General features: G+C 35.9%; 5 protein-coding genes and 1 pseudogene across 5 annotated transcripts; all 6 read left to right on the forward strand.

Moving 5' to 3' along the window:
• Positions 1-32519: 32519 nt before the first annotated feature.
• Positions 32520-33661, forward strand: LOC145132649 (senescence-specific cysteine protease SAG12-like). The gene is made up of 2 exons (XM_079067521.1): positions 32520-32952; positions 33069-33661. The coding sequence occupies exons 1-2, from the start codon at positions 32520-32522 to the stop codon at positions 33659-33661; spliced, it is 1026 nt and encodes a 341-aa protein (XP_078923647.1).
• Positions 33662-37938: 4277 nt separating this feature from the next.
• LOC145132086 (senescence-specific cysteine protease SAG39-like) lies at positions 37939-39082 on the forward strand (annotated as a pseudogene).
• A 3678-nt stretch (positions 39083-42760) lies between these two features.
• On the forward strand, positions 42761-43902 carry LOC145132412 (senescence-specific cysteine protease SAG39-like). Its single transcript, XM_079067186.1, has 2 exons — positions 42761-43193; positions 43310-43902. The coding sequence occupies exons 1-2, from the start codon at positions 42761-42763 to the stop codon at positions 43900-43902; spliced, it is 1026 nt and encodes a 341-aa protein (XP_078923312.1).
• Positions 43903-47512: 3610 nt separating this feature from the next.
• LOC145132152 (senescence-specific cysteine protease SAG39-like) lies at positions 47513-48654 on the forward strand. Its single transcript, XM_079066846.1, has 2 exons — positions 47513-47945; positions 48062-48654. Exons 1-2 carry the CDS (start codon positions 47513-47515, stop codon positions 48652-48654), a joined length of 1026 nt encoding a protein of 341 aa, XP_078922972.1.
• Positions 48655-52309: 3655 nt separating this feature from the next.
• Positions 52310-53451, forward strand: LOC145132187 (senescence-specific cysteine protease SAG39-like). Its single transcript, XM_079066887.1, has 2 exons — positions 52310-52742; positions 52859-53451. Exons 1-2 carry the CDS (start codon positions 52310-52312, stop codon positions 53449-53451), a joined length of 1026 nt encoding a protein of 341 aa, XP_078923013.1.
• A 3633-nt stretch (positions 53452-57084) lies between these two features.
• LOC145132208 (senescence-specific cysteine protease SAG39-like) lies at positions 57085-58226 on the forward strand. Its single transcript, XM_079066921.1, has 2 exons — positions 57085-57517; positions 57634-58226. Exons 1-2 carry the CDS (start codon positions 57085-57087, stop codon positions 58224-58226), a joined length of 1026 nt encoding a protein of 341 aa, XP_078923047.1.
• Positions 58227-61365: the final 3139 nt, after the last annotated feature.

Consider the following 61365-nt stretch of genomic DNA (forward strand, 5'->3'; position numbering starts at 1 on the left):
TTGGCCAGACTATACTTAATTAAAGTCCAATAATGCGTACTCGAATTAGGTATACCAGTAGTATGTTCTATATTTTAAAAACGTTTAGAAAATTTTTGGCTATAGTTGTGGTTTTCCAAAGGAAAACCGGTATTCTCTATAACCTTCGGCTCTGATACCATTTTCTGTCACACCCCGCTAAAGCGGAAACACGAGGCGTGTCAGTATAAAGGGTTTCATAGCAAAAGTTAAAAGACAACACCAACCATAGTATTAAAAATCATTACAAATTTACAATGGGTTTGAACAAATTTTAAAAGAAATTACAATGAAAATTGGAATACAACACATGCGAATGCTCCTAACAATGAAGTGTCCTTAAATGCCACTTACTCGATGATTCCTGAAAAAGCATGTAAAATGAGCGTCAACTATAAAATAGTTGGCGAGTTCACAAGTTAAAAATAATATTGGTTTCATGAATCGAAATCAAAATTTTGATATAAGTTTCCATAGATAAAAATATATTGCTAAAATGAGTAAATAAGTTTGTGTAAACAAAGTTCGTTGTCATCATGAGAAATAAAGTATGTTGCCCAAAAGAGATGCAACGTTCATATCCTCATGGGAAATAAAGTTTGATACTAAAATGAGTAAACAAGTTTCATTGCTACAAGGAGCAAACAAGTTTGTTACTATAAGAAGCAACCAAGTTTGTTGCTAAAACAAGTAAATAAGTATTTAGTAACAAAAGTTCGTTGTTATAATGAAATACAAAGTTTATTGCTATAATAAGTAACGAGTTTGTATGTGTATGAGCAAACAATGAGTTCCCAACCAAGCCTATGACAGATGCCCTATCAAGATCTATGCTTATCGTTTCAAAGATTATATGGTATCATGCCCTCCAGCAATCGGGCGAGTGAGGAGTTGTCAATTCCTAATAGCGTTATCCACAATGTGATGGGTTTTGAGCATAACATCAATCCTATGGTGTTCATGCAACCCTAATTGATTGGATCTAGTTTTTCTACTTTGAACATGCAATAAACTTCCAAGACTTATAAACCCTAGATCTAGCATACAAATAATCAAATTAACTTATAAACTAGGGTTTAGATCTTACCTTGATTGTTATGTAGCAATAACAATCAATTCCTTGCTTTGATTGGCTTCAGAAAGCTTAGTGCCTCAAGTGTTGCACCTCTAATGGAGTCACAAACACCACTAAGCAACTTGGATGAAGAGGGATGAGAGCGGGGAGGCACCAAAAACGGCTGGAAACCCTAAAGGAACACTTGTACACGTTTTTGGGGCATAGGGGTCCTTTATATACATGTAGGCTATTAGGGTTTGCAACTAGGAAACCCTAATCTGACTGCTTAGGCCCTAACCAGCCCATGGACTCCTTTAACATATCCCTTGGACGAATTCCTTATGGGCTTCCCATAGAATTCGTCCAACCTATATATTATTAGGTGATCCATAGCCCAATTGTAATTATCTTATAATTACAACTCCAGTCCCCTAAGTTTAATTAATCTCTTCTAGTCACAAAATTAATTCTTGACTAATATTAATTAAACAATATGATTTCTCCTTTAATATATTATTCTTATAATATATTAATAAATCATAATTAAACCTTTCTCTCCTTAATTCATCCTACATATTGCTATGGTGAAGGCAACCCAAAAGGACCATGCTCATAATCGGGTCAAGTACATACCAAAATAGTTATGGACTTAGACACTAATCCAATAGTCTCTCACTTGGATAAGTCTAATAACTATTTTGCATAACTTCAGAACCTGATCAGCAATCGTAGCTTTCAAAAGTCGCTGTCAACTTTGATCTTATCAGATACGCGTGTCCTTTAGATAAGGGATCATATATTCCTCCATTCTACAAGATATCGTATAGACATGAGACATGGATTTAAATCATTCTCTCTGTCTATAAATTGTTTCCCGACATCTGATTTATGACGACTGACAACAGACTACAATTGAACACATCAACTTAGTCCCGGCTTGGCCAAGCGCTTAGGGTGTCATCACTAAATCATCGAGAGGCCCACATATATCGCTTTTATCCCACTTTGGGTAAAAAGAATGGATAAAATTCGACTCAAATGCTTGATTGCACCTACTAATCGAATCACACACAACAATAAGTTTTATAACACCAAGTTACTGGTGCGTTTACTTATCATCAATGTGGAACCGACCAGCAAATAACAACTCACACGTCTCGGTTTTAAGAATATACAATGTTATCGTCTCACAATCACTCGTGATAAAATCCATGAAGTGATTCAAGTGAGCGTGGGTTTAATCCAATACTTTAATCTTATTAAAGCACTCATGAACTCTGCAGCAAACTTGTGCTATGTCTAAACACTTTAGACAATCTACAGACAGATTCATGACAGTCTTCCTTCATACCTACTTCCAACGTATGACCGACTGTGGAGGTTTGAATAACCCAGTTATTCTGGAAGTCAAAACATGCAAAGTGAAACGCAATAATAATATTAATCCTATATGGCCCCAAAACTTTTGAGCGTAAATAAAAACACTTTTATTTAAACACCATATTGATTACTCATTATTCATTGCTTACTGTTTCAGAAAATCAACTTATTACTCGAATTATAACCATAATTGTCCCATGCTCCAAGCATGCACACTTTGGTTTCCTATGGTCCATACTTTGTGAAATAGATCAATTGAAAAACTTTTCCAATGAAACTCATTTCACAATCCCCAATCCTTATTATTAGTATAAGAATACCAAATTCTTGCCACTTTTAGAATATGTCAGATTCTAACATTTTATGCAATGATTCTTTCGTAATGTCACAACACAAAAGTCACCAAGACCCGGCTAATGAAATTACAAGGTATTCTATCGGAAATTGTTACAAGACAATTCCACAGACGTGAAGTCTCACATTCAAAGTACATTCCTTTGAACATCCTTCTGCATAAAAGTTTCTAATCTACATAGATTCTTAATTTCCAACTCCCATTTATAGAAACATTTCCATATTTTCCATATGACAACTCATTCTTAATAGAATCTTATCTATTCATAATAATGTCAATATAGTCCATCCAGTACTATACTTTCAACTACTCACAAGCGACAAATCCTCAGTGAACCTCAGATCGTCCTTTGATAGTTGTTTAATTATTTTAGTCAAAACCGATTCTAGTACTTTTTCCCTCTTAATGCCCTAGGCATTTGGAAAATTTTAGAATGGTGAAATATTACAGTCTTCTGCCATAATATTTTGTTAGCCATGTTCTCACAATTCGAACTATGAAGAGGGATGTCGTAATCATAATCAAATTTTGAGAACGTGCTATGTATCATTGACTAAATTTTATTAACATTTCTCGATCTAAGCTTTAGAATTTTGAAACGAAGTATAATATTCTCTCCCTTAATTATAGCAAAACAACTTTTCAACCATTGCAACTTTGCAAAGTGAATCTTTGTTTTCTATAATAAATATTGCTAACTTGCAATACTTACCATAATAATCATGCTCCCACTAACATGATGATTATTTTCTTACCAACATAACACTTATGCTCCCACTAGCTTTGACATGTATTCAGAAAACAATTGAACTTCCAGAAAACAATGCTTATTGAATTCCTTAAGTTCATATTTCTAATACCTAATGCTTTGATAAGCCTTTATCTAAGCTTTGTAACCTCATACACCTTTGCATTAGATAGCTCACATGTGTGTCTAAAGAAATTCAGAACTTATGTTACTAAGTGCCAAATGTTCATACTAATTGTCAAATCTCACAATTCGAACTATGAAGAGGGATGCCGTAATCATAATCGAATTTGAGAATACAATTTTCACAATTGCAATCTTCTTAAAATCTCTCTTAGCGAAAGAATTTCCTTACAATCATTTTCATGAAGGAGGGAAACCTCATGACACTTAGATTTTAAAGTGTATGTGTTCCTATCCATGTGAATTTGCCAAAACCAAAGTTTGCGACAAATCCAAACCCATATGGACTGAACTCGTTCAATACTCGATTCCTTGCCTCATGGTAACACGAATGCCCACCATATCTTCCAAGCAACTCACCCCTACATATCAATGTACTTTCCATTGATCAAGGTGCTTTGTCTTTATGCATTCAAATGAGAACTCATAGAACTCACATGCACAATTAACTTAACTGGAATGGCACAGAACAAGATAATGTCAACACGATAGGTTATAAACCTCAAGTCGTGTGCTAGTGTTGATCAACTAGGTTTATTCTTGATTTGTTCTTGAAACTTTTCAAGACCATTAAGACTCCCACTGACTCCTTGACATATAAGATTCTCTTTTTCAAGAAACATTTCTTGACAAACGAATATTCAAGAGTTAGTGTAGCCTTTTGTCAAGTTTAACACTTCACACAATTGGTCCTGGTTGGTCTTTGTCTTATCCAAGACATCACAACTTACCAATTTCAAATGTGCAAGAATAAGAAAACTTTTCCAAATTCCACATTTGACGAGTGTTATAAACCTACTTAAGACTTGTCACTCAATTCACAATCTTGGAATATAACTCTAAGACTTGATATTGGAACGAAGTATGATTGACTTCTTGATTTTAACCATTTCTACAATTCTCGATTCCTCTTCTTAGATATACAAATGCACTAAGACTCACTTGGAGGATCAATTGAGATATGGTTCTTAATCATTAAGACTTATCATAAAACACAATAAAAGGTACTCTCCCTTCTTCTTAGAATAGAGAAACTTTTATCTTTCTGCCTACTTGATTCTTCTTATTCGTTCTGCTATTGATTGAAACTCTTTCGATCAACTCAGAATTATACTTAATCTTATAAGTATAACCATATTTACTAAACTTTTAGTAAATCATGACGAATATCTTTATCACTCTTGTGGTGGACTTGATCAACGCACAACCTAGTGTACTCGATCTCCTAGTCCTTCTCTTGACATTTTACCAAGAATTAGTCTAATTTCCAAATATGAAGTTTCTCATTCATCACGCAACCAAGTTGCATGACTCCAAGTTTCTGTCCAACTGAAACTTGGGCGATGAGAATCTTCCCTTATTTGGCAAATTCTCGACATTTCCACAAATAACATAATAAAGAATCCATTATTGCTAACAATAGAAACAATCAAACATCAATTTTTCATACACACCATTGCAAGGATAAATAAATAAGACAAAATCAAAATTTATTTTATTGCGGAAAAATTTGTCCTTACAATGCAATTCAACTGAAAAACTATGCTATTACATATTTCTTATCAATCTATCCTAACTCTAGAGTAACAGCTCAAAAATCTGATCCTCGAGTCCATGCGATCAAAATCCATTTCTTGATGATCAGATTCAGCACGCTTCTTCCTTAAGCTTCCTTTCTTTTCTTTGATCCTGCAAAAACATCAAAATGTAATCTTATCACATCATGTATTAAGATAAAATAATAGGAACTTATAGAGTTAGTTAATAGATTTTACCTGAAGTAGAGCCATACGTCTTGACTCTCCCATCTCTTAGATCTCTCGGGTAAACAGGGCAGCTTCGTCTCCAATGCCCCTTCTCTTGGCAGTAGAAGCAGATGGACTCTTTTGGAATGGCACAAGGAACTATCTCAGAATTTACCTTTTCTGGATTTCTAATGTCACCATTTTCAATGTCCATTGAAGTTTGGGAGTTTGATTTGCCAGATAAATTTGCTTGATCAGCACACCAAATCATTTCTGATTCAGCAGCTATAAGCAAATAAGTCAAATCAATGAGGGTCACGTCATGGTCCATCATATAGTACTCTCTAACGAACTCACTATATGATTCAGGAAGTGACTGAAGAATCCAGTCAACAGCCAACATTTCTGAGATATCGACACCCATCATCCTTAACCTATCAATGTGTGACTTCATCTCTAAGATGTGTGCACACACATGTTTTCCATCTTCGTGTTTACTTGCCAAAAGGGCTTTAGTGAGCTTGAACTTTTCAAGCCTTTGAACTTGTGGGTTAGGGAGAATAATTGGAGGAGGTGGAGGAAGTGAAGCATGACTCTCGTTTCATTGATCGTATCATGGAACGTCATCTTCATTTGGAAAGCTTGTTCCAAGGGAATTGGGAAGACCATTGTAAGATTTAGACATCTACAAAACGGGAGAAAATTCAAGTTAGTTGATAAGAATCCTTGATGTAACACCCAAATGAAACATCAAGGCTAGGATCCAACACAATACCCTACAACCTAGAAGAGGGATGTCGTAATCTAGTTGCAGAATATTTGAAGGTAGGTAAATGACGATTTACCAATTTCCACCATGAAAAACGAAAAAGAAATTAAGTTTTAAATGAATTGAAACTCCTAGATCTTTGAGATTCATTGAACTTTTCAATGGCATGTTTAATCTCGATTATGCCCTTCAAATTTGCGACTGGGATGCCGAGGATCACAAACAAGGTGTGAATAACCATACGAATCTACGTGATGCACTCAATGATACTATCACCTAATCAATGTGCCGGTTAACCACACACGCTCCATTGATCTATGATAAACATCGAGCCACCCTTCACAACCAATGTCAACCCCAAATTAGTGTGCCGGTTAACCACGCATACTCCACTAACGTTTGACAAGGGTACGAAGTGTAATTCCATGGATTAGCATATAATTTCACATTTTGCCTAAAGTAACTAGAATTTGGGAATTTGTAAAAGCATGTAGTTACTTTGTACTTCATTATACTTATAATGGAAGGTTTCGTCCTATCCTACCCGTTCGATTAACGACCCTCCACCAGTCAAGAGTGCGGTGGGTAAGAGTGGATACCCATTCAATCACCATTTTATAGGCAATTTCCTTAAACACCCCTTATAGACCAGCTTCGTGAATGAGGCCTACTAACGATAAGACTGACTGTTTACTCATATAATATTAGACTTTTAATGTTATATATAGTATAGGGTGTATTTTACACTTTTAAAATACTAGGTGGTCTAATTTAATTAATTATACTTTTAATTTAATTAAAATGTAAACCAAAAACTTTATGGATTTATTAACTCTCTTTTAATTATACAATTTAATTAATTAACAAAACCATAAGGGTGTAATTTGAACTTTTCAAAATACGAGGGTTTTAGAATTTAACATTTCAAAATTAGACTTTTAATGAACTTATAAATGTTAGGAACCGGACCGGGTACATGCAGCGGAAACACACTATCACACACACACAAACTCACGAAAATAAAGCAAGAAGAACACAAAGATTTTACGTGGTTCGGATTCGGTGCAAATCCTACATCCACGGGCTGCAACTAGAGAATTTTATTAAAACTCACAAGATTACAATTGGCTTGACACTCTACACTTGATGTTCTCTCAAGTTTTTGCACACAAAATATGCAAAACATACATGCATATATATAGGTGAGAGAGCCGCAATTTGCACATGAAATTGAGTCGTCGTAACAATAGTACTCAAATGTGAAAGCCGCAAATGTTGAGTCGTCGTGACAATAGTACTCAAATGTGAAAGCCGCAAATGTTGACGTTGAATTTCCTTCCATTCACATTAGCCGTCCAACAATTGATTCTTTTATTTCACATGCATAGCCACATGTTTTCAACCTTTCATATTTTACCTAACAATCTCCCACTTGAAAGTTTGAACAACATGGTCCGTCTCTGTCATCCAACTCCAGTAATCTTAAAACAACCAAGTCTTCCAAGCCTCCAGTTCCTAAGAACAAGCTAAACTTAGTCCCATTTCTCTAATTGCAGCCGCCCCTCATCTTCAAGTACTAGAAGGGACAGTTGAAGCTCCCACTAGCTCCAACTCAGTCGTGGCTAATCCCACCACCGACTCATCCTCTGTCTCAACCGGTTTGGACACTCCACCAGATCCAGAGATACACCGAGGACCACTAACACTCTCCCAACTTTGCAAACTTTCAACAGGAGAGACTTTTTCAGTCTTAGTCTTCAAAAAACCCAACGGCTCTTTGTAACTGTACCCGAAACACACCCCGTGCTCCCACTGTCACAGAATCCCCTGAATGGTTTAGAATTTCTGACTCGTTCAGCTAACATCCCCTTGGCTCCAGAATTCATGTTTGCAAAATGAACTCTCTTAGCCGTAGATTTAGCGAACCAGATTTTGTCTTGCTTAACAGGGACGGTCATACTTCCCTCAGCAGATACCTCAACCATATACAATGACCCACACTTCATACCATGAGCAATCACTAGATTATCATTGATCACCCTCCATTTACCACCACCAAACCTTACTTCCAGTCCTTGTTTATCCAGCTGACCAACATAAATCAATTTCTTCTTCAGCTCCGGAATCACCCTGACATCCTTCAGGCTCCATGTAGTTCCCAATGAAGTAACCAAATCAATATCTCCCATGCCCGTTACCTAAAGCATCTCGTCATTTGCCAAACGTACCTTTCCAAAATCTCCTTCTTTTAGATTCACCATCGTTTCCCCGTTGTCCATGGCGTGAAACGAAGCCCCTGAATCCATGACCCAAGAGTCCACAGAACTTTCCATACTGAGTATCAATGCATCATCCTCAGACACACTCTCAGCACCGGCAATGTTCAATTCTTTCTTTGGACATTGACTCTTAACATGTCCCACCTCCTGGCAGTTCCAGCACTTCACATTCTTCTTAGTTCTAGATGAACTTCTTCCCCGACTCCCACTGCTTCCACTATTCCTGCTATTCCCTCTACCTCTTCCGACATTTAATAAATCAGAAGAGGAAGATCCACCTTGATTCTTGCGTCTGATATCCTCGCCTAGAACCAAATCTCTAACCCCTTCAAAAGTCATACCACTGGTCCCCACGGAACTCGTAACAGCAGTAACTGTTCCGGACCAGCTATCAGGTAGAGAAGCTAGTAGCAGTGATGCTTGAGTCTCGTTATCAAATTTAATTCCCACAGATGATAATCTGGACAAAATTGAATTTAGATTGTTAATGTGAACCGTAACTGAGCCTTCCTCATTCATCCTTGTAGTGAACATCTCCTTCATCAAGAACACCTTGTTAGCCGCCGATGGTTTCTCATACATATTTGACAGAGCCTCTATCATACCACGTGCCGTGGTTTCATTCATGATGTTGAAAGCAACGCTCTTCGTCAACGACAATGTAATAACCGCCTTGGCTTTCTTGTCCTTTGAGTTCCACGCATCTTCAACAGCTTTTTCCATTTTCTCCGGTTTGTCTCCGAGTACCACGTCCAAGTCTTTCTGACATAGCAATGCTTCTAGTTGCATTTTCCACCAGCTAAAATCAGAACCGTTGAACTTTTCGATTACAACCTTGTCTTCAGCCATTACGACAAACAAGATACAAATCAGGTACACTCGTGCGTGCTAAAAAAAATGATTGTACCCTCCAAACCTCGCTAATCTGGCTCTGATACCAGTTGTTAGGAACCGGACCGGGTACATGCAGCGGAAACACACTATCACACACACACAAACTCACGAAAATAAAGCAAGAAGAACACAAAGATTTTACGTGGTTCGGATTCGGTGCAAATCCTACATCCACGGGCTGCAACTAGAGAATTTTATTAAAACTCACAAGATTACAATTGGCTTGACACTCTACACTTGATGTTCTCTCAAGTTTTTGCACACAAAATATGCAAAACATACATGCATATATATAGGTGAGAGAGCCGCAATTTGCACATGAAATTGAGTCGTCGTAACAATAGTACTCAAATGTGAAAGCCGCAAATGTTGAGTCGTCGTGACAATAGTACTCAAATGTGAAAGCCGCAAATGTTGACGTTGAATTTCCTTCCATTCACATTAGCCATCCAACAATTGATTCTTTTATTTCACATGCATAGCCACATGTTTTCAACCTTTCATATTTTACCTAACAATAAATTCCAAAACTTGAGGGCAAGATTTGAAACTTTTCAAAACATTAGGGTTTAACTATTAAATTTCAAAAAACAAAACTATTAAGTTCAAATTTAAACTATAAAACCTAAAGGGTGTAAATTGAAACTTTTCAAACTTACTAGGTCAAATATTTATCTTATAATAATCCTATATTATCCATATTTAACCAAATCCATCAATTTTGATAAGGATAATCATTCCAAACATAAAAAATCGATTTTAGGCAATAAAAACGAGTTTTGGTAATTATCCACATCAAAATGTGACCAAAAATTCGAAAATCCAGCAACTGAACAGCCAACTCGTTGAGTCCTCTTTGGAACTCGTCGAGTTCAAGCTACTCGTCGAGTTCTAAGAGCAACTCGGCGAGTTCATCAGGCAGACAACAAGAAATTTCGATTTTCAGGTCTTTGGCAGTTCAATTATGCATCTATTCAAAAGAAAAACGACCTAGGCTCTGATACCACTGATGGGTTTTGAGCATAACATCAATCCTATGGTGTTCATGCAACCCTAATTGCTTGGATCTAATTTTTCTACTTTGAACATGCAATAAACTTCCAAGACTTATAAACCCTAGATCTAGCATACAAATAATCAAACTAACTTATAAACTAGGGTTTAGATCTTACCTTGATTGTTATGTAGCAATAACAATCAATTCCTTGCTTTGATTGGCTTCAGAAAGCTTAGTGCCTCAAGTGTTGCACCTCTAATGGAGTCACAAACACCACTAAGCAACTTGGATGAAGAGGGAGGAGAGCGGGGAGGCACCAAAAACGGCTGGAAACCCTAAAGGAACACTTGTCCACGTTTTTGGGGCATAAGGGTCTTTTATATACATGTAGGCTATTAGGGTTTGCAACTAGGAAAACCTAATCTGACTGCTTAGGCCCTAAGCAGCCCATGGACTCCTTTAACATATCCCTTGGACGAATTCCTTATGGGCTTCCCATAGAATTCGTCCAACCTATATATTATTAGGTGATCCATAGCCCAATTGTAATTATCTTATAATTACAACTCCAGTCCCCTAAGTTTAATTAATCTCTTTTAGTCACAAAATTAATTCTTAATTAATTCTTGACCAATATTAATTAAACAATATGATTTCTCCTTTAATATATTATTCTTATAATATATTAATAAATTATAATTAAACCTTTCTCTCCTTAATTCATCCTACATATTGCTATGGTGAAGGCAACCCAAAAGGACCATGCTCATAATCGGGTCAAGTACATACCAAAATAGTTATGGACTTAGACACTAATCCAACACAATGACCATTGGCTCAAACAGTTAATGATTGGAGTAAAGTATAAGGGAAGGGACTTAAGACGATAAGTTCTCATGTTCCGTGTTGCATAGACATACATAGCAGAATATAGCAAATTATAGCAAAATATAGCAATCGAGTTTGATACGAATCAATTTAAATACAACGAACAATAAATAGTTTTTTGGACATGCTTTTCCACCCCAAAACATAAAGAACAAAAATAGGGGAGTGCATGAATACTCACAATATGCAAAATATAGTTATCAAGTTTATACGAGTCAACTAAATATAATGAACATAAATAGTTTAGGACATGCTTTTCCACCCCAAAACATAAAAACCGAAAATAGGGGAGTCGTGAATACTCACTATGCATTGAGATGATGCAAATGATGCCTTGATCTACGCTCCACTCGTACCACTATCGTTTTCCTACAACGATGTTACGCACTAATGAGTCTCTAATTGTAATCTAATACTAGTATACTTACTACTACAATAGAATTATGCCAATAATGTGTCAAAATTTAATATTGATAAGTTACAAACATTTTTTTGTGAAAATTAAATTTCAATGAATCAATTGTTATATAACAATTTAAGTGGAAAATTCCCATTATTGAAATGCTAATATTTAACATTTTAAGAGGCGTTCCAATGGTTAAATATTCAAAAACTAAATCAATTTAGTTCTAAAATTTCCCAAACTTTGCATTTCAGTTTTAATTGAAGTCAAAAACCTTAAGTTAAATTTTCTTGAATTTTTGATTTGTCTAACTATTTTTCACCATTTTAGTTTCTTGAATAACCATAAAATCATGGATAAATACTAAACGGTTAGTAAAAATTACAAAACTTCAGATTTTGGTTCCAACGGTATTAAAAGACTTCCAGATAAATTTTCATGGATTATAGATATGTATAACCATTTTTCTTATATTTAATTCTCTAAATAGATAAAAATTCATGAAAAATAGCAATCAGTTAAGAAAATACCCCAAACATTTTGTAATACTGTTATTAAACATACTTAAGTTGGAAAAAATATAAAAATGGATTTCCAAACTATTTAACCCAAATTTATGATTTTTGAGCATTTATTCGAATAAAAATTGAAATAAATAGAAAACAGTTTCGAAAATTGCCCAAAATTTTTGCAACATTGTTATTATACATGTAGAAGCTGTGAAAAATATAAAAGATATTTTTCAATTAGTCCTTCTATTTTTCTTTGTTTTATCCTCTTAAATAATCATTAATTAGAAAATAATTATTAAACAGTTAAATTAAATTACCAAAATTTTTGTAAAATTCATTTACCGTGTAAATAATCTGGGAAAAATCCCAAAGGTGGTTTTTATCTACTGGAATCCGATTTTGTGTATTTAAGTGTATTTAATCTTAGAAAATAGGAGAAAAATAGTATACAGAAGAGAAAAATCATCAAAATTTTTATGTAGCATCCTAATGTACTACAAGGTGTTCTGGTAAATGTTCATGAATTTTGGATGAGCAGAACTATTTTGTCTATTTTTAGGCCATTATAAATACAAAAATCGGGGAAAAAAAGGAATGCATTATAAAAAATTCTGAAAATATTTTTCTGAGTCTTACACCTCTGGTAGCAACTGCGAAAATTGTTATATATCATTTTCACATTCTCTAAAGTGGTTTTTTGATTTATAGGGACTAAACAAAAAGAAAATTCAAAACCACACTAAACAATAACAAAAATCGATGAAACTTAATACGAAGTCATTATTTAGCATAGGGGTAATCCAAGAATTTACCTAGTATTTATAGACCTCAGAAAGTATTTTATATGATTTATTGCTCTATTTTCTTGAATTAATTATAATAATTCAAGATAAATGAATTATTTTCTGGAAATTTGTAGAACATCTCATTTTGTTGGTGGAATACAGGGAAAAATCGGATTTGATAAGAAAAGGAGTTTTAGATATTTATTTGGAAATAAATCCTTCATGAACCTATTTGAAAGCTTTTTAACAACAAACTTTGATCATCAAGCATCTAAGCTTGAAGATCATCACATGCATGTTGGTTTGAAGACCATTCATGAGTTTGAAATGTTCAAATTCGTTTCTAAAAGTAAACTTTGGATGCATGTGGTGTTTTCCTCCAAAACATGTAGAAAAGTGCGTTTCCTTGATTTTGACTTAGGTTTAGGTCATGAGACTTCACCATCTACAACATGCATGTTGTTTTTGGATGAAATCCTACCACCACCATCATCAAAACTGAAGTGAATGAATATTCACACAAATTTTCTAAGAGAAAGGTGTAGAAGAAGGAAATGCAAGAAAAACCTTAAAAACTTGAAGGAAAATGAAAGGAAATCGTGTTCTACCTTAATGAACACCACTAGATGATGAAGATTTTGTGTTTGAGGTGTGATCTTGGACTTGTTTTCTGGAAATTCTCGTGGTTCCTAGAGAGAGGAAGAGAGAATAGAGAGAAAATAAAGTGAGGGAGTGTGAGAGAGAAAGTGAAGTATGGAGAAATGGAGTGTGGGGGGGGAATTGATTGAGTGTTTTGGGAAGAGGAGAGAGAGGAGAGAGAGAGGAATCCGACTTTTGAATGGAGAGAGGGTCTCCCTCTTTTAAATTTTATAAAATATAACTTTATTTTATAAAAATATCAAGTTTTTATAAAATATGTGCCTTATCCTAATTTTCCTTCACAAAACCTTGATTTTTGGCTTAGAAAATAAGGTTAAATACTAATGACTTAAATTTTATTTCTCCTTGGTTATATTTTACTGAATTGAGTTATTTTAAATTGATATTATATAGTCCATACCAAATTTTATGGATTTTTAGGTGTTAAAGTTTATAAATTTGAGTTTTTAGGGTTTTTAGGGTCTTGAGATTTAATAAATATTTGGATATCAAAATAAATTGAATTATCTGAGATTTCAAATTATAATAGAGTTTCAAACTCTTTTCTTGTTAAAAAAAATAATGTTTGTAATTCACTTTTAACGGTTTACTGGCATTCTATATAGTGATTCTGAGATTCAAGTGAGATTGAGGAATCAAGTATACTAGTCCTAGTCTTTGACTTTGACTTAAGTTTCTATGAGACTTTGACCTAATTTCTACTACTAGGTCAAGTGCATAATGTGTGTATATGATTCATGAAAAGGTGTTCGAGTCAAAGAGTGACCCAAATATGGATAGTCACTACAGTTAAGTAGTAGTAGAATTCACATATCAATGTGAAATCTAAGTACACTATCATTCGGTCCTACTTGTTTCCAAGTTTCTAGTAGGTTATATATCTTAGCTTCTAGTTACTAAGTCTATTATGTGTCGTGCCTATATGTGCAACTAAGTATAGTCAAATCTAGAACCGACTCGAATTTTGACGGTTGTCATATATATATATATATATATATATATATATATATATATATATATATATATATATATATATATATGTATGTATGTATAAGAGTAAAAGTCAATCTTACCGTTAGTAGGCCTCATTCACGAAGTCGGTCTATAAGGGGGGGGGGGGGTATAAGGTTACTGCCTATAAAATGGCAGTTTAATGGGTGTCCACTCTCACCCACCGCTTCCTTGACTGGTGGAGGGTCGTTAGCCGAACGGGTGGGATAGGACTCTAATTCTCCCTTCATTAATAGTATAATGATAAATATAAAGTAACTAAACACTTATAAATTCCCAATCTTAGTTACTTTAGGAAAATGTGAATTTGGTGCTAACCCATGAAATTGCACTTTGTACCTTTGTTAAGTCGTTAGTGGAGCGTGTATGGTTAACCGACACACTAATCTAGGACTGACAATGCGTTGAAAAGGGTAACTTAATGTTAATCATTGATCAATGGAGCGTGTGTGGTTACCCGACACATTGATTAGGTGGTTGTAACATTGGGTGTACCAAGCTAATTTGCATGGTTATTCACTCCTTGTTTGTGATCCTCGACATCCCAGTCACAAACTTGAAGGGCACAATCGAGATTTAAACATGCAATTGAATTGTTCAATGAATCTCAAAGGATCTAGGAGTTTCAATTCACTTAAAACCTAAAACTCTTTTTCGTTTTTTGTGGTGGAAATTGGTAAATCGTCATTTAACTACCTTCAAATATTTTATAGCTTGGATTACGGCATCCCTCTTCCAAGTTATAAAATATTGTGTTGGGTCCTAGCCTTAATATTTCATATTGGGTGTTATATTAAGGACTTAAATCAACTAACTTGAATTTCTCCCATTGTAGATGTCTGGTTCAGACAACTATGGTCTTCCCAAATCTCTTGGAACAAGCTTTCCTAATGAATATGATATCTTAATGGCAATCAAAGGTGAAAGATTAATCCCTTTGTTGTGCATTAGTGGGACAAGGAAATCATACTTCACTTCCTCCACCTCCTCCAATAATTCTCCCGAACCCACAACTTCTAGGTCACTGAAGCCTTATTGGCAAGATGGAAAGTCTATGTGTGCTCACATCTTGGAGATGAAGTCACATATTGACAAGCCGGGAAAGTTGGGTGTCAAAGTCTTGAGGAAGTTGGTTGTTGACTAGGTTTTCAATCACTTCCTAAGTCACATAGTGAGTTCCTTAAGGACTATTGTATGACAGACCATGACATGACCCTTAATGATCTTACCTATTTGCTTGTTGCTGCTAAATCAGCAATGATTTGGAGCACCGGTAAAGAAAATTTGATTGGAAGATCAACTCCCCAAACTTCCATGGACATTGAAAATGGTAACATTAGAAGTCTAGAAAAGATTTCTCTTCCCAATGGAAAGGGGTCGGCCATGGTCAAGTCATTTGACCCAATGGTAAAGAGAAATGCTAAGTCTGAGGTAGTCCCGTGTATCATTTCCAAAGAGTCCATATATTTCTTTTGCCAAAATAAGGGGAGATGGTTGCGAAGCTGCCCTATTTACCTGAAAGATCATAAGGATGGTAAATCCAAAAGGTTTTGACTCTACTTTAGGTAAAGTCCACTATCTAACTCAATTAAGTTCCTATTTGGAGATTCTTAATACATGATGTGACTAGGTCACATTTTGATGTTTTGTAGAATCGAAGGAAAATAGAGGAAGCTTAAAAGAAGAGTAAGCTGATTCTGAACGCGAAGATGGATTTTGATCGCATCGTTCGAAGATCAGAATTTAAGCTGCTGCTTAAGAGTTATGATAAATTGCTTAGGAATAGATAACAACATGTTTTCATTTGTAAATTCATTGTAGGGATAAGTTTTTCCGCAATTTTTAAAATAAAAGAAAATTTTTTGATTTTATTTATTTTAAGTTTCCTTACAATGGCATTTATGAAAAATTGTTGTTTACATGATAGCAATATTGGGAAAATGAATTTGATTCCTTCGTGGTAGTGTCATAATTTACCAAATAAGGAAAGATTCTCATCACCTAAGCTTCAGTTGGATAGAAACTTGGAATGATGCAACTGGCATTGTGTGATGAATGAGCATTTTCATCTTTGGGAAATTAAGACTAATTCCTTGTTCACATGTATATGTGAGTCAAGTGAAGGACAAGGGGATCAGGTACATTTGGTTGTGCAGTGGTCAGGTCCACCACAAATATCGATAAGACCATTCGTCATGATTTACTAAAAGTTTAGTAAATATGGTTATACTTTCAAGTTTAAGTATGATTCTGAAACATTGAAAAAGTTTCAATGTATGACAGAACGAATGAAAAGAATCAAATTAGGCAGAAAGATAAAAGTTTCTTCAATCTGAAAAGATGAGAGAGTACTTTAGTTTTATGATCATCTTAATGATTATGGGAAACCATATTACAATTGATCCTCTAAGAACATCTTAGTGCATTCTTATGACTAAGAAGAGGAGCCATGAAATGTTGAAATGGTTAAATAAAGAAGATGAGTCATACTTCGTTCGAAAACAATTCTTAGAGTGATACTCCAAGATTGTAACCTTGAGTGACATAAAGAAAGGTTTAAAACACTTGTCAAATGTAGAGTAAAATGTTTTCTACTCTTGTACATTTGAAATTGGCAAGTTGTGATGTCTTGGATAAGACAAAGACCAACTATGACCAATTGTGTGAAGTGTTTGTCTTGATAAGAATCCACACTATCTCTTGAATATTTGTTTGTCAAGGAATGGTTCTTGGCAAGAGAGTCTTATATGTCAAGAGAACAGTGGGAGTCTTAAAGGTCTTGAAAGTCTCAAGAACTAATCAAGGATAAAACCTGTAGTTTATCACTAGCACACGACTTGAGGTTTGTAACCTATCGTGTTGACATAATTCTTGTTTTCGTGCCCATTCTGGTTAAAGTTGACTATGTATGTGAGTTCTATGAGTGCTCAATTGTGTGCATAACAACTTGGAAGCAATGGTAGGCCTTGTGCTACCAGGTGGCAAGAAATTAAGATTAAACAAGTTCAGTCAATATGAGTTTGGATATGTCACTAACCATATCTTGTGATTATGGTTTTGACAAATTCACATGGATAGGAACACATACACCATAAAAGCTAAGTGTCATAAGGGTTCTCTCCGATTCATGAAAATGATGGTGAGGAAACGCTTTCACTAAGAAGATTTTAAGGAGATAGCAATTGTGATATTTGCATTCTCAAAGTCGTTAGTGGAGCATGTGTGGTTAACCGGCACACTAACATGGACTTGTGAGAATGGAAAAAGGTCTAAACATTATGATTATGACATCCCTCTTCATAATTGTTTAGACACACATATGAGCTATCTAAGAAAAGGTGTGTGAGTTTGAGAAGCATAGATAAGGTCTTATCAAAGCATCTCGTACCAGAAATCTGAACTTTTCTATGAAAGTCAATAAAGTATTGATTTGTAGAAGTCCAACTGATTTCTGGGGATATAACAGAGCTAGTGGGAGCATAAGTGTTATGCTAGTAAAGTAATAATTATCATGTTAGTGGGAGGATGATTATTATGTTGCAAGTTAGCAATATTAATTATAGAAAAAAAAGTTTCAATTCACGAAGTTGCAGGGGTTGAAAATGTTTTTTTTCTATAATTAAGGGAGATGAATTTATATTTCATTTCAAATCTAAAAGGTTAGATTGTGAGATTTTAATCAAATTTAGTCATGATTACATTATTTGCGTTCTAAAATTCGATTATGATTACGGCATACCTTTGATAAACCGAATTATGAGAACATGGCAAATTATAAAAAATATTATAGCAAAAAAATGATCAAGTATTATGTATTTATGTTAGGCATTATGAATCGCTTCCCATATGCTTCGGGTATAGGATCGATTGCATATGCTATAATATTCTCGTGTTCTTAAAATTTTCCAAATGCCTGGGGCATTAAGAGGGAAAAAGGAATAGAACCGGATATGACTAAAAGATTAAGCAATTGTCGAGGACAATCTGAGGTTTACCAAAGATTGGTTGCTCATGCACAGTTATAAGTATGGTATAAATTTTGGAAAAGGACCATATTGACATATTCTGAAAAGAGGCAACTCTTGTTCAGAAGTGATAGTCTAAATGGGAATATGGAAATGGTTCCATAGGTGGAAGTTATTCTTTAAATCTGTGTAAGATTAGAAAACTTAATGCTAGAAGGATGTTTAAAGGAATGTACTTTGAATTTGAGACTTCGTTTCCATGGAATTGATCTCCATTGGAATACTTTGTAATGTATATTGCCAAGTCTATGTGACTTTTGTGCATAGTTATTACAAAAAGAATATTGCATATAAGTTTAGAATGTAACAGATTAAAGTAAATGACAAGAATTTGATATTCTTACATTTACGGTGAGGATTTGGGATTGTGAAATGAGCATCATTGGAATCATGTTCAATTGATCTATTTCACAAATTAAGGATCATTGACAAACATAGTGTGCATACTTGGAGTATGGCATAACTATTGTTTAGACAAACATAGTGTGCATGCTTGGAGCATGGCATGGCTATTGTAATTCAAGTATTAAGTTGATTAATCGAAACATTATACAATGAGTAATGTGTAATCAATATGGTGATTAAATAAAAGGTGTTTTATTTATATTCATAAGTTCTGAGACCATATTGGATTCGATTATTCTTGTGTTTCACTTTGCATGTTTTGACTTCCCGAATAACTAGGTTATTCAAACCATCCACAGTCGATCATACGTTGGAAGTAGGTATTGAGCCAAGAATGTCATGAATAGGTCTGTAGTTTGTCTGGGACAAAGTGGCTGCAGTGTTCATGAGTGCTCCTGGAATGAGATTCGAGTATTGGATTCAACCCACGCTCATCTAATCACTTCATGGATTTTATCACGGGTGATTAGTGAGATGATAAAATCTTATATTCTTCAAACGAAGACGTATGAGTTGTAGTTGCGAGTCGATTGCACATTGACATATGTAAACGCACCGGTAACTTGGATGTTATAAAACATATCGTTGTGTGTAATTTGATGAGTAAGTACAAGGGAGCATTTGGGTCGAAGTTTATCCGTTCCCTTTACCCCATGTGGATAAAAGCGATATCTGTGGGCCCCTCGATGATTTAGTGATGACACCCCTAAGTTCTTGGCCAAGCCTGGACTGATTTGATTTGTTTAATTAGTCGGTCGTCATAAATCGGAAATCGGGAAACAACAGATGGACAGAGAGAATGATTATAATCCATGTCTCTGTCCATATGATATCTAGAATGAAGGAATATATGATCCCTTATCTAATGGACAATGTCATTGACTGGGTCAGAGTTCGACAGCGGCTTTAAGAGCTACGATTGCTGGTCGGGATCTTGGAGTCATACACCATAATAGTTTTAGACTTATCCAAGTGGGAGACTGTTGGATTAGATGTCTAAGCACATAACTATTATTGGTATGTACTCGACCCAAGAGTAGCATGGTCCATTTGGGTTGCACTTCACCGAAACAATTTGTATGGATAGTCTTTTGAGAATAGTATATCTATGGTTTATTAACATATTATAAGTTATAATATATTAATATGAAATCATATTATTTAATTAGTATTGGTCAAGAATTAATTTGGAATTAATACTCTGATCAAAAGGAGACTAATTAAATATGGACTCTTATATATATATATATATATATATATATATATATATATATATATATATATATATATATATATATATATATATATATATATATATAATGGGCAAATAATTATTTAGGATGGGCTTGCATGGAAGTCCATGGATAGTCCATGGAGCTGTTAACCCATGGATCCTATGTAAATGAAAGGTCATGGGTATTAGGGTTTACATGGATGTAACCCTAATCCACCATACTATATAAAGAGGTCATTGGAACTTGAAATTGGCCCTAGTGTGTGAAGAAAGAGAGCATAGCTGATTTTGACAAGTGTATACTATTCTCTCAAGTTTTCCAAGTTGTTTTGGGGATTTGTGATTCCATTTGAGGCTTCCACACTATTGGGGCTAAGCTCTTAAAGGTTCAAGACTTCAAGCTCCATCAACAGGTATTTCATGTAACTAGGCTTTTGTAGTATAGATACTCCTTAATATGCTAGTTAGGATGATACCTTGGAAACATTGATATTTGAATGTATAATAGAGAAAACATACATCCAAGGTATATAGGGTTGAATGTACACCATAGGAGTGTTAGAATGCTCAAAACCCATCAGTTTCTTCACATGCTCTTTTCCTACTGACCAGAAGGTCAAGTGCGCCGTAAACCTTCTTCGGACAGGTGCGGTGGAATGATGGATATTGTTGACTGGCTCTTACACTCCTGAGCAGAGAGCTGCTGTTACTTGGGAGTAATTATCGGAGATGTTCTGTACAAGATACGTTCCCATGGTAGAGAGGGAGAGGTTGCCTCCGGAGTATCTGGATCTAAGGCAGGGGACAGAGACGGCGACGAAGATCACCAAGATGTTTACTGACATGACTCTTTTCTGCCCTGAGTTTGTTGCTTCTAAGCAGGCTCAGATGACCCGGTACTTAAGTATGCTCAAAACGGATATCCGACAGTTTGTGTCCACCCAATGTTATGGTTCCCTCACTGAGCTTCAGGAGGCCGCGAGGAGGAGGGAGATTGAGATAGAGCTACAATTGAGGGAGTTGAGGCATGCTCTTGTTTATTCACATCTTGCAATGAAGCGGTTCAAGCCCGCTGTTTCGAAATATGGGGGACAGAGGGGCCGCACTTGTGGCAAGTGCGGCAAGGTTCATGATGGTGCTTGCCGATCTTCATCTGGATGCCACAAATGTGGCAAGGAAGGGCATTATGCCAAGGATTGTTGTCAACAGGCGTCAGTACCGATTACCCTGATTTGTTATCATTGTGAGCAGGTTGGCCATGTGAAGGCTAACTGTCCCTTGCTCGCCGCGAGGCCGGCGCAGGCTCCAACACCAGATACATTAAGGACCACTGATGGAAGCCAAGGTAGGACGGAGCCCCCGGGGGCTCGAGGTCGTGCTTTCCAGCTCACTGTAGAGGAGGCCAGGGCGGTGCCGGACGTCATTACTGATATGTTTCTATTTATTATTCTGTCAGTTATTTTATGGTATGCTTATGTGTATGATTCTGCTAGGTACCTTCTTAGTGAACTCCTTTCCTGGTCTTATGCTTTTTGACTCGGGTGCGAGTCGGTCCTTTGTATCTCAGTATTTTAGTAGGGAGTTTGATATGACTCTTGGATAGGTGGAGTGTTCATTGTCGATTTCTATTTCCAACGAACACATGATATATGCATCGAGCGTTTACCAGGGTTGTGTCCTGGAGATTTTTGGGGTACCTTATCCGATTGATATGATTCTTATCCCCATGGGGGATGTGTGCGTGATAGATAGTAGGAATGGATTGGTTGAGGAGGTTTGGGGTTATGATTGACTGTGAGGGTCAGCGGGTGGTAGTTCGAACCCCAAGTGGGGGAGAACTGGTTATATATGGGGAGGGTACCGAGATTGGGTCAGTCTTTTGTTCTGCTGCAAGGGCTTGACAATATATTCAGCCTGGTTTCATGGACTATCTTGCGTATGTGGTTGATGCTCAAGCTAGGAAGTAGGTTTTGGTTTCAGATGTGCCTGTTGTTAGGGAGTTTGCAGATGTGTTCCCGAAGGAGTTACCTGGCGTGCCTTCCGAGAGGCAGGTTGAGTTCAGGATTGATTTGGTTCCAGGTGTGGCCACGATTTCCAAGGCGCCGTACTGTTTGGCACCACCTAAGATGCAGGAGTTGTCCTCTCAGCTTTAGGAGCTGTTTGGCAAGAAATTTATTAGACCGGGCAGTTTTCCTTGGGGAGCACCAATTTTGTTCGTCAAGAAGAATGATGGTTCATACAAGATGTGCATTGATTACTGGGAGTGGAACAAGTTGACGGTGAAGAACCGTTACCCAATTCTGCGGATTGATGACCTCTTCGATCAATTTCAGGGTGCATCTTGGTTCTCCAAGATCGATTTGAGGTCGGGGTATCATCAGATGAGGGTTAGAGAGGAGGACGTGGAGAAGACCGCATTTTGGACTCGTTATGGTCGTTACGAGTTCGTGGTGATGCCATTTCTGCTCACCAACGCGCATGCAACATTTATGAACTTGATGAATCGGGTATGCTGGCCGATGCTCGATCGGTCAGTCATTGTTTTCATTGATGATATCTTGGTGTATTCCAAGACCAGGGAGCAGCATGAGGAGCACCTCCGAGAGCTTCTGGGAGTTTTGAGGCGAGAACGGCTGTATGACAAGTTCTCGAAGTGTGAGTTTTGGTTACTAGAGGTCCAGTTCTTGGGGCATCTCGTTAACCAAGATGGGATTTTAGTTGATCCAGCAAAGATCGAGGCCGTGATGCAGTGGGAGGGTCAAAAGTCTCCCTCGGAGATCAGGAGTTTCTTGGGTTTAGCAGGGTATTATCGGAGATTTATTAAGGACTTCTCCAAGATTGCTGTACCCATCACTTGTTTGACGAGGAAGAACGTGGATTTCCACTGGGGCCCTGAGCAGCAGGCGACATTCGAGACTTTGAGGCGGAAGTTATGTGAGGCCTCATTGTTGACCCTCCCTGAGGGTGTTGAGGATTTTGTGGTATTTTATGATGCATCCATCACAGGTTTGGGAGCGGTGCTTATGCAGCGTGGTAGGGTTATTGTTTATGCTTCTCGGCAGCTGAAGCAGCATGAGGTCCGTTATCCGACTCATGATTTGGAGTTGGGAGCAGTGGTGTTTGCTCTCAAGATTTGGCGGTATTACTTGTATGGGGTCCGGTGTACTATCTACACGGATCACAAGAGTTTGATATAACTCATAGATCAGCCGAATCTGAATATGAGATAGTGTAGGTGGCTTGAGGTGTCAAGGATTATGACCGCGAGATTCTATATCACCTCGGGAAAGCGAATGTGGTCGCTGATGCTTTGAGCCGCACGACGGCTAGTTCTGCTATTTAGAGTCTATGTATGAGGATATCGATTGATTCTATGCTTCTTGATCTGATTAGGCAGGCTCAAGCCGAGGGAGTCAAGAAGGAGAATTGGAAACATGAGAGACTTCGGGGTGAGATTGAAAGGTTTGCTACTGACAGTCGGGGATTATTGACCTGGTATGGACGGGTTTGGGTGCCAGATTTTGGTGGGATCAGGCGGACTGTGCTGGAAGAGGCACACAAGTCCAGGTTTTCGATACACCCCGGAGCCACCAAGATGTATCAGGATTTGAGGCTTAGTTATTGGTGGCCGTGCATAAAGAGAGAGATAACCTGGTATGTCAAGAGGTGCATGACCTATCAGATGGTCAAGGCCGAGAACTAGAGGCCGCATGGAAAGTTGCAGCCATTGGAGGTTCCCATGTGGAAATGAGAGCATATCACAATGGATTTCGTCACCAAGTTACGTCGGACGGAGAAGGGATTCAACGTGATATGGGTTATAATGGACCTTCTAACCAAGAGCACTCACTTTCTAGCCATTTGAGAGAGTTCTTTGGCCGAGAAACTGGCCGATTTGTATGTGCGCGAGATTGTTGTTCGACATGATATTCCAGTCTCCATTGTATAAGATCGAGATGTTCGATTCACAACTCGTTTTTGGCAAAAGTTCCGTGAGGAACTGGGCACGAGGTTGCATCTTAGCACTGCTTATCATCCGCAGACTACCGGTCAGAGTGACCGGACTGATATTACCATATTTATACACATTTTTAGGCAATATCTTAGTACATTTTGTTTAATATTTTGGTTATTTGCAAAGATATTTGGTACTTATTGAATTAAATTGTATTTTGCATCCAAATGGAACACTCTTGAAGATAAAGGACCGAAATTGACAAGAACTGGAACTTTGGAGGATTGAAGATTAAAAGAAGGAAATTTCAGCGAAAAAGCCCAACTCACGAAGTGGCACTCAACCTCACGACGTGAGGAGGGTATTCTAGAAGATTAGCATACGGGAAGTCAGAATCCTTGTTCAATACATATAACTACTAAGCTCACGACGTGAGACACCAATTCTCATGACGTGAGCAACGATTTTACCAAAACTATAAATATTCATTCACTTTTACAAATTTGGGAGGCTTTTGGAGAGTTTTCTGGAGGAGAGGTATTCTGAGATATCGATTTTGGAGTCTAGAAAGTGCTCAAAATGTTATTTAGAAGGAGATTTGCTTGGAGATTTAGAGATTGAAGAACACATCATCACATTCGTTTGATTTACTTTAATTATGTCGATTTCTATGGATATTGTGTTTATGTTATCAACCATGAGTAGCTGAATTTAGTTGCTTTCGTTTAGTTAGATCATACTTTAACTCCATGGTTTAGTTATCTAATTTATGGATTTTAATAGTTGGTTTTATGCTTATGTTTGATTATCATTACCTAGCATGTTAATATTTGTTACTTTGATTGTGTGAATTCATGTTTTGTGTAGCTTAGTGACTATTAAATTACATGAACTCGTTACCTAGTAGTCTAGTGAGTATTAAATTACTAGAGCTAGGATCGACCAAATCTTAGATAAGTGATAAAAGTAACTAATTTAGCTGTGCTGGAGAATATAAATTATGACCATAATTGTGTTTGCTTAGATAAATCTTACATAGCCCATCTATAATTAATAACTAATTATGTGATTTGCTTATGTATGACCATACAAGGTAGTTCATGAATTGGTGAAAAGATCAGTAAATTTAGACTGGAATTGCTAATTGAATAATAATTGGTGACCAACTTTAATAATCCATAATTAGTAACTAACCATAGAGGAGAAATGGCTTCAAACTAAACGGAAGTGCTTTTAGAATATTGATTAAAATCATTAGTTAAGTGTTTAAGTTTGTCATAACTTGAAAAATCAGATAAAAACCCCTTTTAATTATTGTTTGTTTTAGGTTAATTTTTGGTAATTATTTTAGTTAATTAAATAGGTTCCCTGTGTTCGACCCCAACTTACTTTACTATACTATAATCCGAATACGTACACTGCCTATAGGTGCAATAGTAGAATAGTAGTTAGGATATACATTTTAAACTAGATAGGTATAGTTTGCACCACATCATGGACCATTCAGACACTCGAGGAAATGTTGAGAACATGTGTCATATAATTCGGTGGGTGTTGGGACTCATACCTTCCTTAGTTGAGTTTTCTTACAACAACAATTATCACTCCGGTATTGGCGCACCGCCATTCGAGCTTCTCTATGGGAGGAAGTGTCGCACCCCAGTTTGTTGAGGGAGAGATTGGTCATAGAGTCATGGGGAGGACTGAGGTAGTCATTCTTCAGCAGATTAGACAGAGATTTCACACAACTCAGAGTCGACAGAGGAGTTATGCCGAAAAGCGTCGATCTGAGTTGGAATTTCAGGTTGGTGACATAGTTTTACTGACGGTATCGCCCTGGAAGGGTGTAATATGCTTCAAGAAGAGGACCAGTTGGGGACCCGATATATTGGGCCATTTCGGGTGATTTCCATGGTTAGAAAGGTAGATTACAGATTGGATTTTCCTGAGGAGCTCAGTCAGATTCACATCACCTTCCATGTTTCGCAGCTTCGGAAGTGTGTGACTAATGATTTAGCGGTTGTTCCTTTGGATGATATTCAGGTTGATGATCGCTTGAACTATGTCGAGATGCCAGTGGAAATTTTGGATAGAAAGACGAAGGCCTTGCGCAACAAGGTGATATCTTTGGTCAAGGTCCGGTGACAACATCAGAAGGGTTCCAAGTGGACCTGGGAACCCGAGGCAGAGATAAGAGAGCATTATCCAGAGTTGTTTGCATCAGCGGACTTCGAGGATGAAGTATGATTCAAGTGGGGGAGAATTGTAACACCCGTTTCTGGTACAAATTTAACTTTTAATTAGCAATATTGTTTTGGGTGGCCATGACATGGTGAAGCCTCACCACGGCGTGGCATTATCTTTTGGGTCGCGGGTTTTCATGGACCACCATGGCGTTGTCATGAGGTGCCATGACGTGGAAACCACTTTTGGTGAAACCCTAATCCTTTGGGATTTGAGCCCTATTTAAAGGACATTATGGCTAGGGTTTTGAGGTCATTCAGCCTCCATGACCCTCTCAAGCACTGAAACCCTAACCCTAGCCTCCAACACTCTTGAAAGTTCATTCTTCATACTTTTTTGGCATCTTTGAAGGAGAAGGAAGCGCTTGGTGAGGACTATCATCTTGCAAGTAGCATATTCATCTTCTAGCTTCTCTTCTGGACTTGGGTGAGTGTTCAAGACTCATTATTTTCTTTTCTAGGTTTTTAGATCTTGGTTTTGGCACATTTTTTTTCATGTTTGGTGGATTTTGGAAGAGGAGATATCGTAAAGCTTGCAACTTTATGAATCTCCAGGTCATTTGGAGCATTTAACTCTTAGGATCTGAAGTAGACTTGAGTTTTAAGGACATGCATGGAATCTTGGCCCTTTTTGACCTAGTTTTTCCCTAAAAATGGAAAGGACATGCATTGGACATACATGTCCCTAAAGCTATGATTTTTATGGTCCATAAGGTGTTGCAAACCCTTCTGGAAACTTTGGAGAAATAACTCTAAGGATTGAATGCTTAATGAGTGGAATGTGCTTTATGCTTCCATTAAGAACTTAGGGTTTTGGATCTTGACTTATTGGGAAGGTTTAAAGGATAGATTTGGAAACTTTATCCATCTAGGTTATGGTTTGGACCTAGTTTGAGCTTGGGAACTCCTGGAATGGGCTGGAAATCAGCTTAAGGAATTAAGCCTTGCTGACTGATCCATACGTCGTGGTGGAGCCTCACCACGACGTGGTGGTTGGGTTGAACACACGTGTTTTGTCGTATTGAACCCACGGCGTGGCCACAGATGGCCACGACGTGGTGGTCAACTGTGTTGACCAAGTTGCCTTTTTGACTTTGACATGTTTTGACCAAGTTTGATTACAAGGAAACATGTAAATTATAAAATGTATTCCAAAAATTAAATATTTGTAAGGATGTAGTTATATATATATATTAGATCAGAAAAACTGTGAGCTTGAATGTCTTTTCGTATATGCATATACATCTCCGAGTATAGGAAATGGGATCAAAACAATCACCCAAGCAAAACATGTTGAAACGTGTTAATTCTTTTTTGATCAAACGAAGGGTCCAATGCACAATAAATACTTTTGAAAAAATAAAAAAGTTTACCATAAGTTGGTAGCAGATTCAAGTGCAAAATTCCAAATAATGTAAATTCTCTAAATGATTTGATAATACTGAATAACACCGCAATCGGTTCCTTGTGCTCGTGTGCTCGTGAACTCTTGATTTTTCAAGGAACCGATTCAAGGCACACGAATGTTCCCCATCGACCTCTGCTTTCAGGTATGAAAATGTGACAACAGTTCCATCATCAATGGACTGGAGAAAGAAAGGCGCAGTAACACCTGTTAAAGACCAAGGCCAATGTGGTAAGCAAAAACTACTATGGGAATTTCAAACTTGAGACGTAGTCCAAGTACTAATTAAGTTATGTTTGTTAACAAGACCATATTTAAACTCGATATCGCATCATATATGTTTGTAGGGTGTTGCTGGGCGTTTTCAGCTGTGGCAGCTATGGAAGGAATAACCCAACTGAAAACAGGTAAATTGGTCTCTCTATCCGAACAAGAGCTCGTGGACTGCGACACCAGTGGTCAGGATCAGGGATGTGAGGGGGGTCTTATGGACGATGCCTTTGATTTCATCCTAAACAATAAAGGCCTTACTACAAAGAGCAACTACCCGTACAAAGGAGTCGATGGCACCTGCAACAGCAACGAGGAATCTAACCATGCTGCAGCGATTACGGGTCATGAAGATGTTCCTGCTAATAGCGAAAGTGCACTTTTGAAAGCTGTAGCTAGTCAGCCTATTTCTGTAGCCATTGATGCTAGTGGGTCCGACTTCCAATTCTACTCTAGCAGGGTGTTTACAGGAGAATGTGGTACTGAACTAGACCATGGTGTTACCGCGGTTGGTTATGGAGCGAGTGCTGACGGAACTAAATATTGGCTGGTGAAGAATTCTTGGGGAACAAGTTGGGGTCAAGAGGGGTACATAATGATGCAAAGAGATGCTGATGCGCAAGAAGGCCTTTGTGGCATTGCCATGATGGCTTCCTACCCCACTACATAATTGTGGAACATCAAGAGTAATTATTGTAAATTAAGTGTATTTACGGTTATTTTATTACAATGAAATATGTAAATTACAAAATGTATCCAAAAAATTAAATATTAGTAAGGATGCAATTATATATATATATATATATATATATATATATATATATATATATATATATATATATATATATATATATTATGTATCGGAAAAATTGTGAGCTTGAATGTCTTTTCGTATATGCATATGTTTCTCCGAGTATAGGAAATGTTGAACAAAACACTCACCCATGAAAAACATGTTGAAACGTGTGAATTCTTTTTTGATCAAACGAAGGGTCCAATGAAAAATAAATACTTTTGACAAAATAACAAAGTTTACCATAAGTTGGTAGCAGATTCAAGTGCAAAATTCCAAATAATCCAATGTCTCTAAATGATGATAATACAAATAACACCCACAATGAAGGACATCATAAATCAGGGAATGCGAATCTGCGGGCCGGATAGATGTGAGACCGGAGTGAAATCCAAGTCGTGCCAATCAAAACACCAACTTTCCTTGAGAATTCCTTGAAATATTTTTGTGGGTGCTAAGTTGCATATGGAAGTAGTGATGAAGTCGTTTTGAGAGCTATGCAATTTATTGGCTAGATGGAAGTAGCTATGAAACCACACATGTTATTTTTAAGAAAACTATTAACATTTACGAATTTATAATAAAAAGAAAAGGAATTTCGTGTATTTATGTTATGTGTATTTATCATGCTGTGTTTTGGCCCATATATGACCGTTTTATCTATAGTTCCTTTTGTACATTGTAATTGTTAATATATTATTATTAAAGAAAGAAATCATGTTGTTCTTGAGAACAAATTTTTATTGTATTGATTAGTAGATAAAGATTGTAACAATTGATCGAAAGCCAAAGAACAACTACACAACATCAACCGTTAAATTGGAAGTCCAAAACAGAAAAGCCACAACAAACGACACTATTAATGGGATTTAAATAATTGTGGTTGGAATCATTGAGATAATTGCATCTAAACTGTCTTTATAATCAAACCTTCCATAATTTCATAAATAAACTAAAAACTTCTTAATAGTCGGGACATTTTTTATCAATAACTAACGATTCCTAAATGCCATATAATACTTCATTTTTATTTATATTTTCTATGTTTATCACAAAAGAAAGAAATGAATATGAAAATAAGAAAAGCTACATAGAAGAGAACGAAATACAAAACAACCGCACAATAGAAAATGCAAAACATTTCTGGAACTCTGGCATTAGATTCAACAAAATAATTTCATGCATACTGGGGTTTTGGATCGCCTCTAATCGTATCAAAGTCAATTCCTCTCTCCTAATTTTGATCTCTTTCCCCTTACATCCTTCTTGGCATCAACAATCGTAAATCTTTATTTTTAACCTTTTCCGGCAACCATGATCGACACCTCCTCAACATTTTTCTCAACCTTGTTAGTCTGAACTATGATTCCTGAGAAGAACTATTTTACACACATAATATTGGGTTCTGTGTTATTTGTATCATATTGACGAAACTTCTCGTAAACTTCTACAACACATTACGATTGTGAGAGCAGAAAAATCGACTTGATCGTGAAACTTTCGATCTACGGTATAATCTAACAACTATATTTTATAGATGATCCTAAACCGAATACGACTGCCATGTAGATTTTCGAGAAATGTAAGACCTTCTTTCTTGAAATGTTAAGGGAATTCAAATAGTTGTATACTACCTCTATTCGAGACCGGACTAACAATGACTATTACACCTAAAGCATGTCGGTTACATTTCTCTTAGAATAAATTGATTCGATGGTCGTGTAGTAGATTTTCCTCATGTATGCCGTTAAAGATTTGTGTTGCCATAAAAATGACTACATTGCCAGTACCATTCAACATCCTTCTTTTCTTCTCACTTTCTTTGAAACCTACTCAATGTTGTTATTACGACAACATCGGATGAATAAATTTAGAAATTAACGTGATTTCCATCCGGATCACTCATAATCAATCATGGTTTTAACATTAAAGTCTAGCAGATGAAGGAGAAGTTCAAAGCTGAGGAGTCTAGTACCAAAACGGTGATCGACATAACACTTTAATTATTGGTCACCCTTAGCCCGCTTCGTTTATCGGAAAACCTAGGTTTATTGTATATATAAAGAATAACTATCATGTTTGTTTGTTTCATGAGGCGACTCCTAATGAAATGGTATAGAGACTTTGGTTTTAACATACCTCTCACCAGATGGGAGTTGAAAAAAGAATATGGTAATAAAGCTTATAAAAGGTGAAGGACACATATTTCCACTAAGAGAACTTTAGTTCTTCACCCACATACAAACAAGGGGGTTGAATAAGTCCACATTCTGAGAAAATTTTCCGATGAAAAAGATTTTAAATTAGCAAACAATAATAATAGATAATAATAACATAAAATCAAAAGTAACATTTAACATTGTAAATAATTGACGAAAAATTATTATGATTAAAATTACAAAAATGGCTAAATGAACAGTTTTTAAATGTATTTTTTCGTTTGATTTTCCATGATTTCCCTTTAGCACATTTGTACCTTTTCAAACATATTTTCACGATTTCCCTTTATTAACATAGTAAACTTGCTTTTTTCATCACCATTTTAATTTGGCGGGCGTGTGGACAAGTTTCCTACACTAATATTGTGGCAAATGAGCTTGGAAGGGGTGAGTTCGCACAAGATCATTGTTGGTGCACACTATTCGTTTTAATTCTCTTTTGTGGGGAGGTTTTGTCAAATGAGTAATATTGGAGTATCACGTCGTGACAGCCGACTTCAGTGGAAAATTCAGACATCGGACATCATTCATTGATTCTGAAAAGTGGCCGTTAAGAAGCATTCATGCATTCGGGCGAAATTAAAATTCTGAAATATTATATTTCTTGATCGTTTTGGGGATACTGCAAGTCTTGTTGAAGGGATCAATATATATTTATATATAACAAGCTCCTTGCAATTGCAATTTATGTAGTGATGAGATTGATATTGCGTACAACCAACCAAACTCCTTTATTGCCTAGTATTCTTCAAATGCATTGAAAGTGTGGGTAAAGTTAAAATAAACCAAGATGGAAACGAATAGAATAAAGGCATGCATATCTGCATTTTGAACATCTAAAAGCCATACAATAAAAAAAAGTTAGAAATAAAAAATATGTTGTAAGTATCAGACCCTTGGAGAATTTCCTTCATATAGGACACAACTACATTCCAAAATAATGGCCAAGCTATGTTCTGTAAGCTTTTACATAACCTACCTACGCCTATGTTAAGAAAACAAATCAGTACACAACAATTTTAGTCATTAGGAGTATAGTCCAAAAGAAAAATCCAAGTAAATTAGTGGCATCAATCATAAATCTAAACAACGTAACATGTGTGTTTTCCTTGTATTGATTAATACTTATATCAACTGAACATCTTATCTTCCACGAACGGTGATAAAAATATTTCGTTTCCCAAACAATGACGAAACCGTGTGTTTCTATATAAAGCCGACCTGTGGGCACACAAATTATTCCAAATCATCATTCACAACCATTTTTTCTTATATCTACCAGAACTATGACATCAACAAACCGGACAGCCCTGACTTTTTTGGTATTAATCTTCTTCTCTGCTACTTTGCTTTCGCACACTACATCTCGGCTGCTCCCTGAAACTTCAAGCTATGAGAGCCACGAACAATGGATGGCTCGTTATGGACGCGTGTACAAGGATGCTGATGAGAAAGAACAACGTTCAAAGATTTTTCAAGAGAATGTTCAGTACATAGAGTCATCCAACAGTCTCATGAAAAAAGCTTACAAACTAGCAGTCAATGAGTTTGCAGACCTTACAAACCAAGAGTTCACGAGCACAAGGAACCGATTCAAGGCACACGAATGTTCCCCATCGACCTCTGCTTTCAGGTATGAAAATGTGACAGCAGTTCCATCATCAATGGACTGGAGAAAGAAAGGCGCAGTAACACCTGTTAAAGACCAAGGCCAATGTGGTAAGCAAAAACTACTATGGGAATTTCAAACTTGAGACGTAGTCCAAGTACTAATTAAGTTATGTTTGTTAACAAGACCATATTTAAACTCGATATCGCATCATATATGTTTGTAGGGTGTTGCTGGGCATTTTCAGCTGTGGCAGCTATGGAAGGAATAACCCAACTGAAAACAGGTAAATTGGTCTCTTTATCCGAACAAGAGCTCGTGGACTGCGACACCGGTGGTCAGGATCAGGGATGTGAGGGGGGTCTTATGGACGATGCCTTTGATTTCATCCTAAACAATAAAGGCCTTACTACAGAGAGCAACTACCCGTACAAAGGAGTCGATGGCACCTGCAACACCAACGAGGAATCTAACCATGCTGCAGCGATTACGGGTCATGAAGATGTTCCTGCTAATAGCGAAAGTGCACTTTTGAAAGCTGTAGCTAGTCAGCCTATTTCTGTGGCCATTGATGCTAGTGGGTCCGACTTCCAATTCTACTCTAGCGGGGTGTTTACAGGAGAATGTGGTAGTGAACTAGACCATGGTGTTACTGCGGTTGGTTATGGAGCGAGTGCTGACGGAACTAAATATTGGCTGGTGAAGAACTCTTGGGGAACAAGTTGGGGTCAAGAGGGGTACATAATGATGCAAAGAGATGTTGATGCGCAAGAAGGCCTTTGTGGCATTGCCATGATGGCTTCCTACCCCACTGCATAATTGTGGAACATTGTTGTGAAATACGAAGGATCCGAATAGACTTAAATAATATTAGCTCAATGCGGAATGGGATCAAAAATTATCAAAGTGTAATAATCACAACGAAATACGAATAAAATAAATAGAATAGAGACACAGGAATTTACGTGGAAACCCAAATCGGGAAAAAAACCACGGGCGGAGGAAGCCGAGAAACAATTCACTATAATTTGCAGTGTTTACAGGGATTATGAATGAGATTACAAATAGAGTGAGAGGGCTAAAATATATGGTGGTGTATCAGTATATATATATATATATGTAATGTTTTACTATATATATATATATATATATTTGATTGTTTTGGTTTATTCGTAATGAAATGGCTTAGGCTATTTATAGCCAAAGAAAAGAACATATGAAAGGATAAAAAATGCCGTCGTCCAAAAATGTCGCGCCTTCAAATTTGAATACTATTCATGACCAAACACTCCGCCTACAAACTTTTGAATAACAAATCTCCAAATTCACATGTGCCGTCCAATTCTGCAAACATTTCACATATATATTACTATTCATAGTCAAACTATGAATAGTAAATGATAAGTTACGGAAATAACCCCTGAACTATTTGCCACTTGCTAATTTTGGAGGCAACATTTTCCACAAACATCAAGAGTAATTATTGTAAATTAAGTGTATTTACGGTTATTTTATTACAAAGAAATATGTAAATTACAAAATGTATCCAAAAAATTAAATATTAGTAAGGATGCAATTATATATATATATATATATATATATATATATATATATATATATATATATATATATATATATATATATATATATATTATGTATTGGAAAAATTGTGAGCTTGAATGTCTTTTCGTATAGGCATATGTTTCTCTGAGTATAGGAAATGTTGAACAAAACACTCACCCATGAAAAACATGTTGAAACGTGTGAATTCTTTTTTGATCAAACGAAGGGTCCAATGAACAATAAATACTTTTGACAAAATAACAAAGTTTATCATAAGTTGGTAGCAGATTCAAGTGCAAAATTCCAAATAATCCAATGTATCTAAATGATGATAATACGAATAACACCCACAATGAAGGACATCATAAATCAGGGAATGCGAATCTGCGGGCCGGATAGATGTGAGACCGGAGTCAAATCCAAGTCGTGCCAATCAAAACACCAACTTTCCTTGAGAATTCCTTGAAATATTTTTGTGGGTGCTAAGTTGCATATGGAAGTAGTGATGAAGTCGTTTTGAGAGCTATGCAATTTATTGGCTAGATGGAAGTAGCTATGAAACCACACATGTTATTTTTAAGAAAACTATTAACATTTACGAATTTATAATAAAAAGAAAAGGAATTTCGTGTATTTATGTTATGTGTATTTATCATGCTGTGTTTTGGCCCATATATGACCGTTTTATATATAGTTCCTTTTGTACATTGTAATTGTTAATATATTATTATTAAAGAAAGAAATCATGTTGTTCTTGAGAACAAATTTTTATTGTATTGATTAGTAGATAAAGATTGTAACAATTGATCGAAAGCCAAAGAACAACTACACAACATCAACCGTTAAATTGGAAGTCCAAAACAGAAAAGCCACAACAAACGACACTATTAATGGGATTTAAATAATTGTGGTTGGAATCATTGAGATAATTGCATCTAAACTGTCTTTATAATCAAACCTTCCATAATTTCATAAATAAACTAAAAACTTCTTAATAGTCGGGACATTTTTTATCAATAACTAACGATTCCTAAATGCCATATAATACTTCATTTTTATTTATATTTTCTATGTTTATCACAAAAGAAAGAAATGAATATGAAAATAAGAAAAGCTACATAGAAGAGAACGAAATACAAAACAACCGCACAATAGAAAATGCAAAACATTTCTGGAACTCTGGCATTAGATTCAACAAAATAATTTCATGCATACTGGGGTTTTGGATCGCCTCTAATCGTATCAAAGTCAATTCGTCTCTCCTAATTTTGATCTCTTTCCCCTTACATCCTTCTTGGCATCAACAATCGTAAATCTTTATTTTTAACCTTTTCCGGCAACCATGATCGACACCTCCTCAACATTTTTCTCAACCTTGTTAGTCTGAACTATGATTCCTGAGAAGAACTATTTTACACACATAATATTGGGTTCTGTGTTATTTGTATCATATTGACGAAACTTCTCGTAAACTTCTACAACACATTACGATTGTGAGAGCAGAAAAATCGACTTGATCGTGAGACTTTCGATCTACGGTATAATCTAACAACTATATTTTATAGATGATCCTAAACCGAATACGACTGCCATGTAGATTTTCGAGAAATCTAAGACCTTCTTTCTTGAAATGTTAAGGGAATTCAAATAGTTGTATACTACCTCTATTCGAGACCGGACTAACAATGACTATTACACCTAAAGCATGTCGGTTACATTTCTCTTAGAATAAATTGATTCGATGGTCGTGTAGTAGATTTTCCTCATGTATGCCGTTAAAGATTTGTGTTGCCATAAAAATGACTACATTGCCAGTACCATTCAACATCCTTCTTTTCTTCTCACTTTCTTTGAAACCTACTCAATGTTGTTATTACGACAACATCGGATGAATAAATTTAGAAATTAACGTGATTTCCATCCGGATCACTCATAATCAATCATGGTTTTAACATTAAAGTCTAGCAGACGAAGGAGAAGTTCAAAGCTGAGGAGTCTAGTACCAAAACGGTGATCGACATAACACTTTAATTATTGGTCACCCTTAGCCCCCTTCGTTTATCGGAAAACCTAGGTTTATTGTATATATAAAGAATAACTATCATGTTTGTTTGTTTCATGAGGCGACTCCTAATGAAATGGTATAGAGACTTTGGTTTTAACATACCTCTCACCAAATGGGAGTTGAAAAAAGAATATGGTAATAAAGCTTATAAAAGGTGAAGGACACATATTTCCACTAAGAGAACTTTAGTTCTTCACCCACATACAAACAAGGGGGTTGAATAAGTCCACATTCTGAGAAAATTTTCCGATGAAAAAGATTTTAAATTAGCAAACAATAATAATAGATAATAATAACATAAAATCAAAAGTAACATTTAACATTGTAAATAATTGACGAAAATTTATTATGATTAAAATTACAAAAATGGCTAAATGAAGAGTTTTTAAATGTATTTTTTCGTTTGATTTTCCATGATTTCCCTTTAGCACATTTGTACCTTTTCAAACATATTTTCACGATTTCCCTTTATTAACATAGTAAACTTGCTTTTTTCATCACCATTTTAATTTGGCGGGCGTGTGGACAAGTTTCCTACACTAATATTGTGGCAAATGAGCTTGGAAGGGGTGAGTTCGCACAAGATCATTGTTGGTGCACACTATTCGTTTTAATTCTCTTTTGTGGGGAGGTTTTGTCAAATGAGTAATATTGGAGTATCACGTCGTGACAGCCGACTTCAGTGGAAAATTCAGACATCGGACATCATTCATTGATTCTGAAAAGTGGCCGTTAAGAAGCATTCATGCATTCGGGCGAAATTAAAATTCTGAAATATTATATTTCTTGATCGTTTTGGGGATACTGCAAGTCTTGTTGAAGGGATCAATATATATTTATATATAACAAGCTCCTTGCAATTGCAATTTATGTAGTGATGAGATTGATATTGCGTACAACCAACCAAACTCCTTTATTGCCTAGTATTCTTCAAATGCATTGAAAGTGTGGGTAAAGTTAAAATAAACCAAGATGGAAACGAATAGAATAAAGGCATGCATATCTGCATTTTGAACATCTAAAAGCCATACAATAAAAAAAAGTTAGAAATAAAAAATATGTTGTAAGTATCAGACCCTTGGAGAATTTCCTTCATATAGAACACAACTACATTCCAAAATAATGGCCAAGCTATGTTCTGTAAGCTTTTACATAACCTACCTACGCCTATGTTAAGAAAACAAATCAGTACACAACAATTTTAGTCATTAGGAGTATAGTCCAAAAGAAAAATCCAAGTAAATTAGTGGCATCAATCATAAATCTAAACAACGTAACATGTGAGTTTTCCTTGTATTGATTAATACTTATATCAACTGAACATCTTACCTTCCACGAACGGTGATAAAAATATTTTGTTTCCCAAACAATGACGAAACCGTGTGTTTCTATATAAAGCCGACCTGTGGGCACACAAATTATTCCAAATCATCATTCACAACCATTTTTTCTTATATCTACCAGAACTATGACATCAACAAACCGGACAGCCCTGACTTTTTTGGTATTAATCTTCTTCTCTGCTACTTTGCTTTCGCACACTACATCTCGGCTGCTCCCTGAAACTTCAAGCTATGAGAGCCACGAACAATGGATGGCTCGTTATGGACGCGTGTACAAGGATGCTGATGAGAAAGAACAACGTTCAAAGATTTTTCAAGAGAATGTTCAGTACATAGAGTCATCCAACAGTCTCATGAACAAAGCTTACAAACTAGCAGTCAATGAGTTTGCAGACCTTACAAACCAAGAGTTCACGAGCACAAGGAACCGATTCAAGGCACACGAATGTTCCCCATCGACCTCTGCTTTCAGGTATGAAAATGTGACAGCAGTTCCATCATCAATGGACTGGAGAAAGAAAGGCGCAGTAACACCTGTTAAAGACCAAGGCCAATGTGGTAAGCAAAAACTACTATGGGAATTTCAAACTTGAGACGTAGTCCAAGTACTAATTAAGTTATGTTTGTTAACAAGACCATATTTAAACTCGATATCGCATCATATATGTTTGTAGGGTGTTGCTGGGCGTTTTCAGCTGTGGCAGCTATGGAAGGAATAACCCAACTGAAAACAGGTAAATTGGTCTCTCTATCCGAACAAGAGCTCGTGGACTGCGACACCGGTGGTCAGGATCAGGGATGTGAGGGGGGTCTTATGGACGATGCCTTTGATTTCATCCTAAACAATAAAGGCCTTACTACAGAGAGCAACTACCCGTACAAAGGAGTCGATGGCACCTGCAACAGCAACGAGGAATCTAACCATGCTGCAGCGATTACGGGTCATGAAGATGTTCCTGCTAATAGCGAAAGTGCACTTTTGAAAGCTGTAGCTAGTCAGCCTATTTCTGTGGCCATTGATGCTAGTGGGTCCGACTTCCAATTCTACTCTAGCGGGGGGTGTTTACAGGAGAATGTGGTACTGAACTAGACCATGGTGTTACTGCGGTTGGTTATGGAGCGAGTGCTGACGGAACTAAATATTGGCTGGTGAAGAACTCTTGGGGAACAAGTTGGGGTCAAGAGGGGTACATAATGATGCAAAGAGATGTTGATGCGCAAGAAGGCCTTTGTGGCATTGCCATGATGGCTTCCTACCCCACTGCATAATTGTGGAACATCAAGAGTAATTATTGTAAATTAAGTGTATTTACGGTTATTTTATTACAATGAAATATGTAAATTACAAAATGTATCCAAAAAATTAAATATTAGTAAGGATGCAATTATATATATATATATATATATATATATATATATATATATATATATATATATATATATATATATATATATATATATATATATATATATATATATATATATATATATATATATATATTATGTATTGGAAAAATTGTGAGCTTGAATGTCTTTTCGTATATGCATATGTTTCTCCGAGTATAGGAAATGTTGAACAAAACACTCAACCATGAAAAACATGTTGAAACGTGTGAATTCTTTTTTGATCAAACGAAGGGTCCAATGAACAATAAATACTTTTGACAAAATAACAAAGTTTACCATAAGTTGGTAGCAGATTCAAGTGCAAAATTCCAAATAATCCAATGTCTCTAAATGATTTGATAATACGAATAACACCCACAATGAAGGACATCATAAATCCGGGAATGCGAATCTGCGGGCCGGATAGATGTGAGACCGGAGTCAAATCCAAGTCGTGCCAATCAAAACACCAACTTTCCTTGAGAATTCCTTGAAATATTTTTGTGGGTGCTAAGTTGCATATGGAAGTAGTGATGAAGTCGTTTTGAGAGCTATGCAATTTATTGGCTAGATGGAAGTAGCTATGAAACCACACATGTTATTTTTAAGAAAACTATTAACATTTACGAATTTATAATAAAAAGAAAAGGACTTTCGTGTATTTATGTTATGTGTATTTATCATGCTGTGTTTTGGCCCATATATGACCGTTTAATATATAGTTCCTTTTGTACATTGTAATTGTTAATATATTATTATTAAAGAAAGAAATCATGTTGTTCTTGAGAACAAATTTTTATTGTATTGATTAGTAGATAAAGATTGTAACAATTGATCGAAAGCCAAAGAACAACTACACAACATCAACCGTTAAATTGGAAGTCCAAAACAGAAAAGCCACAACAAACGACACTATTAATGGGATTTAAATAATTGTGGTTGGAATCATTGAGATAATTGCATCTAAACTGTCTTTATAATCAAACCTTCCATAATTTCATAAATAAACTAAAAACTTCTTAATAGTCGGGACATTTTTTATCAATAACTAACGATTCCTAAATGCCATATAATACTTCATTTTTATTTATATTTTCTATGTTTATCACAAAAGAAAGAAATGAATATGAAAATAAGAAAAGCTACATAGAAGAGAACGAAATACAAAACAACCGCACAATAGAAAATGCAAAACATTTCTGGAACTCTGGCATTAGATTCAACAAAATAATTTCATGCATACTGGGGTTTTGGATCGCCTCTAATCGTATCAAAGTCAATTCGTCTCTCCTAATTTTGATCTCTTTCCCCTTACATCCTTCTTGGCATCAACAATCGTAAATCTTTATTTTTAACCTTTTCCGGCAACCATGATCGACACCTCCTCAACATTTTTCTCAACCTTGTTAGTCTGAACTATGATTCCTGAGAAGAACTATTTTACACACATAATATTGGGTTCTGTGTTATTTGTATCATATTGACGAAATTTCTCGTAAACTTCTACAACACATTACGATTGTGAGAGCAGAAAAATCGAGTTGATCGTGAGACTTTCGATCTACGGTATAATCTAACAACTATATTTTATAGATGATCCTAAACCGAATACGACTGCCATGTAGATTTTCGAGAAATCTAAGACCTTCTTTCTTGAAATGTTAAGGGAATTCAAATAGTTGTATACTACCTCTATTCGAGACCGGACTAACAATGACTATTACACCTAAAGCATGTCGGTTACATTTCTCTTAGAATAAATTGATTCGATGGTCGTGTAGTAGATTTTCCTCATGTATGCCGTTAAAGATTTGTGTTGCCATAAAAATGACTACATTGCCAGTACCATTCAACATCCTTCTTTTCTTCTCACTTTCTTTGAAACCTACTCAATGTTGTTATTACGACAACATCGGATGAATAAGTTTAGAAATTAACATGATTTCCATCCGGATCACTCATAATCAATCATGGTTTTAACAATAAAGTCTGGCAGACGAAGGAGAAGTTCAAAGCTAAGGAGTCTAGTACCAAAACGGTGATCGACATAACACTTTAATTATTGGTCACCCTTAGCCCCCTTCGTTTATCGGAAAACCTAGGTTTATTGTATATATAAAGAATAACTATCATGTTTGTTTGTTTCATGAGGCGACTCCTAATGAAATGGTATAGAGACTTTGGTTTTAACATACCTCTCACCAGATGGGAGTTGAAAAAAGAATATGGTAATAAAGCTTATAAAAGGTGAAGGACACATATTTCCACTAAGAGAACTTTAGTTCTTCACCCACATACAAACAAGGGGGTTGAATAAGTCCACATTCTGAGAAAATTTTCCGATGAAAAAGATTTTAAATTAGCAAACACTAATAATAGATAATAATAACATAAAATCAAAAGTAACATTTAACATTGTAAATAATTGACGAAAAATTATTATGATTAAAATTACAAAAATGGCTAAATGAACAGTTTTTAAATGTATTTTTTCGTTTGATTTTCCATGATTTCCCTTTAGCACATTTGTACCTTTTCAAACATATTTTCACGATTTCCCTTTATTAACATAGTAAACTTGCTTTTTTCATCACCATTTTAATTTGGCGGGCGTGTGGACAAGTTTCCTACACTAATATTGTGGCAAATGAGCTTGGAAGGGGTGAGTTCGCACAAGATCATTGTTGGTGCACACTATTCGTTTTAATTCTCTTTTGTGGGGAGGTTTTGTCAAATGAGTAATATTGGAGTATCACGTCGTGACAGCCGACTTCAGTGGAAAATTCAGACATCGGACATCATTCATTGATTCTGAAAAGTGGCCGTTAAGAAGCATTCATGCATTCGGGCGAAATTAAAATTCTGAAATATTATATTTCTTGATCGTTTTGGGGATACTGCAAGTCTTGTTGAAGGGATCAATATATATTTATATATAACAAGCTCCTTGCAATTGCAATTTATGTAGTGATGAGATTGATATTGCGTACAACCAACCAAACTCCTTTATTGCCTAGTATTCTTCAAATGCATTGAAAGTGTGGGTAAAGTTAAAATAAACCAAGATGGAAACGAATAGAATAAAGGCATGCATATCTGCATTTTGAACATCTAAAAGCCATACAATAAAAAAAAGTTAGAAATAAAAAATATGTTGTAAGTATCAGACCCTTGGAGAATTTCCTTCATATAGAACACAACTACATTCCAAAATAATGGCCAAGCTATGTTCTGTAAGCTTTTACATAACCTACCTACGCCTATGTTAAGAAAACAAATCAGTACACAACAATTTTAGTCATTAGGAGTATAGTCCAAAAGAAAAATCCAAGTAAATTAGTGGCATCAATCATAAATCTAAACAACGTAACATGTGAGTTTTCCTTGTATTGATTAATACTTATATCAACTGAACATCTTACCTTCCACGAACGGTGATAAAAATATTTTGTTTCCCAAACAATGACGAAACCGTGTGTTTCTATATAAAGCCGACCTGTGGGCACACAAATTATTCCAAATCATCATTCACAACCATTTTTTCTTATATCTACCAGAACTATGACATCAACAAACCGGACAGCCCTGACTTTTTTGGTATTAATCTTCTTCTCTGCTACTTTGCTTTCGCACACTACATCTCGGCTGCTCCCTGAAACTTCAAGCTATGAGAGCCACGAACAATGGATGGCTCGTTATGGACGCGTGTACAAGGATGCTGATGAGAAAGAACAACGTTCAAAGATTTTTCAAGAGAATGTTCAGTACATAGAGTCATCCAACAGTCTCATGAACAAAGCTTACAAACTAGCAGTCAATGAGTTTGCAGACCTTACAAACCAAGAGTTCACGAGCACAAGGAACCGATTCAAGGCACACGAATGTTCCCCATCGACCTCTGCTTTCAGGTATGAAAATGTGACAGCAGTTCCATCATCAATGGACTGGAGAAAGAAAGGCGCAGTAACACCTGTTAAAGACCAAGGCCAATGTGGTAAGCAAAAACTACTATGGGAATTTCAAACTTGAGACGTAGTCCAAGTACTAATTAAGTTATGTTTGTTAACAAGACCATATTTAAACTCGATATCGCATCATATATGTTTGTAGGGTGTTGCTGGGCGTTTTCAGCTGTGGCAGCTATGGAAGGAATAACCCAACTGAAAACAGGTAAATTGGTCTCTCTATCCGAACAAGAGCTCGTGGACTGCGACACCGGTGGTCAGGATCAGGGATGTGAGGGGGGTCTTATGGACGATGCCTTTGATTTCATCCTAAACAATAAAGGCCTTACTACAGAGAGCAACTACCCGTACAAAGGAGTCGATGGCACCTGCAACAGCAACGAGGAATCTAACCATGCTGCAGCGATTACGGGTCATGAAGATGTTCCTGCTAATAGCGAAAGTGCACTTTTGAAAGCTGTAGCTAGTCAGCCTATTTCTGTGGCCATTGATGCTAGTGGGTCCGACTTCCAATTCTACTCTAGCGGGGTGTTTACAGGAGAATGTGGTAGTGAACTAGACCATGGTGTTACTGCGGTTGGTTATGGAGCGAGTGCTGACGGAACTAAATATTGGCTGGTGAAGAACTCTTGGGGAACAAGTTGGGGTCAAGAGGGGTACATAATGATGCAAAGAGATGTTGATGCGCAAGAAGGCCTTTGTGGCATTGCCATGATGGCTTCCTACCCCACTGCATAATTGTGGAACATCAAGAGTAATTATTGTAAATTAAGTGTATTTACGGTTATTTTATTACAATGAAATATGTAAATTACAAAATGTATCCAAAAAATTAAATATTAGTAAGGATGCAATTATATATATATATATATATATATATATATATATATATATATATATATTATGTATTGGAAAAATTGTGAGCTTGAATGTCTTTTCGTATATGCATATGTTTCTCCGAGTATAGGAAATGTTGAACAAAACACTCAACCATGAAAAACATGTTGAAACGTGTGAATTCTTTTTTGATCAAACGAAGGGTCCAATGAACAATAAATACTTTTGACAAAATAACAAAGTTTACCATAAGTTGGTAGCAGATTCAAGTGCAAAATTCCAAATAATCCAATGTCTCTAAATGATTTGATAATACGAATAACACCCACAATGAAGGACATCATAAATCCGGGAATGCGAATCTGCGGGCCGGATAGATGTGAGACCGGAGTCAAATCCAAGTCGTGCCAATCAAAACACCAACTTTCCTTGAGAATTCCTTGAAATATTTTTGTGGGTGCTAAGTTGCATATGGAAGTAGTGATGAAGTCGTTTTGAGAGCTATGCAATTTATTGGCTAGATGGAAGTAGCTATGAAACCACACATGTTATTTTTAAGAAAACTATTAACATTTACGAATTTATAATAAAAAGAAAAGGACTTTCGTGTATTTATGTTATGTGTATTTATCATGCTGTGTTTTGGCCCATATATGACCGTTTTATATATAGTTCCTTTTGTACATTGTAATTGTTAATATATTATTATTAAAGAAAGAAATCATGTTGTTCTTGAGAACAAATTTTTATTGTATTGATTAGTAGATAAAGATTGTAACAATTGATCGAAAGCCAAAGAACAACTACACAACATCAACCGTTAAATTGGAAGTCCAAAACAGAAAAGCCACAACAAACGACACTATTAATGGGATTTAAATAATTGTGGTTGGAATCATTGAGATAATTGCATCTAAACTGTCTTTATAATCAAACCTTCCATAATTTCATAAATAAACTAAAAACTTCTTAATAGTCGGGACATTTTTTATCAATAACTAACGATTCCTAAATGCCATATAATACTTCATTTTTATTTATATTTTCTATGTTTATCACAAAAGAAAGAAATGAATATGAAAATAAGAAAAGCTACATAGAAGAGAACGAAATACAAAACAACCGCACAATAGAAAATGCAAAACATTTCTGGAACTCTGGCATTAGATTCAACAAAATAATTTCATGCATACTGGGGTTTTGGATCGCCTCTAATCGTATCAAAGTCAATTCGTCTCTCCTAATTTTGATCTCTTTCCCCTTACATCCTTCTTGGCATCAACAATCGTAAATCTTTATTTTTAACCTTTTCCGGCAACCATGATCGACACCTCCTCAACATTTTTCTCAACCTTGTTAGTCTGAACTATGATTCCTGAGAAGAACTATTTTACACACATAATATTGGGTTCTGTGTTATTTGTATCATATTGACGAAATTTCTCGTAAACTTCTACAACACATTACGATTGTGAGAGCAGAAAAATCGAGTTGATCGTGAGACTTTCGATCTACGGTATAATCTAACAACTATATTTTATAGATGATCCTAAACCGAATACGACTGCCATGTAGATTTTCGAGAAATCTAAGACCTTCTTTCTTGAAATGTTAAGGGAATTCAAATAGTTGTATACTACCTCTATTCGAGACCGGACTAACAATGACTATTACACCTAAAGCATGTCGGTTACATTTCTCTTAGAATAAATTGATTCGATGGTCGTGTAGTAGATTTTCCTCATGTATGCCGTTAAAGATTTGTGTTGCCATAAAAATGACTACATTGCCAGTACCATTCAACATCCTTCTTTTCTTCTCACTTTCTTTGAAACCTACTCAATGTTGTTATTACGACAACATCGGATGAATAAGTTTAGAAATTAACATGATTTCCATCCGGATCACTCATAATCAATCATGGTTTTAACAATAAAGTCTGGCAGACGAAGGAGAAGTTCAAAGCTAAGGAGTCTAGTACCAAAACGGTGATCGACATAACACTTTAATTATTGGTCACCCTTAGCCCCCTTCGTTTATCGGAAAACCTAGGTTTATTGTATATATAAAGAATAACTATCATGTTTGTTTGTTTCATGAGGCGACTCCTAATGAAATGGTATAGAGACTTTGGTTTTAACATACCTCTCACCAGATGGGAGTTGAAAAAAGAATATGGTAATAAAGCTTATAAAAGGTGAAGGACACATATTTCCACTAAGAGAACTTTAGTTCTTCACCCACATACAAACAAGGGGGTTGAATAAGTCCACATTCTGAGAAAATTTTCCGATGAAAAAGATTTTAAATTAGCAAACACTAATAATAGATAATAATAACATAAAATCAAAAGTAACATTTAACATTGTAAATAATTGACGAAAAATTATTATGATTAAAATTACAAAAATGGCTAAATGAACAGTTTTTAAATGTATTTTTTCGTTTGATTTTCCATGATTTCCCTTTAGCACATTTGTACCTTTTCAAACATATTTTCACGATTTCCCTTTATTAACATAGTAAACTTGCTTTTTTCATCACCATTTTAATTTGGCGGGCGTGTGGACAAGTTTCCTACACTAATATTGTGGCAAATGAGCTTGGAAGGGGTGAGTTCGCACAAGATCATTGTTGGTGCACACTATTCGTTTTAATTCTCTTTTGTGGGGAGGTTTTGTCAAATGAGTAATATTGGAGTATCACGTCGTGACAGCCGACTTCAGTGGAAAATTCAGACATCGGACATCATTCATTGATTCTGAAAAGTGGCCGTTAAGAAGCATTCATGCATTCGGGCGAAATTAAAATTCTGAAATATTATATTTCTTGATCGTTTTGGGGATACTGCAAGTCTTGTTGAAGGGATCAATATATATTTATATATAACAAGCTCCTTGCAATTGCAATTTATGTAGTGATGAGATTGATATTGCGTACAACCAACCAAACTCCTTTATTGCCTAGTATTCTTCAAATGCATTGAAAGTGTGGGTAAAGTTAAAATAAACCAAGATGGAAACGAATAGAATAAAGGCATGCATATCTGCATTTTGAACATCTAAAAGCCATACAATAAAAAAAAGTTAGAAATAAAAAATATATTGTAAGTATCAGACCCTTGGAGAATTTCCTTCATATAGAACACAACTACATTCCAAAATAATGGCCAAGCTATGTTCTGTAAGCTTTTACATAACCTACCTACGCCTATGTTAAGAAAACAAATCAGTACACAACAATTTTAGTCATTAGGAGTATAGTCCAAAAGAAAAATCCAAGTAAATTAGTGGCATCAATCATAAATCTAAACAACGTAACATGTGAGTTTTCCTTGTATTGATTAATACTTATATCAACTGAACATCTTACCTTCCACGAACGGTGATAAAAATATTTCGTTTCCCAAACAATGACGAAACCGTGTGTTTCTATATAAAGCCGACCTGTGGGCACACAAATTATTCCAAATCATCATTCACAACCATTTTTTCTTATATCTACCAGAACTATGACATCAACAAACCGGACAGCCCTGACTTTTTTGGTATTAATCTTCTTCTCTGCTACTTTGCTTTCGCACACTACATCTCGGCTGCTCCCTGAAACTTCAAGCTATGAGAGCCACGAACAATGGATGGCTCGTTATGGACGCGTGTACAAGGATGCTGATGAGAAAGAACAACGTTCAAAGATTTTTCAAGAGAATGTTCAGTACATAGAGTCATCCAACAGTCTCATGAACAAAGCTTACAAACTAGCAGTCAATGAGTTTGCAGACCTTACAAACCAAGAGTTCACGAGCACAAGGAACCGATTCAAGGCACACGAATGTTCCCCATCGACCTCTGCTTTCAGGTATGAAAATGTGACAGCAGTTCCATCATCAATGGACTGGAGAAAGAAAGGCGCAGTAACACCTGTTAAAGACCAAGGCCAATGTGGTAAGCAAAAACTACGATGGGAATTTCAAACTTGAGACGTAGTCCAAGTACTAATTAAGTTATGTTTGTTAACAAGACCATATTTAAACTCGATATCGCATCATATATGTTTGTAGGGTGTTGCTGGGCGTTTTCAGCTGTGGCAGCTATGGAAGGAATAACCCAACTGAAAACAGGTAAATTGGTCTCTCTATCCGAACAAGAGCTCGTGGACTGCGACACCGGTGGTCAGGATCAGGGATGTGAGGGGGGTCTTATGGACGATGCCTTTGATTTCATCCTAAACAATAAAGGCCTTACTACAGAGAGCAACTACCCGTACAAAGGAGTCGATGGCACCTGCAACAGCAACGAGGAATCTAACCATGCTGCAGCGATTACGGGTCATGAAGATGTTCCTGCTAATAGCGAAAGTGCACTTTTGAAAGCTGTAGCTAGTCAGCCTATTTCTGTGGCCATTGATGCTAGTGGGTCCGACTTCCAATTCTACTCTAGCGGGGTGTTTACAGGAGAATGTGGTACTGAACTAGACCATGGTGTTACTGCGGTTGGTTATGGAGCGAGTGCTGACGGAACTAAATATTGGCTGGTGAAGAACTCTTGGGGAACAAGTTGGGGTCAAGAGGGGTACATAATGATGCAAAGAGATGTTGATGCGCAAGAAGGCCTTTGTGGCATTGCCATGATGGCTTCCTACCCCACTGCATAATTGTGGAACATCAAGAGTAATTATTGTAAATTAAGTGTATTTACGGTTATTTTATTACAATGAAATATGTAAATTACAAAATGTATCCAAAAAATTAAATATTAGTAAGGATGCAATTATATATATATATATATATATATATATATATATATATATATATATATATATATATATATATATATATATATATATATATATATATATATATATTATGTATTGGAAAAATTGTGAGCTTGAATGTCTTTTCGTATATGCATATGTTTCTCCGAGTATAGGAAATGTTGAACAAAACACTCAACCATGAAAAACATGTTGAAACGTGTGAATTCTTTTTTGATCAAACGAAGGGTCCAATGAACAATAAATACTTTTGACAAAATAACAAAGTTTACCATAAGTTGGTAGCAGATTCAAGTGCAAAATTCCAAATAATCCAATGTCTCTAAATGATTTGATAATACGAATAACACCCACAATGAAGGACATCATAAATCCGGGAATGCGAATCTGCGGGCCAGATAGATGTGAGACCGGAGTCAAATCCAAGTCGTGCCAATCAAAACACCAACTTTCCTTGAGAATTCCTTGAAATATTTTTGTGGGTGCTAAGTTGCATATGGAAGTAGTGATGAAGTCGTTTTGAGAGCTATGCAATTTATTGGCTAGATGGAAGTAGCTATGAAACCACACATGTTATTTTTAAGAAAACTATTAACATTTACGAATTTATAATAAAAAGAAAAGGACTTTCGTGTATTTATGTTATGTGTATTTATCATGCTGTGTTTTGGCCCATATATGACCGTTTTATATATAGTTCCTTTTGTACATTGTAATTGTTAATATATTATTATTAAAGAAAGAAATCATGTTGTTCTTGAGAACAAATTTTTATTGTATTGATTAGTAGATAAAGATTGTAACAATTGATCGAAAGCCAAAGAACAACTACACAACATCAACCGTTAAATTGGAAGTCCAAAACAGAAAAGCCACAACAAACGACACTATTAATGGGATTTAAATAATTGTGGTTGGAATCATTGAGATAATTGCATCTAAACTGTCTTTATAATCAAACCTTCCATAATTTCATAAATAAACTAAAAACTTCTTAATAGTCGGGACATTTTTTATCAATAACTAACGATTCCTAAATGCCATATAATACTTCATTTTTATTTATATTTTCTATGTTTATCACAAAAGAAAGAAATGAATATGAAAATAAGAAAAGCTACATAGAAGAGAACGAAATACAAAACAACCGTACAATAGAAAATGCAAAACATTTCTGGAACTCTGGCATTAGATTCAACAAAATAATTTCATGCATACTGGGGTTTTGGATCGCCTCTAATCGTATCAAAGTCAATTCGTCTCTCCTAATTTTGATCTCTTTCCCCTTACATCCTTCTTGGCATCAACAATCGTAAATCTTTATTTTTAACCTTTTCCGGCAACCATGATCGACACCTCCTCAACATTTTTCTCAACCTTGTTAGTCTGAACTATGATTCCTGAGAAGAACTATTTTACACACATAATATTGGGTTCTGTGTTATTTGTATCATATTGACGAAACTTCTCGTAAACTTCTACAACACATTACGATTGTGAGAGCAGAAAAATCGACTTGATCGTGAGACTTTCGATCTACGGTATAATCTAACAACTATATTTTATAGCTGATCCTAAACCGAATACGACTGCCATGTAGATTTTCGAGAAATCTAAGACCTTCTTTCTTGAAATGTTAAGGGAATTCAAATAGTTGTATACTACCTCTATTCGAGACCGGACTAACAATGACTATTACACCTAAAGCATGTCGGTTACATTTCTCTTAGAATAAATTGATTCGATGGTCGTGTAGTAGATTTTCCTCATGTATGCCGTTAAAGATTTGTGTTGCCATAAAAATGACTACATTGCCAGTACCATTCAACATCCTTCTTTTCTTCTCACTTTCTTTGAAACCTACTCAATGTTGTTATTACGACAACATCGGATGAATAAATTTAGAAATTAACGTGATTTCCATCCGGATCACTCATAATCAATCATGGTTTTAACATTAAAGTCTAGCAGACGAAGGAGAAGTTCAAAGCTGAGGAGTCTAGTACCAAAACGGTGATCGACATAACACTTTAATTATTGGTCACCCTTAGCCCCCTTCGTTTATCGGAAAACCTAGGTTTATTGTATATATAAAGAATAACTATCATGTTTGTTTGTTTCATGAGGCGACTCCTAATGAAATGGTATAGAGACTTTGGTTTTAACAAACCTCTCACCAGATGGGAGTTGAAAAAAGAATATGGTAATAAAGCTTATAAAAGGTGAAGGACACATATTTCCACTAAGAGAACTTTAGTTCTTCACCCACATACAAACAAGGGGGTTGAATAAGTCCACATTCTGAGAAAATTTTCCGATGAAAAAGATTTTAAATTAGCAAACAATAATAATAGATAATAATAACATAAAATCAAAAGTAACATTTAACATTGTAAATAATTGACGAAAATTTATTATGATTAAAATTACAAAAATGGCTAAATGAAGAGTTTTTAAATGTATTTTTTCGTTTGATTTTCCATGATTTCCCTTTAGCACATTTGTACATTTTCAAACATATTTTCACGATTTCCCTTTATTAACATAGTAAACTTGCTTTTTTCATCACCATTTTAATTTGGCGGGCGTGTGGACAAGTTTCCTACACTAATATTGTGGCAAATGAGCTTGGAAGGGGTCAGTTCGCACAAGATCATTGTTGGTGCACACTATTCGTTTTAATTCTCTTTTGTGGGGAGGTTTTGTCAAATGAGTAATATTGGAGTATCACGTCGTGACAGCCGACTTCAGTGGAAAATTCAGACATCGGACATCATTCATTGATTCTGAAAAGTGGCCGTTAAGAAGCATTCATGCATTCGGGCGAAATTAAAATTCTGAAATATTATATTTCTTGATCGTTTTGGGGATACTGCAAGTCTTGTTGAAGGGATCAATATATATTATATATAACAAGCTCCTTGCAATTGCAATTTATGTAGTGATGAGATTGATATTGCGTACAACCAACCAAACTCCTTTATTGCCTAGTATTCTTCAAATGCATTGAAAGTGTGGGTAAAGTTAAAATAAACCAAGATGGAAACGAATAGAATAAAGGCATGCATATCTGCATTTTGAACATCTAAAAGCCATACAATAAAAAAAAGTTAGAAATAAAAAATATGTTGTAAGTATCAGACCCTTGGAGAATTTCCTTCATATAGGACACAACTACATTCCAAAATAATGGCCAAGCTATGTTCTGTAAGCTTTTACATAACCTACCTACGCCTATGTTAAGAAAACAAATCAGTACACAACAATTTTAGTCATTAGGAGTATAGTCCAAAAGAAAAATCCAAGTAAATTAGTGGCATCAATCATAAATCTAAACAACGTAACATGTGTGTTTTCCTTGTATTGATTAATACTTATATCAACTGAATATCTTATCTTCCACGAACGGTGATAAAAATATTTCGTTTCCCAAACAATGACGAAACCGTGTGTTTCTATATAAAGCCGACCTGTGGGCACACAAATTATTCCAAATCATCATTCACAGCCATTTTTTCTTATATCTACCAGAACTATGACATCAACAAACCGGACAGCCCTGACTTTTTTGGTATTAATCTTCTTCTCTGCTACTTTGCTTTCGCACACTACATCTCGGCTGCTCCCTGAAACTTCAAGCTATGAGAGCCACGAACAATGGATGGCTCGTTATGGACGCGTGTACAAGGATGCTGATGAGAAAGAACAACGTTCAAAGATTTTTCAAGAGAATGTTCAGTACATAGAGTCATCCAACAGTCTCATGAACAAAGCTTACAAACTAGCAGTCAATGAGTTTGCAGACCTTACAAACCAAGAGTTCACGAGCACAAGGAACCGATTCAAGGCACACGAATGTTCCCCATTGACCTCTGCTTTCAGGTATGAAAATGTGACAGCAGTTCCATCATCAATGGACTGGAGAAAGAAAGGCGCAGTAACACCTGTTAAAGACCAAGGCCAATGTGGTAAGCAAAAACTACTATGGGAATTTCAAACTTGAGACGTAGTCCAAGTACTAATTAAGTTATGTTTGTTAACAAGACCATATTTAAACTCGATATCGCATCATATATGTTTGTAGGGTGTTGCTGGGCGTTTTCAGCTGTGGCAGCTATGGAAGGAATAACCCAACTGAAAACAGGTAAATTGGTCTCTCTATCCGAACAAGAGCTCGTGGACTGCGACACCGGTGGTCAGGATCAGGGATGTGAGGGGGGTCTTATGGACGATGCCTTTGATTTCATCCTAAACAATAAAGGCCTTACTACAGAGAGCAACTACCCGTACAAAGGCGTCGATGGCACCTGCAACAGCAACGAGGAATCTAACCATGCTGCAGCGATTACGGGTCATGAAGATGTTCCTGCTAATAGCGAAAGTGCACTTTTGAAAGCTGTAGCTAGTCAGCCTATTTCTGTGGCCATTGATGCTAGTGGGTCCGACTTCCAATTCTACTCTAGCGGGGTGTTTACAGGAGAATGTGGTACTGAACTAGACCATGGTGTTACTGCGGTTGGTTATGGAGCGAGTGCTGACGGAACTAAATATTGGCTGGTGAAGAACTCTTGGGGAACAAGTTGGGGTCAAGAGGGGTACATAATGATGCAAAGAGATGTTGATGCGCAAGAAGGCCTTTGTGGCATTGCCATGATGGCTTCCTACCCCACTGCATAATTGTGGAACATCAAGAGTAATTATTGTAAACTAAGTGTATTTACGGTTATTTTATTACAATGAAATATGTAAATTACAAAATGTATCCAAAAAATTAAATATTAGTAAGGATGCAATTATATATATATATATATATATATATATATATATATATATATATATATATATATATATATATATATATATATATTATGTATCGGAAAAATTGTGAGCTTGAATGTCTTTTCGTATATGCATATGTTTCTCCGAGTATAGGAAATGTTGAACAAAACATTCACCCATGAAAAACATGTTGAAACGTGTGAATTCTTTTTTGATCAAACGAAGGGTCCAATGAAAAATAAATACTTTTGACAAAATAACAAAGTTTACCATAAGCTGGTAGCAGATTCAAGTGCAAAATTCCTAATAATCCAATGTCTCTAAATGTTGATAATACGAATAACACCCACAATGAAGGACATCATAAATCAGGGAATGCGAATCTGCGGGCCGGATAGATGTGAGACCCGAGTGAAATCCAAGTCGTGCCAATCAAAACACCAACTTTCCTTGAGAATTCCTTGAAATATTTTTGTGGGTGCTAAGTTGCATATGGAAGTAGTGATGAAGTCGTTTTGAGAGCTATGCAATTTATTGGCTAGATGGAAGTAGCTATGAAACCACACATGTTATTTTTAAGAAAACTATTAACATTTACGAATTTATAATAAAAAGAAAAGGAATTTCGTGTATTTATGTTATGTGTATTTATCATGCTGTGTTTTGGCCCATATATGACCGTTTTATATATAGTTCCTTTTGTACATTGTAATTGTTAATATATTATTATTAAAGAAAGAAATCATGTTGTTCTTGAGAACAAATTTTTATTGTATTGATTAGTAGATAAAGATTGTAACAATTGATCGAAAGCCAAAGAACAACTACACAACATCAACCGTTAAATTGGAAGTCCAAAACAGAAAAGCCACAACAAACGACACTATTAATGGGATTTAAATAATTGTGGTTGGAATCATTGAGATAATTGCATCTAAACTGTCTTTATAATCAAACCTTCCATAATTTCATAAATAAACTAAAAACTTCTTAATAGTCGGGACATTTTTTATCAATAACTAACGATTCCTAAATGCCATATAATACTTCATTTTTATTTATATTTTCTATGTTTATCACAAAAGAAAGAAATGAATATGAAAATAAGAAAAGCTACATAGAAGAGAACGAAATACAAAACAACCGCACAATAGAAAATGCAAAACATTTCTGGAACTCTGGCATTAGATTCAACAAAATAATTTCATGGATACTGGGGTTTTGGATCGCCTCTAATCGTATCAAAGTCAATTCGTCTCTCCTAATTTTGATCTCTTTCCCCTTACATCCTTCTTGGCATCAACAATCGTAAATCTTTATTTTTAACCTTTTCCGGCAACCATGATCGACACCTCCTCAACATTTTTCTCAACCTTGTTAGTCTGAACTATGATTCCTGAGAAGAACTATTTTACACACATAATATTGGGTTCTGTGTTATTTGTATCATATTGACGAAACTTCTCGTAAACTTCTACAACACATTACGATTGTGAGAGCAGAAAAATCGACTTGATCGTGAGACTTTCGATCTACGGTATAATCTAACAACTATATTTTATAGCTGATCCTAAACCGAATACGACTGCCATGTAGATTTTCGAGAAATGTAAGACCTTCTTTCTTGAAATGTTAAGGGAATTCAAATAATTGTATACTACCTCTATTCGAGACCGGACTAACAATGACTATTACACCTAAAGCATGTCGGTTACATTTCTCTTAGAATAAATTGATTCGATGGTCGTGTAGTAGATTTTCCTCATGTATGCCGTTAAAGATTTGTGTTGCCATAAAAATGACTACATTGCCAGTACCATTCAACATCCTTCTTTTCTTCTCACTTTCTTTGAAACCTACTCAATGTTGTTATTACGACAACATCGGATGAATAAATTTAGAAATTAACGTGATTTCCATCCGGATCACTCATAATCAATCATGGTTTTAACATTAAAGTCTAGCAGACGAAGGAGAAGTTAAAAGCTGAGGAGTCTAGTACCAAAACAGTGATCGACATAACACTTTAATTATTGGTCACCCTTAGCCCCCTTCGTTTATCGGAAAACCTAGGTTTATTGTATATATAAAGAATAACTATCATGTTTGTTTGTTTCATGAGGCGACTCCTAATGAAATGGTATAGAGACTTTGGTTTTAACATACCTCTCACCAGATGGGAGTTGAAACAAGAATATGGTAATAAAGCTTATAAAAGGTGAAGGACACATATTTCCACTAAGAGAACTTTAGTTCTTCACCCACATACAAACAAGGGGGTTGAATAAGTCCACATTCTGAGAAAATTTTCCGATGAAAAAGATTTTAAATTAGCAAACAATAATAATAGATAATAATAACATAAAATCAAAAGTAACATTTAACATTGTAAATAATTGACGAAAATTTATTATGATTAAAATTACAAAAATGGCTAAATGAAGAGTTTTTAAATGTATTTTTTCGTTTGATTTTCCATGATTTCCCTTTAGCACATTTGTACATTTTCAAACATATTTTCACGATTTCCCTTTATTAACATAGTAAACTTGCTTTTTTCATCACCATTTTAATTTGGCGGGCGTGTGGACAAGTTTCCTAAACTAATATTGTGGCAAATGAGCTTGGAAGGGGTCAGTTCGCACAAGATCATTGTTGGTGCACACTATTCGTTTTAATTCTCTTTTGTGGGGAGGTTTTGTCAAATGAGTAATATTGGAGTATCACGTCGTGACAGCCGACTACAGTGGAAAATTCAGACATCGGACATCATTCATTGATTCTGAAAAGTGGCCGTTAAGAAGCATTCATGCATTCGGGCGAAATTAAAATTCTGAAATATTATATTTCTTGATCGTTTTGGGGATACTGCAAGTCTTGTTGAAGGGATCAATATATATTATATATAACAAGCTCCATGCAATTGCAATTTATGTAGTGATGAGATTGATATTGCGTACAACCAACCAAACTCCTTTATTGCCTAGTATTCTTCAAATGCATTGAAAGTGTGGGTAAAGTTAAAATAAACCAAGATGGAAACGAATAGAATAAAGGCATGCATATCTGCATTTTGAACATCTAAAAGCCATACAATAAAAAAAAGTTAGAAATAAAAAATATGTTGTAAGTATCAGACCCTTGGAGAATTTCCTTCATATAGGACACAACTACATTCCAAAATAATGGCCAAGCTATGTTCTGTAAGCTTTTACATAACCTACCTACGCCTATGTTAAGAAAACAAATCAGTACACAACAATTTTAGTCATTAGGAGTATAGTCCAAAAGAAAAATCCAAGTAAATTAGTGGCATCAATCATAAATCTAAACAACGTAACATGTGTGGTTTCCTTGTATTGATTAATACTTATATCAACTGAACATCTTAGCTTCCACGAACGGTGATAAAAATATTTCGTTTCCCAAACAATGACGAAACCGTGTGTTTCTATATAAAGCCGACCTGTGGGCACACAAATTATTCCAAATCATCATTCACAACCATTTTTTCTTATATCTACCAGAACTATGACATCAACAAACCGGACAGCCCTGACTTTTTTGGTATTAATCTTCTTCTCTGCTACTTTGCTTTCGCACACTACATCTCGGCTGCTCCCTGAAACTTCAAGCTATGAGAGCCACGAACAATGGATGGCTCATTATGGACGCGTGTACAAGGATGCTGATGAGAAAGAACAACGTTCAAAGATTTTTGAAGAGAATGTTCAGTACATAGAGTCATCCAACAGTCTCATGAACAAAGCTTACAAACTAGCAGTCAATGAGTTTGCAGACCTTACAAACCAAGAGTTCACGAGCACAAGGAACCGATTCAAGGCACACGAATGTTCCCCATCGACCTCTGCTTTCAGGTATGAAAATGTGACAGCAGTTCCATCATCAATGGACTGGAGAAAGAAAGGCGCAGTAACACCTGTTAAAGACCAAGGCCAATGTGGTAAGCAAAAACTACTATGGGAATTTCAAACTTGAGACGTAGTCCAAGTACTAATTAAGTTATGTTTGTTAACAAGACCATATTTAAACTCGATATCGCATCATATATGTTTGTAGGGTGTTGCTGGACGTTTTCAGCTGTGGCAGCTATGGAAGGAATAACCCAACTGAAAACAGGTAAATTGGTCTCTCTATCCGAACAAGAGCTCGTGGACTGCGACACCAGTGGTCAGGATCAGGGATGTGAGGGGGGTCTTATGGACGATGCCTTTGATTTCATCCTAAACAATAAAGGCCTTACTACAGAGAGCAACTACCCGTACAAAGGAGTCGATGGCACCTGCAACAGCAACGAGGAATCTAACCATGCTGCAGCGATTACGGGTCATGAAGATGTTCCTGCTAATAGCGAAAGTGCACTTTTGAAAGCTGTAGCTAGTCAGCCTATTTCTGTGGCCATTGATGCTAGTGGGTCCGACTTCCAATTCTACTCTAGCGGGGTGTTTACAGGAGAATGTGGTACTGAACTAGACCATGGTGTTACTGCGGTTGGTTATGGAGCGAGTGCTGACGGAACTAAATATTGGCTGGTGAAGAACTCTTGGGGAACAAGTTGGGGTCAAGAGGGGTACATAATGATGCAAAGAGATGTTGATGCGCAAGAAGGCCTTTGTGGCATTGCCATGATGGCTTCCTACCCCACTGCATAATTGTGGAACATCAAGAGTAATTATTGTAAATTAAGTGTATTTACGGTTATTTTATTACAATGAAATATGTAAATTACAAAATGTATCCAAAAAATTAAATATTAGTAAGGATGCAATTATATATATATATATATATATATATATATATATATATATATATATTATGTATTGGAAAAATTGTGAGCTTGAATGTCTTTTCGTATATGCATATGCTTCTCCGAGTATAGGAAATGTTGAACAAAACACTCACCCATGAAAAACATGTTGAAACGTATGAATTCTTTTTTGATCAAACGAAGGGTCCAGTGAACAATAAATACTTTTGACAAAATAACAAAGTTTACCATAAGTTGGTAGCAGATTCAAGTGCAAAATTCCAGATAATCCAAAGTCTCTAAATGATTTGATAATACGAATAACACCCACAATGAAGGACATCATAAATCAGGGAATGCGAATCTGCGGGCCGGATAGATGTGAGACCGGAGTCAAATCCAAGTCGTGCCAATCAAAACACCAACTTTCCTTGAGAATCACTTGAAATATTTTTGTGGGTGCTAAGTTGCATATGGAAGTAGTGATGAAGTCGTTTTGAGAGCTATGCAATTTATTGGCTAGATGGAAGTAGCTATGAAACCACACATGTTATTTTTAAGAAAACTATTAACATTTACGAATTTATAATAAAAAGAAAAGGAATTTCGTGTATTTATGTTATGTGTATTTATCATGCTGTGTTTTGGCCCATATATGACCGTTTTATATATAGTTCCTTTTGTACATTGTAATTGTTAATATATTATTATTAAAGAAAGAAATCATGTTGTTCTTGAGAACAAATTTTTATTGTATTGATTAGTAGATAAAGATTGTAACAATTGATCGAAAGCCAAAGAACAACTACACAACATCAACCGTTAAATTGGAAGTCCAAAACAGAAAAGCCACAACAAACGACACTATTAATGGGATTTAAATAATTGTGGTTGGAATCATTGAGATAATTGCATCTAAACTGTCTTTATAATCAAACCTTCCATAATTTCATAAATAAACTAAAAACTTCTTAATAGTTGGGACATTTTTTATCAATAACTAACGATTCCTAAATGCCATATAATACTTCATTTTTATTTATATTTTCTATGTTTATCACAAAAGAAAGAAATGAATATGAAAATAAGAAAAGCTACATAGAAGAGAACGAAATACAAAACAACCGTACAATAGAAAATGCAAAAGCCAAATCAGGGCGTGTGCAACTAACAGCACAACCATTTAGTGTAAACACATACCCTGTAATTGATCTTCGTTTATCCAAATCTTTTCCATAATCTGAATCAACATATCCGAACACCCCAGTGTTAGATTTGCCAAAATGTAAACACATGGAAGACGTACCTCGTAAATAACGAAAAATCCACTGTACTGCTTTCCAGTGTTCTTTCCCCGGGTTCGCCATGTATCTACTAACCATGCTAACAACATAAGCCAAATCAGGGCGTGTGCAGATCATAGCATACATTAAAGATCCAACAGCACTAGAGTATGGAACACGTGCCATGTAAGCCATATCAGTCTCATTAGTAGGACTCAAAGCGGATGATAGCTTGAAATGAGCTGCAAAAGGTGTGTTGACAGACTTTGCTTCGTGCATATTGAAGCGTCTTAGGACTTTCTCAATATAACTTTTCTTAGAAAGATGCAAGATCCTAGACTTCCTGTCACGAACAATTTCCATACCTAAAATCTTTTTGGCAGCTCCTAAGTCCTTCATTTCAAATTTAGCTTTCAACTGGTCTTTTAACTTCTGAATCTCCTTCATATCTTTTGCTGCAATCAACATGTCATCCACGTACAAGAGTAAGTAGATCTTTGAACCATTGTCACCTTTCTTGAAATAAACGCAGCTATCATAGGTGCACCTGCTGAATTTGTGACTGGTCATGAAAGAATCGAACCTCTTGTACCATTGTCTAGGAGACTGCTTGAGGCCATAAAGAGATTTGTTCAACTTGCATACGTAGTTCTCCTTTCCAGGAACTACAAAACCTTCAGGTTGTTGCATAAAAATCTCTTCCTCAAGCTCACCATTTAGGAAAGCTGTAGTGACATCAAGTTGTTCTAACTCAAAATCGTTAGAAGCAACCAACCCCAACAATACACGAATGGAAGTATGTTTGACAACTGGGGAATAAATGTCAGTGTAATCAATACCAGGAATCTGACTGTAGCCTTTAGCTACTAACCGAGCTTTGTATCTTGGTTTATCATTTGGGTTGACAGGTTCCTTGAGCTTATAGACCCACTTGCATTTAACTGGTCTCTTCCTTTTCGGAATAGGAACTAAATTCCAAGTACTGTTTCGCTGCAAGGATTCCATCTCATTTTGCATAGCGAGCATCCAATCATTTGAGTCTTCAGATTTGATAGCCTCGTCATAATTCGCAGGCTCCGTTGCATACTCAATATTATCAGCAACAATAAAAGCATAGGCAACCAAATCAGATTCAGCATACCTCTTCGGAGGAATAATCTGTCTTCTCGGTCTATCTCTTGCAATGCTTGGAGTAGTAGCTTGTGGTTGTGAAGGTGTTGAATCTTCACCAACAACATGCTCATCCGACGAAGAAGAATCTTGATGCTGATTTGTACTCTGATTAGTGGTAGGTGAAGTAGGAAGCTCCACCTCCATTTGAGCATACTCTTTATTTGCTTCGGATGATACATCTGATGCATCTGTTCTTTTAGAAGAGTCAGCAACTGGTTGAATCATAGCAGACTCATCAAAAGTAACATCTCTTGAGATGATAATTTTCTTCAAATCAAAGCTCCATAACTTGTAACCCTTTACACCTTGATTGTACCCAAGAAAAACGCATTTGATTGCTCTTGGTTCTAGCTTCCCATTGTCAACTCGTGCATACGCTGGACATCCGAATGGTTTTAAATCTGAATAATTGGCAGGTTTACCGGACCATAACTCAAACGGAGTTTTCTTCTCGATTGCTCGTGACGGTGATCGGTTGATAACATAGCAAGCAGTCGAAGCAGCCTTCGCCCAAAAAGACTTTGGCAATTTGGAATTAGAAAGCATACACCGGACCTTCTCCATAAGGGTGCGATTCATCCTTTCAGC

This window comes from Lactuca virosa, chromosome 8 (genome assembly GCF_052849685.1).
Source record: "Lactuca virosa cultivar CGN04683 chromosome 8, Lactuca_virosa_CGN04683_v6, whole genome shotgun sequence".
NCBI lineage: Eukaryota > Viridiplantae > Streptophyta > Magnoliopsida > Asterales > Asteraceae > Lactuca > Lactuca virosa.

Excerpts from the sequence above, each read along its gene's own strand:
- LOC145132649 (XM_079067521.1), top strand. The coding sequence starts at position 32,520 with ATGACATCAACAAACCGGACAGCCCTGACTTTTTTGGTATTAATCTTC. Across the intron at positions 32,953-33,068 it reads TAAAGACCAAGGCCAATGTG|GGTGTTGCTGGGCATTTTCA; the intron begins GTAAGCAAAAAC and ends ATATGTTTGTAG.
- LOC145132412 (XM_079067186.1), top strand. The coding sequence starts at position 42,761 with ATGACATCAACAAACCGGACAGCCCTGACTTTTTTGGTATTAATCTTC. Across the intron at positions 43,194-43,309 it reads TAAAGACCAAGGCCAATGTG|GGTGTTGCTGGGCGTTTTCA; the intron begins GTAAGCAAAAAC and ends ATATGTTTGTAG.
- LOC145132152 (XM_079066846.1), top strand. The coding sequence starts at position 47,513 with ATGACATCAACAAACCGGACAGCCCTGACTTTTTTGGTATTAATCTTC. Across the intron at positions 47,946-48,061 it reads TAAAGACCAAGGCCAATGTG|GGTGTTGCTGGGCGTTTTCA; the intron begins GTAAGCAAAAAC and ends ATATGTTTGTAG.
- LOC145132187 (XM_079066887.1), top strand. The coding sequence starts at position 52,310 with ATGACATCAACAAACCGGACAGCCCTGACTTTTTTGGTATTAATCTTC. Across the intron at positions 52,743-52,858 it reads TAAAGACCAAGGCCAATGTG|GGTGTTGCTGGGCGTTTTCA; the intron begins GTAAGCAAAAAC and ends ATATGTTTGTAG.
- LOC145132208 (XM_079066921.1), top strand. The coding sequence starts at position 57,085 with ATGACATCAACAAACCGGACAGCCCTGACTTTTTTGGTATTAATCTTC. Across the intron at positions 57,518-57,633 it reads TAAAGACCAAGGCCAATGTG|GGTGTTGCTGGACGTTTTCA; the intron begins GTAAGCAAAAAC and ends ATATGTTTGTAG.